The sequence below is a fragment of the Corvus kubaryi genome, unplaced genomic scaffold, assembly GCF_017639235.1.
Source record: "Corvus kubaryi isolate FWS band 111438036 unplaced genomic scaffold, C.kubaryi_AGA036_p1.0 37341, whole genome shotgun sequence".
NCBI lineage: Eukaryota > Metazoa > Chordata > Aves > Passeriformes > Corvidae > Corvus > Corvus kubaryi.
Window position 1 is genome coordinate 11,160,602 of NW_024581112.1, and position 60,948 is coordinate 11,221,549.

At 42.3% G+C, this 60,948-nt stretch overlaps 2 protein-coding genes across 9 annotated transcripts; both read left to right on the forward strand.

The window, feature by feature from the left end:
* The first annotated feature begins 31,815 nt into the window (after positions 1-31,815).
* HAO2 (hydroxyacid oxidase 2) lies at positions 31,816-44,473 on the forward strand. 4 transcript variants are annotated; one of them, XM_042031202.1, is made up of 8 exons: positions 31,816-32,057; positions 33,705-33,857; positions 34,614-34,765; positions 35,532-35,815; positions 36,175-36,390; positions 38,119-38,277; positions 39,929-39,998; positions 40,503-40,696. In XM_042031202.1, the coding sequence occupies exons 2-8, from the start codon at positions 33,727-33,729 to the stop codon at positions 40,685-40,687; spliced, it is 1,197 nt and encodes a 398-aa protein (XP_041887136.1). In that variant the 5' UTR covers positions 31,816-32,057; positions 33,705-33,726; the 3' UTR covers positions 40,688-40,696. The 4 variants fall into 4 exon arrangements, with proteins under 4 accessions (XP_041887136.1, XP_041887137.1, XP_041887139.1 ...); XM_042031203.1 differs by lacking the exon at positions 40,503-40,696 and adding an exon at positions 40,709-40,782 and having other exon boundaries at positions 31,822-32,057; XM_042031204.1 differs by lacking the exon at positions 40,503-40,696 and adding an exon at positions 41,740-44,473 and having other exon boundaries at positions 31,834-32,057.
* Positions 39,927-57,335, forward strand: LOC121666108 (3 beta-hydroxysteroid dehydrogenase/Delta 5-->4-isomerase-like). Of its 5 annotated transcripts, none has more exons than XM_042031196.1 (4): positions 39,927-39,998; positions 47,366-47,591; positions 52,365-52,529; positions 56,352-57,335. In XM_042031196.1, exons 1-4 carry the CDS (start codon positions 39,969-39,971, stop codon positions 57,164-57,166), a joined length of 1,236 nt encoding a protein of 411 aa, XP_041887130.1. In that variant the 5' UTR covers positions 39,927-39,968; the 3' UTR covers positions 57,167-57,335. The 5 variants fall into 5 exon arrangements, with proteins under 5 accessions (XP_041887130.1, XP_041887135.1, XP_041887131.1 ...); XM_042031201.1 differs by lacking the exon at positions 39,927-39,998 and adding an exon at positions 43,151-43,237; XM_042031197.1 differs by lacking the exon at positions 39,927-39,998 and adding an exon at positions 46,972-46,995.
* Positions 57,336-60,948: the final 3,613 nt, after the last annotated feature.

Genomic DNA, 60,948 nt, shown 5'->3' on the forward strand with positions numbered 1-60,948 from the left:
ATGATTCACCATAATGTTGAACTTTAAAGAATGGAAATATATATTTGAGTAACACATTTTTTTATGCAAATAGCCTTAGCATTAGCATATCAAATGCTCAGGCTGTCCATTTTCCTGCAGAGTGTAAGTTCTGTAAACCTTTATCCAGAAAGGGAATTTTTTTCACATCTTCATCTCTAAAACACAACATTTCAATATCCCTACATTATGTTTTCTTTGGGGGTTTTTAAACCATATTTCATTACTAAAATAAGTTTGTGTATTGCATTACAAGCTCTGTAGTTCAAGTTCCTGTTCTCACTTAGAGGTTGGGTTCCCTGGCTGGACAATATCTTTCCATGATGTACTCAAAATCTAGTGATTCCCAGGACAAACTTTCTCAGGAAAGGCGCAGTATGGGAGGTGAGTATGGAGGTGGGATGGATCTCACCTAATGGTTTCAGTAATGTACAAAACATAAGAAAGCAGCCATGGCTTTGTTGATGGCACAGACCTGGGGACAGTGCAGAAAAGGTCATGTTTTACACAGGAAAAAGCAAATGGCCGTAAATATTGGTGCATGGAAAGGGGATGGCAATGTTGTTTCAGAGCAAGATAAAAACTGAGGGTTTGCTCGATTGCAGGTTGGCTGTGAGCTGCCAGTGGGATATGAATGTGGAGAAAACATATGTCATCCTACAGTGTACTGAAGCACTTATACCAGATGTTGACTTTTAACATCATGATACAAGAGCTCAGTGAGAACACAGTTCATGCCTGGCAAAGCCTAAACTGGAAGTAAAATTGCAGAGGATGCCTGCTGGCATGGCTGTGAGTAGAAAGCCTGTCTTATGTGTGGAGACCAAGATAATTTGTCTTTTTTAGCTGAGCCTTCAGAAGACCAGGAAGAAGACACTAATGTTCTCTGTGCTTAATCCAAGGCTGAGCAGCCAGGGTACAGAAGAGCCATATAAGCAGAGTGACCATCCTGCCACAAGAGCAAATGGTTCTGAGCAAACGTGTGCTGTGAATTGGAAGAGTGAGGAAAAGCATCAGTAGGAATAATGGAAACTGGAAGCTGAACAAACTCTAAGATGGAGCTGGTAAATATTTTAAAAGGATTACATGATGTGATTGCCTGCTTTGGTGACTGGGGAGGTTCATTATGGTTCTGCTTTCTGCTTCCTTTCAGCCAGTGTAGCCCTTTCCTGGACACCAGCCCTTGGAAACAAAGGCCGAGAGAGAGTTCATGGGATAAGATATCTGCCCACACATGTATCACATGGGTTGTGCCAGTGGTCCCTCCGCACGTGTAAAAGGATGGAGATCATCCTGTTGTGCCTCAGTGGACTCCTTCAGGCAGTCACACAGCCTCTGGCACAGGTTTGCCAGGAGCTGGGTAGAAAACTTCCATTTCATGTTCTCCATATGGCTGCTGTCTAGCAGATGACATCACCTAAATGCCCATAGTCCTGGCTCTCCCCTCGAAAGGCAGAGTGATTAGGGAAAAAATAAACCAAACCTCCTCCCTAATCCCCCTCATCCCTAAAAAAGTGCAAAAGTCAAAAGTCTTAATGAATTGTGTCAATTGAGGAGCAGCAACCCATCCTCAGGCCTCATAATTTGTTATGGATACTTAATTGCAGGGTTGGTTTTCTGTGTTTTTGTTTAGGTGGGAAGCCTGCAATTCCTCTTAAAGCTCTGCAACTTACTTTGTCACATGTGGTAACGCTGGGGAGAATAAAGACCAGGAAACATATGTGGCTGACAGGCAGGGCCAGTCATCTTCCTCCTGCCAAAGTAGGCTGCCTTCATATGTGTTTCTGGCAGGGAGCTGCATGACACCTCTGGTTCCCTCCCTTGTCTTTCCAAGAGTAACAGAGATTTTCTTCTTTGCAAAGGAAAAATGAAATCGTGACAAAAAGTAATAAAAGCCATCGTCCCAAGGCACTCAAAGGAGTTTGAGACAAGAGTTGGTGGGTTTCTAGCACAGAAATAATTTCTTTGCAGATTATTACTGATTACTGTATTTTATCATTTTGTATTTTATTTTGAAGTGTTTCATTTCTTTAAGGTGGTGACCTTCTGCATGCTGAAAGCATAAGTGGATGATCTTACCCCGTTTTGTATAGTCCAGTCATCCTTATGCATGTTTCAAACACTATAAGCTGCTCCTAAGCTATTTTGAGACCATAGTTTACTAATTAAATATTTGATTAATTAAATGTTGACTTTACCCTTAAGCAGAGCTCTAGGGGAGCAATGGTACTTTCCCTGCAGTGCAGAAGGAGCTGGCAGCAAGGTGGGTGGTGGTGTACTGAAGCTTTCCTCTTGTACAAATCCTGGGAAGACGGGTGTCCCAAGCCCTCAAAAGTGATTAGCCCATCCACTTTTAAATATTTATGGATGTATGATTCTTGCATAAACTGTCTTTCCCTTCTCTCTGTTTTGTGATGTCTCTAGTTATTAAATACTCTCTGAGAAAATTACATTTTATTTCTTTCTCTTTCCTCGGGAGGGTATTCACCTCCCCAGCCTCACAACATCTCTTTGTTCTTCCTCTTCTGACCTTTACAGTCCCCTGTGGTCCTTAAAATCCTACTACACCACAGAGTCCCCTGAGATCCCTGTCAGCCCTTCCTTGCACACAGCATGCACACAAGTTTTTGTAACTACTTCCTCTTTATTCTCTGCGGTCTCCCCACACATCCCTATTTTCCTTACGTCTCATCCTCCTCCTACATGTTTTATGATCTCTTTGCCAGTGCAAAGTAGTCCCCAGTAACATATTTACTACTCTTTTAATAATTTCTAATGATTAAAGTGTCATGAGAGGCAGGACTTGCCTAAATAAGTGATAATTCAAAGATGAGACCCTAATTCTCTCTTTAAAAGTACAGTCCAACTTGTCTTCCTCCCCAGCTTTGCCAAAACTACAAACCAGTCTGTCTTATATTTCATATATATGATCTCATGTCAGAGCAGAAGTTTTCTGGAAAATTTGAGAGAAATTGGATGAGGCATTTTTGGACTTGTACAGAAAGTGAAGCATTCTTTTAAATGGATTTTTTTTTAAAACAAGTTTTCTGGCATGTCATGACTCAAAAGCACATGGACTGGAAAATTCCAGATCTGCCAAAATCATAGGTTTTCTCCACACAGTCTGGGTTTTCAGGTTCTTCTTGGGGCCCAGAGAGTAAAATCAATAAAAGGAACAGCCCTTTTTTGGTTGGTTGTCTTTCTCCCTTCCCTGATGGAGTTGTGGTGGGTACCAAGGGACAGTCTTCCACGTAATTACCATCAACTCTCAATTCCAGGAACAGAGGGTTAGGGAAAGACCTGGCCAAACTGAGCCAAGTCCATGCACGTTCAATGTCAGACTTTTTTATGGTTACTGAATGATGGATTTTGAATGGTTTATCAATAGGTGGTTTTTCAACTTGAATTCTGAGTCAATAGCACTGAAATAAAGATTTTTTTTCTTTTTTCCTTTTTTCTTTTTTTTTTGTCTAATACAAATTTATTTTTTTCTCCCAGGAAAATAAAACATTTTCTCAAGATGCCTTTTTTTTCTTTCAATACCAAGTCAGAGAATTCATTTAAATGTTGTGAATTGTTTTTTAGCCTTAAGAATATTACCTGTAGGCAAATTTCAAAACAAAATATTTTGTGGAAAAATCAAGATGTTTATCAAGAAAATGTCAAAATAATTTTTTTCCTGTGCCCCACCCCGGCCAAAAAAAAAAAAAAAATTCTGTAGACTTGGTAAATTCAGTGTGGATTTATGAATAGTTTTGATTAACCCCATATTATATTTTTCTGAGCAAATATGTTAATTATTTGCACCAATGTATTTTGTAGCTCCATTTTACAGTCTTTTTCTCTGATGATCTCATCATTGAGTGTTGCTTATGACTTGTTTGGTTAAGGTTTAAAGTTGAAATAAACCTATGAATCCCTTTAGGAACTTGCTTGCTGATTTTTATGAGCCTGAAGAAGCCAACCCAGCCAGCTATGACATATTTGATTTTTTTTTTTTTTTTTTTTTTTTTTTTTTTTTTGTAGCTTCCCTTTTTGGGTATAGCATATGGTGAATTCTCAGTGGATGTGGGGGAAATTACCCAAGCAGTTTTAAACACAGAGAAGGTGATTGGGAGCTGTGTATTTCCTCCATGATAGTGCCATCAATCTGAAGATTCAGAGGGCTTTGTCTGCTGTAGTTGAGGATCCCAGGTGCTCTCTCCCTGTGCAAGCAGCAAGCTATACGATCTTGCCAAGATCAGCTCCTATCAGAAGTAGAGGAAATGTTGCACAGAATGCTAAAAAATAAAACATAAAATACTATAAAATGTGCATTGTTTTATCTTGGGAGTGAGAAGAGTGGTGAGGAAACTCTGCATCTTTTTCCCCCTTTTTCCTCCTCCTGTCTTGTACAAACCCGGTGGTAACTCACAAGTGGCGTGTGTATGATCTGCGTAAGGGCCAGAGCTTTGTGAGGAGTAAAGCTGGAAGCAAGGCTTGCATGAATTTTTTATTACATACGAGTTGGCAATGATGGGCAGTGTGGTGCAGTGCTGCCAGGAGAACAGTGTGACTGTCAGGGCAGAACATGATCACAGCTGCCAACACGGATTTCATGTCCTACCCTGGTATATAAATCAGATCTTGCACTGGCCTTTTGCATAAGATTAATTTTATTCTAGAAAGGAGTGACATTTCTTCCACAGAAAAATGAGCACTCCAACAATCTAAATTAAATTAAAATTAAGAAAATACCATTCATGTCTGAAGAATGAAAAATAATGGTGAAAGACTGGAGTTTAAAGTAAGTAGGCTTAATGGAAATTCAGTGAGGTAACAAATCTAAAACCTTAGAAAGTTCAAGGTCTCAACAATCTGTAGCCTGTTTTCCTCTTGCAGTAATGAAAACAACCCACACAGATTTGCAATCCCTGTGTACATTAACAAGATGAGCCATCAATGTGCATTGTATGTGATTTAAGAACATCTTAAGCTCCCACCCAGGACATGTGGACATCTACACAACAAAAACTCTCTTCCAACTCTAGTATCTATAGCAAAACCGTGACCTTTACATCTCACAAAAGGAACAAAGATTCCCAGATTCCCATTTAAATTCCCCCTTCCATGTACTGAAAATATTAAAACAATTTAATCTCCTTACAATTCCCAATAGTGCCCTTTAAATCAGCTTTTCATTGGGAATTGAATACATTCTGTAACATAAACTGAAACTGGGAATTGTAAGCTGCCAGCAAAATATGAAGGTATGCTACATTTGCTCAGATATATAAGATATGACAAGATTTAATATGTATTAAATTTAACAGGTGCTGTGATCTCCTGCGTAGATACACAATATTCAAAGGTGTACTCCAGAGAACTCTACATTCCCTGCTGGTTCTGCATTTCTGTCCTTTCCAGCATATTTTTATCTCTAATCTTACCTCCCATTTCTTACAATCCAGATTCATTTTATTTAAGCAACATTATCCATATTTTTATCAGGTTCCTAAATTACAGGCAACATATGCAACCTTAGCTCTGGCTTCCCAGAGGTGTTAGTCGGAGTAACTGCAAACCGTGTAGCTAAGAGAAACAGAATGAAACCTGGATGTCACATTTTTCACCAGTCAGAAAAGCTGTTTCTCTCACATGCTTACTATTTGAAACTTATGTGGAGAAATTATTAGGGAAAAGATGGATGGGAAGAAAGAATATTTTTATTTTTGTGAAAGGTCCTTAGACTGTGAAGAGCCATCCATTGCTACCTTGATCAGGAATGTAAAGCATGTCAATGTGTCCACACTCATCTAAAAATTACAGGTCTTGCTGGGAAGACATGGTTCTTGATTGCCAGTTACAGCACCCACACGTTGATTTCACTGGTGCTGCAGGCTCTGTGTCCCCACCAGTGACCTTATTTTGTTTAATGTCTCACCCACTCTGGCATTAATAGAGACATCATCCCCACCCACACATACTCAATCGCGTTCCGTGATTTCTGAACATACAATACACACCCTCATTCACTCAGCACTCCCACATCCACCAGCCCTTCTGCAGCTCAAGGAAGTCACAGTGAGCTTTCTAAACTAGTTTTCAGTGGGGATCTGCCAGCTGGTGAGAGGTAGGTTCTCTGAAAGTTTGTTTTCCCTTTTCTGTCAAAGGAGGATGTTGAAACATCACTTAGTGGGAAAGCTATGTGACAGGAAAATGTCATCATCTCAGTGAGCTGAAAAGAACCATATTTTGCTCTCTGCCTGTTCAGTATTTTTAAAATGGAGCAAAATTTTCCATTGATAATGCCCTGTACACAGAAGGAAGGAGGCTGCATAAAAGAGAAACATGAGGTTAAAAGCTGAAAATCAGCCTATTAAAAACAGAAGAGGTAAAATAAAAACTAAACCCCTGTAAACTCAGGACATTGATGATGTTCCCAGAGATATTAACGCCCAGAGTAACCACCACAATATTTGGAGTGTAGGCTTTTCCATAAGATAGGCCAAGGAATTGCACTTGGTGGTTCCATCAACAGAATGGTATCATCTGCTTTATGTCTAAATTAGCTGTTAGAAATACATTCCATTTTTTATTTCGAAGTCTCAGCTGATGAAGTGTTGCTTGGGTAAGTGGCTTCAATGGCTATCTATGGACAAGAATGCAATCCAGTTTAGACTCAGAGATGATCTTCCTTCAGTTTCCAGTCACTTGATTTCCTTTTGCTTTTATCTCTCTTTCACTGGGTATCTTTTCCCCATTAACATACTTCCAAGAGTTGCATGACACTTCCACTTGTATAAATTAACCAGGAGGATGTTTTCTTGCTTCAGATGAGACTAAGTGACCAAATTTTGTATGAAATGTGATGGAAATCGTTGAGTTTCCTTTCCAAACCTAACTTCTTACAGTTCTATGGTGAACAGTACTTCAGCTGAAATCTTTCTATCAAGATGGAATCTGATTCTAAAACATTGAAGTGTCTTCATAAAAGGTAGCTTAAACACCACACAGAACTTGTTTTTAAACCTCCAAGCAAACAGGAATTAAGCACTTTTGAAACGTGTTAGATCATGCTCCATGATCAGAATGATACCTCAAAAACAGTTACTCCCATCCTAGGTAGTTGTTCAGAGGAGGACCTGGGTACAGATACCACTAGTTGCCTTGAGAGGAGAAAAATGTTGATCTGAGAATGCACATTATATGAGGAGTGTGGAGGTGTATAAATTCTGTATGTTGGATGCATAAGTTGCATCCTTTGTGTGGGAATCTGGTGCATTTGTGGATTTCATTGGTTTGTGGATAATGTGAACTGGTGAGTCCATTCACTGCTGCAACAGGCTGGTTTCAGGCCTCTGTAACCCTGATGAGAAAGATGGCAGATATCTTAGCTACCAAAAAAAAAACCAAAAACCAAAAGAAAAGAAGTTCAAGATTCCTTAACGGTGGATCCAGCCAAGAAAATTTTAGAATCAGCCACAATATTGTCAGCCATCTATGGAACAGACACAGCTCTGACATCCAGAAGTGCACTGGTCCAATCACATTCCAAATTTATGAAGCTTTCCTCTAGAAATATGAGTCTTTCATAAAATTTCTGTTAGCATTTTGTAATAAGGCATCAACCTCCCTATATACAGCAGAGGGGCTAACTCTTCCAAGGGATTAGCTTAAGAGTGGAGCCGCAGTAATGCCATTTAGATTTTAAAAATCAATAGGGTGTGTACTTTAAGGAATGTATGTTGTACGATAGTTTGCAACTCTGGCACAAGAGGCCCAATGTTTGAAAGCCAAATCTGGTCAAATTGAGATTGGATATGAAGCATGTGCTTGACTGTGGAGTCAGTTAACTACTGAAGCAACTTATTTAGGCACATGGTGGGTTTTCCAGTATTTGGAGACTTTAAATCAAGCCTTTGAGCAAGACTGAGTATCCATAGTGGTGTAGAGAGAAATGTTTTAGATAATTTGTTTTGGTTTTATATTTATATAAAAATTTATATTCCCAATCTTAATTTGACCAGATTTGGCTTTCGAACATTGGGCCTTTAAATGTTAAATGAGAGGTTTATTAATTAAGCAACTGGATCTCTCCAGAACAGGAAATGTAATGGAAACTAGTACACCACTTCTTAATTAAAAGTAAACAAACAAATACATCTACAAGAAACTCAGATGAGGAGAAAGTTTTGTGGTTGGTATTCTGTTACATCTGTCACGACCCACAGAAGGCATAGATGTAGCAAGTCACAATGTAAATCTAGAGACAAATTCCCTGTCTGAGGAGTGTGGGTATCCAGTCAAGAAACTTTACTGCATTGCCATTGGTTATGAAAGACTTGATGGCTGTTTTCTGGACTCACTTCCAACAGGGATATGCAGAAGAAATATTTGTTAATATTTTCAGTGTTCCCATTGTCTGCCTGACAACATATGTTAAAGTAGGAGTAAAAATTACAGAATCATCTTTGGTTGATCTTGAATATTACCTAGCACAGAGACTGCCAACAAGCTAAGAGGTTATTGGCAGAGTTACAAAAAACTGTAGGCCTCTACAGGATTTAAAATCAAAGTTGTAAACCTAAAGGGTTTAGATTTTTTTTCAGGGACTTTAGTGGCCTGTGGTTGAATTATAGCATATCCTTTGCAAATCTTTTCAGTTTTGATGTAAAGCATTTTTATAATGGAAAATCCCTCATGTCTCCCAGTAGGTGATTTCATTGTTTAATTAGAAACGCTGTCCAATCCAAATTCATTACTCTCATAGTCTTTTCTTGCTAAACTAAAGAGTTCTTTCTTATCAGATACCTCTTCTCCACATACGTATTTGTAGTTAAGGTTCAAATCTCTTCTCAAAACATCTGCTGGATAAGGTAGGCTTGCCTTTCTCCCTTTCTCACTATACAGCAGATATTCTTGACCTCATATTACTCATTAAATTATTTTCTGGAATTTTTTGGAATCCATTTCAATTTTGACCATTCTGTCATGGGTGTAGGCACCAGAACTTGAACCATTGTTCCAATCACAATACTTTAGCTGTTGGCATAAACTGTGCTGCTGCCCATTTCTGTGCAGAAATTAGAAAGATGAGAGACACAGAGCTGTGTGGGCAGCTCCAGGAAGCAACGCAGAAGTGCCTAAGCTCCACTCCTCCAAGGTGCCTCTGGAAAAAGCCATCCTCTCTTGTCAAAGATGCTACAGGGAGCATAGAGACACCAGCTTCCCTAAGACGAGCTTAGCCTGAGTAAGAAACCTTGGAGCTAAAAATTACTTTGCCCATATTGTCACTACATGATAATCTAGCAGTGTGCAGACAGATTTTCTCAGGCAGCTGACTCAGAGAGAACCAGATTTACTCTTTGGCCATGAACCAGGTTCCTGGTTCAAGAACTTTCCTGACAGTTTTCCGTGTGGAATGTTATTCTGATTCATGTTTGGTCTGCAGCAATAATTCAGTCCCTCCATACAGTAATTTTATGCTTTTCTAGCTTGTTTTCTTGGAAGATCTCAAAAATGCTATAAATATTCATTGATTTACATTCAGGATGATCCAAGGAAGAAAGTAAATATGACTGCCTTAATAAGATTCTTCTGAGCCTTGTTTTAACGTTACATGTGAGGTCAGTTTCCGAGAGGGAAATAGAGCCAGTTTCTCATGCAAACTACTGAGTCCATCGTATCTCTCTACTTGATATTAGAATTATTGTGCACCGCACTGAAAATTATCTCCTCCTTTGTCTGTGTAAGTAGCCAACCCTGTTGCTATAGTCCACAAATACTTAAGTGGCTATATGTGGAAAGGAACCTTCAAGTATGTGACACAGCCTGTTGGGATATACTTGAAGGCAAGGTGTTGAATGTGGCTCCTTTTTTCAACAGCTGGGTTTTTCCCTCTCAGCATTCAAAAGAAGAAGGAAATGTGGAAATAACCTCCCCGAAAGCATAATGGAATATTCCTGGTTCATACACTTCTCCTTTTGGACCATGTCCCCTTGGATTGCAGAGGAAAAACTTCAAAAGGAGAGGGCAGGGAGCTGTTTTTCAGTCTGTTTGTCTAAGCTGTGGTCCTTCGTGCTATGAGAAACCTCTCAAGCAGCTTCAGCAAGAATCTTCTTTCTGCTCCCTTCCACATCCTCCTTTATTCCTACATCCCCCTCCCCCTCCTCACTTTCTTTCATGTGGATCAAGGCCTGGAAAATGACAAGCCTCTTGATTAATAGATACAGAAAGTCTTCTTATGTAATTTATTTGCTTTCTGCACCTGACTAGAATCACTAGGTTTATCTGGAAAGGAAAATATATTGTCCTTCCTGACTCCGAGTGGCAGCAGAGAGAGCTGAGCATGTGATATCAAGCTGCGCATGGAAAGCAAACAAAACGCCATTTCTGTATTTTGTAAGCATCTCAGGTCATAAAAGTGTCAGCACACTATATTTCTTGCTGGGATCCTCTCTGTTTTATTATCTGAGCCCTTTCCATTGTGTTGAATGTGCAAGGAGAGTCTCCAAAGCAGGCAACATCTGTTTCCCTGTCATGTTTTTGATTATCAGCTCCATATTCCTTGCAAGTCTCCCGCTCACATATTCCAATCAAACTCAATGGGGGCTTCAACAGTGAGGACACTTCCTTATCTCCCTTCCCCCAGACTCTCCATCCATCACTCTCACATGCTGGCTCACTAAATGCTGATGCAAGAGGCCTGTTCTTACACTTAGGTAACACACTCATGACCTCTCCAATTTGTTTTGTTTGCTTAAGTCTGATTGCTGTAAGGATACCTGCCTCTTGGTCCTTGACAGGGGAGAGGTCAGAGGAAGGAGGCAGGTGGGACATCTGACTGATTTTTGCTTTGGTACCTGTGGAGAACACTTTTCTAACGCAGTTTTAGATGTGTTTCCCAGTTTTCTTCCCTCAAGAGGAAGTCTCTTCCCCTCTTTCTCAGTTCCCAATTGCTAAATCAATCTCTCTGTCCTTTGCCAAGAGATCTGTTTTACCATTTATGCAGGAATTTCCATCTGCAGATGGGGATTCTGCCAATAAGAATCAATTAAAACAATTGTCTTTTGCCTATGGTCTTGCACTCACAGGATATCCGGCACATTGAGATTTGGGAATGCAGAAGTGTAAGTTACATTGAACTATGAGTTGTTTCTCCAGTGATGTTTTGTATTCATTTTCACAGAATCTGTTTGTGTCCTTGTGTGGTTCAGCAAGGAACAGTTGTAGGGTGATGCAACCAGCGTTGCAGCTCAGATACAGAAGTGGCATTCTGTACAAGAGAATTGTATTTACTTATTTAAGCTGTAGATTCCTACCACCACAGGTAACTCATCCATCCATCCATCCATCCATCCATCCATCCATCCATCCATCCATCCATCCATCCAAGACAAAGCCATGTTGTGAACCCACGTGGCAAAATATCCCAAAATATCTCCTAGATCTGGGAGAGACTGGACTTCATATTTGTGTTGATTGTTGACAGTTCCTCTTGCAGCTTGATTAACAGGTGTGTGAAAGAGATTAAGGGTCCAGCAGGTCAATAACAGCACCAAACTGACTCCATGATGAAAGGCAACAAGGACTGAATAAAGAAGAAAAACAAAAGAAAGTGGCTCCTTGCAGAGTACCTGTCACTAAAGATGACTTCAGGAAACAAAAGATAAGAGTGACAAAAAGTGGGAAGAAGAGATGGATGGACATAGCTCAGGTAGAAGCCAGAGATGGAAGACCACAGTCTTTGCTGGTGGGCCCACAGAGCAAACTGTGAGTGCAACAGGCAGACGGATGCGAGAGATTGCAGTGCTCAGGCAGCTGCAAAGCAGGAGTGTTCTAGAGGGAGTAGAAATTCCTGAGGAAATACAAGGTGGGGGAGAAGAAAAGGAGCTGTAATGAGGTGGGTTACTGGGAGAGTCAGAAGGTGCAGGGTATGAATAGCCTGAATGGGAACCGTGGGCTGGGACAGAGAAATAAGGACAGGTGATCAGGAAGAGAAGGAGGCAATAGAAAATTGTGGTGGAGGAGATTCACAGAGTGCTGTGTAGGAAAAGGAGATAGAACAGGTGAGGAAAGAAGATAAGGAGTGTGAGTGAACATGGGGGTGCCCATAAAATGCAGAAGAGGAGGGGGAGCAGAGATCACACACAGCAGAAACTTCCTGTCAGGGAGCCAGGAACAGAACACACAATACCACAGCTGAAGTTACTCATCCACAGCCTTTTGCTTATGTTTCATATACTCTTTATTTATTAGACTGTTTCTTCTCTTTTTTTTGTTTTTAATATGAATGCTACCTTCCCTACCTTCATGGTCAGAAATGTATTTACATAATATACTATTTCCTGTTTTTCTAAACACCATATAGAATTTTTTTTTGGTGTTTAGTATTTACTGCATATTTATGTGATTGGAACTAGCTAAAATTATTTCCTAAGCTGGCTTTTTAATTCCAATTCCACTACATAAAAGTGTGAATGGCCCCATAAGTTTTATTGGTATAATTTGCCATAATGTTTTTAATTAGCTCATTGGAAAACTTCTAGTATTAGACTGTTCTATTTAATACAGTATTTTTAAAAAGGCATAATAATTAGCTTTACCCTGTCATAAAATACACAGCAGCAAGTTTACATTAATGAAATGAAGTATTTCAGCTTGAAAGTAAATCATCACCTAGAGAATTTGCTTTGAGAAAGCATTTCAGTTATCTTCAACTAAAATTTGAGGGGGAGGTTCCTGTCCTGTTCCTTTAAAACCACAGGATAGGAAAAACAGCATGAAAAACCTTGGCTTGGATATCTGGGCACCAAAAAGCCTTTGGGAAGACACTGCACTTCTGACATGGGAGATGGGAGAGAAGGTGATACTTTCAAAAGGCTGTTCAGTTGAACATTCAAAAAGAGGCTCTTGAGCATGAATTAGTTAAATTTACGAAGGCATTCACTCTGATTGTAGAAGAAACCACCTATCTAGACAGTACCAGGAACTGAATGAGATTATAGGGAAATGTGGATCCTGTTACTGTGAATTAGTGACTTCAGTTTTCATTTGTGGGTATTTCAGATGTGCTCGCCAGGAAACACAATCCAATAAAAGGTAATGTACTATGCAGTGGTACAAGGAGAGTTGATTGCAAGACAGATTGACTCAGGGCTTAGCTCTGCAAAGCAAGAGCCAAGGAACATTGAAATTCCAAGTGCAGTTTGGCCTCAACTTGCTATGTGGTCCCTTACACAATATAAAGGTGCCACAAGGTTTTGCGCTGTCTTGATCTCACGTGCTTGACCTTCTCAGTTTTCTCCCCCACACTTTGACAACTCTTCTGCCCTTTCTGCTGCATCTGGGAGCCTCTGACTTGCCTCTGCCTTCCACACAGCTCCCTTGCAGTGCTTCTCCCCACCCAGGAACTTTGCAACCTTCCTGTACACTGTATTATCCCTTCATCTTTTCTTCCTTTTTGTGTTTCTACACCAAGTTTGCACCAAGGGTCAGTTGCAGGGCTTTAACTGGGAGATGTCAGAGCACCAATTCTACTGTCTGGACCTGGCTGTTGATTAATATTCAGGGTAGATGCAGGCTATGATTTTTTTGCAGGCAAGTTCCCATTCCATTTGCAAATGCAGCTTTTACGCAGTACGCATGATTGTTAACAATAGAAACAAATCTGGAAAACCTGACAAAAGCAATCATGTTATTAAAAACAAAGGAAGTGTTCTTTGTGTCTAATTTCTATTCTGTTTAAAAATATTTGCTCATAAGTCCTGTGTGCTAGTCATTTGTGGTGCAGCATCACAACATCTGCAATTTTATAGTCCAGACACACTAATTCAGACTGGGACAAAAGCTCTGGCCATGTTTTGCAGTTGGGAGTGTGCCACACCTTATGACTTGGGCCACTTTATGAAGGGCTCCTGACAAACTTTCTGTGCTTCTGATCTTGCCTTCTGCTGCAGCTGCTTCCCTGCAATCCTACAGTGTATACCTCATTTGACTGCCTAAATCCAGTGCTGTCTTTGAGCCTTGATGCCGTGCATCTGATCTCACCTGTCAAAGGATAAGCAGCGAGATCTACAGTATGGAAGCATGAAGAGAAAGTAGACTTTGTCAGACAGAAGCTTTTAAAATAGATTCCAGTAGTGTGTGAGATGAATGGGAAGAGAGAGAGCAGTAGGTGGAGCAAATCCGACATGAGAACTTTAACATGGAGCCAGCTTCAAACATGCCTTACATGGCCCTCTGAGTAACCCCTGTTCCTGTCCTGCACTGCAGGAGGCCAGTCACACTGCCTCCTATTTTATCCCCTCTCCAGGTCACCAATGCAAGCATGTCACCTTCACATTCTTCCTGTCCTCACCTCGTCTGGCTTCCACCTGCCTGAGGTCACTGAGACAAATCAGAGCAGCCTTCAAGCAGTTTTAGCTTTCAGGAGGTACTTGCCTGGCAGCCAGACTGGGAAGTGCTAAGAGTGCTTTGCTGCTAAGGTTCCACAGTGCTAAGCTGCTTTGTCCTGTCTTTTTTTTTAGGGTTGTGTCAATCATGTTGTAGCTCTCGGGCCTTTGGTTTTAGTAGCACAATTTAAAATGCTTTGTCAATAATAGGCAACCTGAAAACTGCCTGAAAACTGGCTTACGAGCTATAGCTCTCCAGAAGTTTGCAGAACACATTGCACACTGAACAATAATGTTGATATTTTCTAGATCTTTTGGGCAGGAGGGTGAGCCTCAACTTTCTCATGTCTGCAGGCATGAGGGTACTGCCTCAGGGTGACTGGAATAGAGAAAAGCCCAATAATCAGAGAGTAGGTCACTGGGTGACAAAATGAAATCCTACTCGGGAAAAAAAATAAACCAGCACATAGGGGAAAATTATCTAAAACACATTATTCACCAAGGGAGCCATGGAAATAGGTAGGTTAAGAAAGAGAGCTAAGTTTCAGAGCAGTCTGTAAATTAGACATGAATTTGCAACGTGTCAGCAACACAGTTTGGGATGCATACACAAAGGCACCACATCAGAGAGCATGATAGTAAACCCCCTCTCTACATGCCTGGTGTGACCACACCTGAAAGTTTCAGGGGCTTTGAAGTCAGTGGAGCTGTGCCAATGAACACCAGCTGAGCATCTGCCTGTTGGATTAGGTTATAGCAGCATCATTAGCGATAGTTATTGGGTGAAGCCAATGAAAAGGAACAAAAGTTATGACTCAGATGGCAAGGCCCACACCTGTAAGTGTATATATATATATATATGTGTATGTATGTATGTATAAATGATCAAGTAAGCTCTGTATGATAAATGTTCAAATGCTGGGGAAGTTTCATTTATACAAATTCCAAACAGCTGGCTGGTTTGGCTGCAGCTGTGATGCACTTTAGGATACAGTCCCTAAGGTCCTTTGTAGAATGGTTGGTCTTTGCATAGATTTGCACGAGAACAAAGATCTGTTTGTGAACAAACATGGGTATGGGAGCAATGTTGGGGCAGTGCCATGCTCCCCCTTGGCATGCCTTTTGTCGTTGCAGTGTCCCTGGAACCCTTGTATTTTTGGTTTTTTTCGAGCCTAACCCTAAGCAAAACCCTAACCCTAAGCAAAACCCTAACCCTAAGTGGAGCACTAAAATCAGCCTTTTGGTGAGGCTGGTGCCAAGCAGAAAATTCATTTTTAACTACAGAGTCTCTTCCTGGATGCAGCCCTTGGAGTAATCTTTTTTTAGGCGCCTCAGCAAGAGACAAATTTTTTAGACCTGATAATCATCCACAGTTGTCATGGACTTCAATGTCAAGGCTAAGGGCTATAAGTTTGTTCTCTCTGCATAGCTGGTCTTAGTTATACAGAAGTTAAGTTTAGATGTGTACATTTCAGTATAGGTGTCTAGATTTTAGTTGCTTAGTGTATGACAGCTGAAGTTGCCATGAAGATCCAAACATTTTCCATTTCATTATCTAAAGATACACTGACCTTGACAGCTAGTCAAGGCCATTTAATGCAGTGTCCCTTGAAAGGAATTCCTGAAGATGAAAGTTCCCTGTCATTCTGTATAAGACTATCCAGGACCTGATTCAGAGCTCTGGAAGTCAGCGAAAATCTTTCCATTGACTTCAAAGTGTTTTGAATCATTCCTACATAATAGCACAAATTTCACTTCATTCTTTCTTTCCAATTGGGTTGTCTGAAACTGCACAATGTAAGATTGAATCCCTATGTCCCTTGCATACCTTGCATGCCAGCTTCCTTTAACACCTTCTGTGAAGCTCGTGATGTTAAATGACACACTCAGTTGCTGTAGGCATCCTCTTTCCAATCTGGACCCCAGCTGCTTGAGGTCTAACAGATTGTTCTCAAAGGACAATGTGAAAGCAACATTTGATGTATCTACTCAGTTTACCTAAACACCTCTAAACAGACAACTATCAAAGTTGGAGAGTTAATCTAGTTTTAGGCACAGAAGCCTCAGCAGCAGACAAGTGATTACAAACTTACCTATTCATTAAGCTTGATAAAGGTAGATATTTTTCATGTTTCTAGTGATTATAATACAGAAGAGTCATAACTCTGAAGTACCTGCAGAGAATCTAACCACTTAACCATCAGAGACCCAGATGCAGAGAATCTAACCACTTAACCATCAGAGACCCAGATGACCCACATCACAAACACAGATGAATGTGAATACATGACCTGTTGCGGTGAACCACGGCCAAAGCCAGGTTCAGCCGGATCAAGTGAACCCAAAGGTCCATTGGTTTGATGCTGCCACAGCCCAAAAGCCTTGAGCATTCAAAAGGCTGTGAAAAATACATAAATCCATGCCTTACCATTGGCCACAGCCCTCGCCTCCCCTTATTTCTCATATTTGGTTGTATTTCCAGAGAGTTCTACGTTCTTCGGTTGTTAATTGGTCCTTGTTATTCCTCCCCTTCTCCCATTTGCTGTAATTCCTTCTCCCCGCCTCGGTAACACCCCCTGGCTGATGTTCCATTGGTTACTGTGTGTTTTCCACGCCCAGACCGTGGAAGTACAAGACTCCCTGCAAGCCACGCGGCTTCAGCTTCTCTCAGGGGATTTTTCCCTGCAATGAGCTTCTTCCTCGACGAAGGAGTCCCTCTGCCTTTTTCCTACCTCCTTGTGTGCCTTCGACACCGGTGGCCAAGGCGAACCCAAGCAGGTGCTTCGCCGGCCCTCCTGCACCACGGTCGGTCTCCATCCATCCTCGCTTGAGGCAGGCAGAAGATTGCTCGGTGCCCGGGACATCGTGCTAGCTGGCATGGGACTGTAGCAATGACCAATTCTGCAGGGAGGCTTTTACTCACAGAAAATGACAGAACTTAAAAAGTCTGCTCTCAAAAGCCCCGTGCTAAAGACAGATAAGCTTTATACAGTGAAAACTCTTTGAGTTTCTGTCATGTTTTGTTGCCACCAGATGATGACAAAAGTCAATATAGGGTTATTCATCTTTGTATGTGAGATGGGAAATAAAAATCCTGGAGATACCTGTCTGCTGTGCCTGAAGTTGTGCTGTCTCTCCACCACCCCACTGATGCCAACAATCCTCCAGATAGTATTTAGCTACTATTTAGATCCTATTATTTCTGGAAACACAAAGTCTGCTAGTTTCATTAACGTTTGGTATCCTTAAACAAAAACTTGAAGGAATTGGAATTATCGATCACAAATTAATTATGTGAGTGTTTTTCAGGGGAGTCAGTCCCGTCCTTAAAGCTGATCTAACCTGTGGATAGTTCTCCTAAATTCACGGACACTTTTCTCTCTAACAGTGTACAATTCACCTGTGCTGTCAACCTCCTCACTTGGACATTTCCCTTGCATATGACAGTGCAAAGAGATATCACCAACTAATACTGATGTCTAATGAATGCAAAGAGCTGAAGTGGAAAAAGTACATAGAAGAGGAGGCAAGACTATTTGTACTTGTCATTCCAGCTGACTGGGGAGTGGAAAAAGAACAAAGTTGAGCAAGGCAGAGGAGAGGTCAGCGTATTCCCCATCATAGGGGCAAAATAGCAGCATGCCTTACTAATAAAACCTGCAAAGAAACAAATAAGAAAGCCCTCATATGTAGAAACACACTCCAAATACCACAAGCACTGATGGAGAGGAAATGAGATGATGGGTGAGTGGAATGGGGGAGAGCACATCTGGCGAATCAAACAGTACTCACCCGGACACAGATTTCAGACTCCAGCCTGCAGTTTGGAGGCTCTCAGAAGCTTCTCTGACCATGTCAGACAGGCCTGCTTTTGTGCTTCTGTATCAGTCCCAGACACGTGTAGGCAGGTGGAGTATTTACTCTGTCACAGCTTCACACTATCTTTCTTGAATTAATCCATATCTCCTAGAGAAGTGCTTGATCCCTGCTCTGTCATAATTTTCACTGTCTTTGTGAAACTGAGTGCTCAGTCTTCTAATGTGAAATCCTCTCTCAAAGGTAATAGGAATTATGAAATAATTATGGATGTGACCTGTGGTGAGCCAGGAATACCTTGCATGACTGAGGGCTTGGAGGTGGACATCAGACAAAATCATGTATAATCTTTTGCAGACCAGAGCAGAGGAGAAGAGAACAGACAGCAGTGGAATGCACTTAAGAGAAATAGATACACACATGAAAGAAAAAGGCCTTGATATTTAAAATATTTATGGTCTTAAAAGGCATGAAAACTGATACTAGCCATTAACTAATAGACTTTCTGCCTTTGTGATGCAGCTTACATCCCTAACTAAAACCACATCTCTGTGCTGACTTTGTCTGAAGCCAGGTGCACAGATGATTAAATTTTGGTCCAGCTATAAGGAGAGTGTCTCCATCCTGTCCTCTCCTCTAAGCACACACCATCTGTATGATACTTATTCATCTCCTTTTGCTGGGCTGACATACTGAGCCCATATTCTTCCAGCATCAGTTGTCCTCGTACTGTCAAGCTGTGCAAATGGAAGGGATCTATGCCTAAGGGAGTAACAGGCTCTGGGAGTAGGCTTGTGCTGTATTAAAGCACTATTAACTGCTCTACTTTGACCTTGATGTTGTTCATATGTGTTTTCACAAAAGAGATTTGGGGCTCTCACTATCCACATTTGCCAGCATGACTTATACATCTGTATTCACTATATTTAAATGCTGTGTTGCTGGGAATGTCCTCTGTGTGAATCAGAAAAGGGAAGAGGTTGGCTTTGTATCTCCAAGCATATGGATTCCTTGTAATGAGCAGAGGGTAAATTGCTTAAAGCATTTTTATTTTATTTTCCAAACATAATTTTTGAGCCCCTGTTCCTGTGTCATAGGCCTGCTTGTAGCAGGAAATGATAAACCCAGACCCTGCCTCTTTGAGGAAAGGATAGGTGGAGAAAAGGACTTCAAATACATGTATGTTTTTCATAAAAAGATAAGACAGCTACTTTAAGTGTGCTGAACATACCAGAGAATAGAAACAGACTCCATTTTAATATTTTTTTACTTTGTTTGGTTCTTCCTCTGGTCTAAGCCAAGGAGCCTAACCAGATCAAATATATGCAATATGTTTGACCCACATGCAAATGTTATTCAGACCTGGATCTAATTCTGTCACTCAGGTTTTCCACTCTAGCAGATGTTGAGCCACACAAGATGCATTCAAACTTCCATTTCAATAAGTTCCTCCAAAGCAGGTCACTACTGACTGACCTTACCCTTTATTCTTTCTTAATTTCCTCTAAAATGCAAAAAGGCATGTTCTCCCTTGTGTTTCACAAGGTTTCAGGATCTGTCTTCTGTAGAGGATGGTGCCTTCTTGATGTATCTCTGCCCTGTACTTCCCAGGATTATTTCAGGATGATGGACTTGGGCTACAGAGGGCACAGCCATAAGGACCGAGGCCTCAAATGTGTAAACTTTGAGAAGAGCAGAGAAAACACCTGATGGATTCCACAGATAAAGAGGCTGATGGTAGAGATTCAACACTGCTTGTTGAATGTATCTTGTCAGGAAACAATCTCATCCTTTACCCCATATCACCGACAGCTGGTGTCTCGCCAAGATATCAGGACAATGCTAAAGAACCCAGAAGGACAAGGATAAACCTGTGCTCTCTCTGCTTTACCAGTAGATCACCCACCAGTACTTTATCCATTTCCATCTGATAGTCTGATTAGAATTTAGGGTGTAATAGGCCTACGCCAGGCCAGACAGATATGCCAAAATTTCTAGAGATAGGGAGGAAAAACTTAAAGTGTTGACAAGAAGGTGACTACTTGCCAATAGCATTCTGTCAAGTGTCCTACACCATTATTTGGATACCATAAATTGCATATTCTGCAGGACATTGTCCCTCAGTAAGCACAGAAGTCCCAAGTGAAGGAACATCCAGAGAAGTGAATTGCTAAAGGTGAGATGGAGTATGGAAATTACAAACTATGCTTTGCAGCCACTTCCTAGCCACAAAGTCCTTGCTTTCCTCAGCAAGGAAAGCTTGCAAGGAAGAACTGTAGTTCAAACAGAACTGCAAACATATATAAAATGTAATAAATAAATAAATAAATGCTTATGGAGGAGTTCATTTGATTAGTGGGTTAGCAGGCAGATATAGGTGTAAAGGAAAAGTAGAACAGCAGATCATAGAAAGGCTTCTTCCAGAAGCATCAAGTTCCATATCAAGATAGTTTTTAGTGAACTCATATAGTAAATAGGGCAAGAAATTTTTTGCATAATGAACAATTCACACTTAAATGTAACAAACATATTCAGTTGGGTTTCTTTGTTTTGTTTTGTTCAGTAGTGGTCAATAAGTTATTAAACTTGGTATAAGCTTGTTAATTGCTCACTCTGTCACATGTAAAACACAGCCCAAACATGGGAGATTAGGAAAACAAAGGATCTTTGTTTTATCTAGAATTTACCTTAGGATCGTTCTTAGGGCCCATCCTTAATTCTGCTCTGAGAAAGGCTGTATATCCTCTTTTCTCCCACATGGAGCTGGGTGAAAAATGTGGAACCACTGCAAATTAATTAAGAATAATGAGATATAATAACTTTAAGATGACATTATTAGTGAGATGATTTACTGTACTTGAGATTATAATGCTTTCACAGGGGAAAGAATTGGCATTGCTGGAGAAAAAGTAAGCAGGAGAGCAAAGCAGTAGCCAGCAAGTAAGCAACATTTCCCACCAACATCCAAACTAACAGGGCAACGGCCAAACTTCAGGCTTCAAACACAACACAGCTGGAAAATCCATTGAACATTTATAAAGCCCTCGGGACAGAGGAAGGGAGAGAAGATGAATGTACAGGACTGTCAGTGGGTTCTCTTTGCAAGCAGATATGTTGTTCTGCTAGGTTGGAATCTGTTTACTCTGCAAGTTCTTTTACTTTCAAGAAACAAACCTTTTTATCAGGGCAGATGCTTGGTTGGAGGATAGTGCTGGCCTTGCTTGTGGAAGGAGCAGAGCAGGAAGTGCTGCAGGGAATCAAGGCACTGTGAAGTTCTGGTGTCCTTCAGGCCAGCCTGAGGAACCTTTTCACAGGCACTGACACCTGCCCCTCACACAAACCTTGCCAAGGCTCTGGACCTCCATGAAAATGCATTGAGAGGGGCTGTTTTTAAAGCTTCTGCCATAGACCATTCTGGCTAATAGGAGCCAGCAGAAATGACATGCATGAAATCTGTGTAAATGGAGAAAGAATGCTACATTTGAAAAATAATGATTCCAACATCGTTGAAAGTATTGCTGTCTAAAGGAGAATTATTTTTTTCAATAGGCTGAGAAGACTGATAAGAAATTGATTCCTAGAGCAACTACATATATTATTTTCTGCATTTACTTCTCTTTGTTACAGAAATTCAATACCAGAAAAAGCAGGAAGCTTATTCCCTCCACTATATCTCAGTTAGCATAGTACTGCATCTTCCCCTGCTGCAGTAAAATAAAAGATAAGACCAGCACTAAAGAGCTGGAAAAAGAGCTGGAAATTTAATTCGCAGACAAATTATTTACATTGCATTTAATATTCCCAGTGAGGAAATGAAGAGAAATTTATTCTGTTCCTGCTCTCCTCAAATTCACCAGAGGGAATGATAACCCTTAATTAAAGAAGACTGATTGCTTATTTTTTTTTCACAAGCTTTCGTTTGCCCTAAAATAAAATGATGAGAAATAAATGGTGCATATAAAAAAATAAAAACTGCACTGTAAATGCTGCAGTCATTCAAATTTCTCATTGTAGGAGATACTACATTCTAAAGAGCTCTTTAATAATCTGGTAGGAGAGGAGGCCAAATTGAACAAATTCGTGCCTGGTTTCAGCGGAGCCAATCCATTCAAGAAAACAAACAAAACCCAAGGAATTCTTTCTGTTCTTTCAGGGCTCATAATTTTGGATAGTTTGAAAGTATACAGCCATTTTTTTTCCATAAACACTATGCATAAATATGAAGAAAACAGGAAGACCTGGATGAAAAGGGAGATGGATGGTAAAGGATAAAGGAGCCTAGGACTAGAACTGTATTGATGACACCTTGGCATAGTAAGATGAAATTGAACAAGAAATTCAGACTGAACAGCAGAACTGATCCTAATGCAAGCGTAACAAAGAAGTGTGGTTGTGCCTAGAGAGCTGTAAACCATTAAAATATTTGTCAATATTTAAGGAATGAGATGTGAACGAGTACCTTTATTTGCAGCTCGTGTTTATAAGGAATGTTCGTCTTTCCATTTCTTTAAAAACGCAAAACAGAGGAATTGGGAAGTCTAGTTACAGAGAAGACAGCTCAGTACCTTCTTCTCAGACTTAGACTAAGAAGGAACTCTGAAGAGTCTGAAGGCAAGGGGGCCTGTGATAATGGGTACATACAGTAGAGGGTGATTCTTGCATGGCTTGTTTCTCCTGGCCTGAGTGTAGCTATGGTGCTACCTTAGACTGGTCACTCAAAGGGCTAATGACACCATATGGACAGTCCTTGACACATTTCCCACAGGATTCTACTGGAGGAACTGTTACAGGTCTTTTCCAACCCAAACGGTTCTAGGATTCTATGTAGGAAAGAGGTATATGAAAACTCTTCTCCTGTTTTGATCAAGGATACTTGTAGCTCCAGCACAGATCCTTGTGCAGCTCCTCTGGAGACATCTGCTCTGAAGAATATTTATCACTACTCTCTATTTCCTTCATTTCAATTATTTTTTTCATTAATTTCCTTCTTATACATTGGCTATTTCGTGTACTTAGCAGGCTTTGGTGAGGGACAGATCATGCCAGATTCTGCCTACAGGGCTGTCTTCGACAATCTGCTGATGATCCTTTCAGAGATATCCAAGGAAGGCTCTGAGAAAAGACTTCTCTTTACACAAAGATTTTGACTCACTTGAATTATATTCTATTTCTTCACATATGAAAAATGAATTCTCTGCTGAATGCTAATGATTTGTCAACAGAAGAATTTGCCCTCTGATGCAAGCACACCCTGGTCTTCTGGAGCTGTGCTGTTCACATTTCTACATTTAAAAAGTATTATGAAGCATAAGAACTGTGTTTGCCTGTGTGTCCCCCAGGATGTGTTTTAAAGATAGGCTTTGTATGTGTCACCTTTCAGTCTCCAGGACCTCAGGAGGTTCCAAGTGGAAGGTTGCACGTGTGATTAGTAATTCAGGGTTTCCATCCTTGATTTCTGCTAGGTATCATCTGACTCCAGCAAAATCTCACTTTGTGTATGTGAAACAAAATCTCATCCACAATTACTTTGACTTCAGACATACCTTTTGCATTTCCCCCCATGTGAAAACTTTTTCCCTGTTCTTCCCAGTGAAAAGCCCTGCAGAATGGTTTAATTGTCTCTGGTTTTTGCCTAATCAGTAGCTGGCCATGCAGAGCCCCTAGCAAGATTTTTCTCCAGACATTTTTGATGAAGTACTAGTTTTGATTTCTTTAGCTAGTTCTCCTCAAACTCTTTTAGGATTTTTGCTTTTAATCTGCCTGACAACACTATTCTTTTCATTTTATTGGTTTGGATACAATAGACATCTTTTTGGAAATTGCCTTTTTACTGCTAATAAACTTGCTTACTTGGATGTTTATATGTGCTGGCCTCCTTTAATCCATTCTCCAGCCTTTCTCAATAGGTCATACGCAGCGGTGTTATGCTTCCAGTCTGGTGTTCTTCAGAAGTTTCCATGCTGTTTGCTAGGATTTCTCTTTGCTGACCTTTCTAGATTCTTTTTAACAAGCTCCCTCATTCCTGCATGGCTTTTCTTGAAGTGGAGGACAATGGCAGTGGCGTGTTTGGCCTTCAGTGCTCCTCTAGAGCTGGTGAAGCTGAGCTCTCTGTGGTCACTGTCACAGAGTGGAGCTTCCATTGGAAGGGCTAGAGCCACAAATCTGAGGACTGCCTTTGCTCCTGTGGGCTCTGACCAGATGCTCCATGGAATAGTTGCTGACAGAGCCCAAAAATGTCATCTCTGTTTCATCTGCTGGTATGACATTTGTCAATCTACAGGAGGGCAGTTGATGTCTCGCATTGCTACTGTTTTTCCTGCCTCTCTGATTTCTTCCAGTGTATTAAATTCAAGGCATTTTGCTGTCCTGGGTCAGTAACATTATCTGTCATAACAATAATCTTCCTATTTAGGCCTGGAATTTCAACCAGTACAGACTTCCTGTTACTTGAGATGGTGAACTTGTAGACTTGATTTGATTATGTGCCTTCAATGAGGCAAAGCAATGCTCTTCCTCCTGCACAGTGTATCTCTGTATTTTATAGCCTGTGTTTAGTGTCCCTTTGATGGTCTTCTTTACTCCAGGTTTCCAATATGTATGGTAAATCAGTGTCTGAATTTTGGATCAAACATTCTTCTTCTCTGTCTCCTTTTTTAGATTTCAAAGGTTGTGTAGAAGTGAGTGTACCACTACATTGGTTCTTTTTTTGGCACCTTGTATAAAATTCATTATGTTTGTTTTCCTTTCCCTGCTGGATTACTTGCATCTCTTGAATTCTGATTTCCTCGAGGATTCAGAACTTTCCCATTTTTTTATCTCCTAAGGGTGCTCATGTTGGGCCTGGCCTTTTCCACCCTGTCAGCTTGCCCCAGCTACCTGGGTTTTCCAGCCTGTTGGGGAATATTTTAATTTCAAAATTACTGTCTAGGGCCTTCATTTTGCTAAGAATGTCTGAGGATGTTTTCAATTTGCCACAAGACCAAGCAATATCATGAAAGAGACTTAGATATGCTGGATATTTTCAAATCAGCTGGACTTGATGAAATTCCTGCTAGGATGCTGGGAGGGTTGTCTGAAGCAATGCCAGCACTATTAGTTGCTATCTTTGAGGAACTGTGAGGTACAGAGATGAATGTGTTGCCTCTTACATTTTTTTTTCAATAGTGAGGGGGCAGGGGAAGCTATAGTTGAGCTTCCAGAAGTCAACTACAAGGTGAGTGGCAAACAGAGTGGATTTATTAAGAAAAGTCATACCAAACCAATCTAATATGTTCCTGTGATGGGACTTGTGTCTAGGGAAGAACAGCAGCAGAAACATTATTTTAACTTTAGTGAGGCTTTGAACATTGTCTCATATGAGCTTCTAAGATGCAAGATAAGGAAATATCTGTGTACAATTTTCAACAGTTGAGAGCAATACTGACCTAACAATATATTCAGAGAGTAGTCCTTGATAGTCAGACTTAACTTGGTGATTGAGATCTCTATTGCTATCTTTTTAACTAATCAAATGGATTACCTAACACAGAATATATTTGAAGGATTTGAAATTACTTTAAATGATCTTAACAACCTGGAGAAATAATCTGTAAAAGCTAGGATGTAGTTTTGTGAGGAAAACTCTGCCTTTAGCTTTTAATCACCTGCTGTTCATGAGCTGGAGAGCATCATTGCATTGAGGAATCTGGAGGCTGCAGTGTGTACCAAGCTGAAAGCTTCATGCAGAGCTGCTGCAAAAAGAGAAACCCCTCAGTGGAAAGTTGCCACAGATCAGTGGGCAAACAGGGTCACGCTGCCTCAACTCAGCCAGAAGAATGCCTCTGTAGTGGGGCAGCCATGGGCTGGTGGGGATTGGGGCAGCCTCTGATCCCATACTGTGGCCTCTTGAGAGCAAATTCTCTGCTTTCAAGAGAGAACTGAAGCTCTACTGGGAGTCTAGACATTAGCAATAGTAGACAAGCCAACTTCCAATGCACCAGGAGAGGTTTGCTTTCCTGAAGGCATCAATTCTGGTATTCCAGAGCCCTAGGCTCAGCTTAAGCACTAATTCAGTCTCAAGGGTAAAAGCAGCTTCTCATTTGTACTTTTGAGTCCACAGTCTCATTAACACTGAGATTCATGAAAATCTCCTTTATTTTCTGCACTTCCACCACCACGAAATCTCAAGGCTGAGGTGGATCTTTCACAATAGAAATTGTTCTTGACACTGTCACTCAAAGGCTTCCTTTATACCATACAATTTTCTCTGTCTCTGTTTCTCTGAGGTGACTTCCTGGATATATTATGGTGTCTCTGCCATGTATGTAGGGTGGAGTCTTTTTATGTCATCTGACACCTCTCAGCATTTTTAGCAAAAAATGAGAGTTCTTTGCTAGGTGGTGGATCTCTGAGATTTGAGACATCTATTACCCCTAGTCTGACTCTTATTTCAGTTGAAGAAGAGATGAGACTACTTCTTTGTTTGGAAGAGATGAACAAAAGTGTCTGTCTCCTTTCTTATCTCAGGATGGAATGGCACATCTGAAGAAATAAGTAAGGAACATACTGCTGAGTAATGAACACAAAAATAATGTCTATCATCACAGCTGAATAAACAGGAGTATTGGCATAATCTGTCTCCTTTGTTCCATATGAAGGCCAGGAGAGGACTCAGCTGGAAGATCATGGCCAGTTCCTGGTGCTTTAATTAAGGAAGGATGTTGAACAGCTGGAGAGTCAGAGGACAGAACTTGGGATGACCAGAAGTCTAGAAAACATGGCTCTTGATGAAAAGCCAAAGGAATTTGCATAAGTTGATTTAGAAAAGAGACAATAGAGGGGGTGGCCCGTCAGTGAACTTTAAATATTTTTTAGATAGATATAAAGAGAAAGGGAATGAATCTTTTTTGTGCCCATTATGGATGGAAAAAACTGAAATTACAGGAAGGGAGATCCAGATGAAACAGCTGTAAATTTTCCTTGTATAGTAAATCAATGAAACTGGTTTTCTTTGGAAGAAGTGGCATGCCCGTGGAGTGGAGTGGAGTGGAGTGGAGTGGAGTGGAGTGGAGTGGAGGCAGGCATGGGTGTAGCTAATTCTGAATTCAGGAACAGGAGTGGACTAGATGGCTTCTCCTCTCCACCCTACTTTTCTATTCTTCTGTGAATGTTATCCAGTGGCTGACAAAAACTTAGACCTCAGTGGTTCCCAAATGGTGCTGCTGATAGCAGGATCACTCTCACTGCAAGTAGAAGCTACCAGGACGTTTTCCAGCTGATAAAATGGGACACCAAGCGCAGAGTGCTCTTTGACTCAGATCAGGGCAGGTCCCAGGTACCTCTTGTTTCTGGTTTTAGTGTCCTCTGAGTATTTGAGTGAGCTACTTCCTTCACTGCCAGCACCACAGTACTTTAGAAACAAAGCCAAGAAGGAAGGCCACACAGCTACACAAACCTAGCTGGCCCAGCAGGCCAGGTAAGGCTAGGGACAAAACAACCCATAACTAAACCTACATAAGGGTGTATCATGATTAATGTCATATCCAGCTGCCTCTGACTCCCTGGCTTTAAGAGGGACAGCTGTCCATGGGAATCAAGGGAAAAACTGCAACCTGAGTCGTGTCTGGACTCCTCTGCTGCTCCACCCTGTGCGAGCTCAGTGCCTTTGGAGACAGCATTGGCAGCAGCTGGTGAGAACCAAACAGCTTTTGTGGACCTTCCTCCCAACTCTGTTCTTGCTCACCTCACACTTTACCCATATTTTTCATAAATACTGTAAGTTGTACTTATTTGTAGAGTTCTTTGCCTGACAGTAGTCTTAGATATGTACCTGAGGGGTGCTGTATGTTTTCATACTGGGAATATACAGTCATTGTCCTCCCTTCTTCGGCATTTCCCAGCAGTAGTTCAGTGACTCTGCATCTGCTCTCTGAAGTCCATTTTTTAATATTTTGTTATGGTCTGCTCAGCCCATGACCCCGCTTGCACACACCCTCCCTGCTACCTGCAGGTCATCACTCCTCACATGACCTAACTGGGTGTCCTACACCAAACACTGATGTGATCTTTCCTCCCAGCCTATCAGACTTATTCAAGCATTGCTGGTGTCAGAGTTTACAGCTCCAGGCTTTTTATGAAGAGGGGTAACCGGGGAAAAAGACTGCATTATCTCTCTTCAGTGCCACAAAGCACTCCAGATCTTCCTCAGCTGAAGAGATAAAATGGAACAGACTTCCAGTAGGACACAGAAGAATGATCCTGAATTCTTCTGGGTTTTTCTGGGGGGAGGGAAAGGAGAAATGAAAAAAAAAAAATTGTAAGGATGAGATGAAAGAAGGGATATCACAAAAAATTCAGATGAATGCTGAGCATAAATCAAGTTCTCTTCTGGGTTTTGGAGGCAGAGGTGGTTGCAGAAAGAATGGCTAGATGCTTGGTAGTCTCCTAAAACACTAGAACAGTGTGTCATAGGTTGTTCCCTTCTGCCTCTTTCCCAAATTTATCCCTGTCTCTTGATCCTTCTATCCTCCTGAAACCCTGCCATCCCAGGATATCCCTGCCCTTTTGGCTCCCACCTGCTCTGTCTCTGACCTTGTTTCCTCTGCACTGTCCCTGGTTGCTGTCCTGCAGATCCTCTTTTGAGCCATTATTTTTCTTTTCCTTCTCCACTTCAGTGCTGTTTTAGGCTGCATCCAACTCTGGGTGGTACGGAGTGAGGGAGAGTAGGGCACAGCCAACTGTCTGCCCTTGGCTCGTATTTGGGGCTGAGATCCTATGGCAGAGGCATGCTCTGCACTGGGCAAGTCTTCAGCAAAGATAACATCTGGATTTCAGACAAGCTCTGCAGACCATGTGCAGGTGGAAAGCAATGATTTACAGCTAGGTCAGATCTGACAGGATTTTCATATGGCCACCAAGTACAGGCTGATGTCTCCAGGGATCAACCCCTGCTAATTTCAAGCCCCTGCATGAAGCACTGAACTGCAGTGAAACCACGGTAAGACATTTTCAGCATGGGCCAACCATATTTTTCACTAACCTCATTTTTGGAAGTTGCTGACCAACTTTCAGTGAAATGTTCCCAAAATAAAATTCATCCGTACACAGAGAACAAGGATGGAAAAATTCAGCCTAGAATGACTAAAATATGAAAAAATTAAAAGCAACTGAACAACAGATCTTGTAATCAAAACTGTTAGGCAACGTTAAATAAAAGATTTGTTGCCATCTCCACCTGTAACAGAGGGATGGCTATGTAAGTATTAAATTTGGGAAAAACTTTCTTGCATGACTGACACGCAAGGAGAAAGCATTTTCCTTCCGAACAGGAGGCATATGCCCAAGCAAGACATCTGATAAGGAGAAACAGTGGTGACTGTATGCAAACTGTTATGTGATCTGAATTATTTACATTGCTTGGAGTTCACCAGATTCTTCACCAAAGTGTTTTAGAGTCCCAGACTGAGCTGAGCAGTAGTGGATGCATCAGGGAGAGAGATGTCAGCTTGACCCACGGTGATTTGCCATCTGTGAAAAGCAAACAAATACAACCAACTGGAGGAAGGAGCATTGTGACTGTAATAGGGACTGGAGCACAGATTTACAGAGGATCTTTGTATTTGGACTCACGAGCCTTTGACTATGTTAGTATTGAAAAGTAAGCAGCTGCAAAAGCCCGGCTACACAGATCTGTCCAAAAATCAAGCTTTGGCTGTTGACTGCTTGACACTGTATCTGCAAGGCTGGACCAGATGTGTAATTATTTCCTATGTTATTTTCTTCAGTTTTCAAAAGAAGACAGCTAGGTGTCCAGCAAAGTTTTTAGAGAGTCTTTTTAAGGTTTTTACTGTACTCCAATAAAAAGGCTCCAGGATTTTAAACTTGTCCACTTTTTTCAAGTATATCCAGGGGTTGTAATAAAGGATATTATCTCTGTGGCAAATTTTGATTTCCTCAGATTACAACTTCACAGCTAAATCAGAAGTATTACTGGTATCAGAGATTACTTTTGGGACCAGAAGTCACTGCTATTTTGAATTGAGTCCATTGCTGAAAGAAGAAAATATATCTAGATGCAAAGTACAGCCTCTTAAAAGCCACAGCATAAACACATAGATTTTCCCCCTCTCCTGATCCAAAATACAGTAGTCACAGACTATTTTTAATTCACGTAAAATTATGATAATCATGAAAGCATAAACTTTATGGTTTGCTGAATTGGCTGCAATGTGCATCCCTAAAAAGCTCTGTTCCCTAAAGTAGGGAAGTACTGAGATCAGCATAATGAGAAATATGACAGAGGACCCTGCAGACAACTTGTAGGCTGAAACAAAGATCAGGCCAGATGTAGCTACATTTATTGCTGTGCTGCGCTCCAGAAAATGCTAAAAATAAGGCACAGGGAGTGAAGGTTTCCAAACATATTAGCAGCACTCTTGTGGTGTGATCGTAGCGATTTTTTAAGGCCATGGTGCCTTGAAGGCCGGCAAGTAGTGGGTTCTTTTTGTTGCTTTTACCAACGTAGATTGATATATATGACCCAAACCTGACATCTAGTGGAGGAAGAATGAGGGCAGGATTTTTCATGCCTTCCCAGGGATGCACTGGGCTGTGTGCACACTGAGAGAGCAGTTTGCTCTTCTCTTCAGAAGTGACCTGAAGGCTTATCTGCTGGGTGGGGAAGCAAACCAAGGAGCTCGTGGTCACTCCAGCTAAGTGTGCACACCTTGTCTAGTTCATGTCACCTGTATCCACAGCTATGCATGCCAGAAGCCAGTTCGACAGTGCTGTCAGCAGATAATGAGCTCTGAAGGCTGAATTTTAAAAAGTTTCAAAAGACAGTAGCAGACATGAGCATGTCTGGTTGAATTTGGGCAGGGTCTTGTGTAACAGAAGGAATAGGTGTTCACTATAGCTGCACAGATGGCATCAGTGAGCTATAATTTCTGCTGTCAGATATGTCAGGTCTGCACTCTTGGGCCAGACCAGCCAGTTCAACACTAGGTCTTGAGGCTGCAGCTCTGTTTAGCTTCCAGCTTTTTCCCAGTGCTGTAGATCCCTCACTGCCCTGTCTGGGCTGCTTGAGCTGGGAGGCCAACAATACTTCAGGAATGTTTTAACAACTTTCTGCCTCGTCCTCTGCACCTGCTATTGTAATATCTCAATTCTCAGTTAGCAAAAATTAAAGCTTCAGGCTCTCATACTTGCATGGAAATGTTGAAAGCATGAACCCTAAAGGCTAAAAGAAGCCAAAAGCCAAATAAAACTGTCCAGTGTTTGTTTTTCATATCTTGTAAATTTAAATCAGTATCATAAAACTGTTGGTACCTCAGTCCTGACAAGAGCACTTATAGGCCATTAAAAATGGCAGAAGACAAAGGGTATTTTAGTTGTTTATGTACTGTAGGAAGCAAAAAACATCTCCCATGTGCTAGTAAAGAGTCCAGGCTTTGTAGCTGGGAGTTGTAACAGCTCATACTGTCTGTGAATCATCATTTTTGTAGGATGGAGCAACAAGTTACCAACAGTTCGGAGATTCATTAAAACCCCCAAATTGCTTGCCTAAATGAATGCACAGCTATCAGCCACTGACAAAGAGCTCAGCTACAGGCTCTGTCCCAAGCAATCACAATCCTGACAAGGTGATGCATGTTTTTAGAAGGGATTTTTAATCTCCTGATAGCAAAACAAAGTTAGTGTTATACAAACAGTACGAAGTTTACCACAGGATTGAGCTTTAATCTCTGGTGGTTGCTTATTGACTGCAGAAGAAACAGAAGCTACTCAGTGAAAAGACCTCCTCGACATCCTGTTTGCGGGAAAACTTGAAGAAGAGGCTCTCACCCCCTGCAGCTTTCCCTGAAACCCACAGTAAGTCTGAACTGAGGTCTGAATTGGAAGACAGGACTGGGCCTGGGTTGTTTAAGATTCATGTTTATTCTGCCATGAGAGGACTTGGTTTACCTTAATGGGTTAATGATGGTTCTGACCTTTCTAAAAGTCAGAAGAGAAGAAGTTGTGACAGATGTTTTAAAGAACGTCACAATCTATATATGAAGACTTGCACTATCAGCAATGTTTGATGTCTTGAAGTCAGAGAGAGCAGGCTTGGAATACTTACACCCCCTGCTACCTAATGCCTGTCAGAGGAGACAGAAAAATACTGAAGAAATCAGTTGCATTTCTTCTTCCTCTTCCAACGAGTTCCTCATCTTGGGCTCTTTACTAGCAGAGAACTGTGAGTCCTAATTTTCAGATGCAGACACGGGTACTTCAGTCAGTGAGACACAGGGTACCTGCAGTTTGACAGGTTGTTTCTGTGTACATAACCTGTGTGCTTATCTGTGCCAGAAGTGTACAGCATGGGACACACGGGACTGATTTTGGTGAAGCTTGCAACCCTGGCTAATCTGCAGTGGGAGGTTAATCCTGAAAACTAGGATACTTACTTCTTCCTGTACATTTTTTAGAAAAGTCAGACTGAGCCACAGCTGTTTTAAAACTTCATGTTTCCACATACCTTGCTAAATTCCTATTTTAATCAGTGCCATGGAAGTAATTGCAACAAACAATTTAGAAAATTGACTTTGTCTGTGTTTTGTACATATTTCTGCACATACGGGGTTGGTTTGCTAAAACATTAATTTGCATAGCTTTTATTTCTTGCTACTTCAAAAGTATGTAAGTGCAGGCACTTTCTGGGCAGCATTTATGTTGGTTTGATTAGACATCTGGGTCACACAACTTCACTTCCATTCCCTGAAAAGCTGAGGGTAGTTCTCAGAAACATGTTTCATGTTGTGGAATTTGTTTTTTGCCAGTGTTTTCTCATGGTTTGTCCAAATTCTGTATGTTCCTTTTATAGTATATATCAATGCTCCAGCATGTAATGCAAATGCCCCGAAGATATTTGTTAGAGAAGAGAAAGGAAGATCTGTAGAAAATGCTTTGTTTTTTCCACAGCACTGGCCTTGACAGTGATTGGCACTCAAAGTCTGGACATAGTTTTACAGTGTGTTCATGCTGGAGCAGGTTAGATGTAGACTCTGTTTCCAGATTTCATGATCTTGAATTCCATCACTGTGCTCCGTAACTAATTGTTCAGTCATGGAGCTGTCCTCAGGGGTAATTTAACAAATGATGTTCTGGGACAACCTTTGAGCAGAATTAGTGGAACAAATAATGCAGCTTGTTTTAAGATGGAACTTATGGCAGAATTACACAACTGAAATAGCAGAGGACCTAAAATGTCCTCTTCAGGCTGCTGTTTAGAACAGAATGAAGAGAGGCACAGCGATGCAAGCTTCTTCCTGCCTCTCATGGCTGCATCTGCAAGTTTTCTTTGTAGTAGGGTAGAGGATTCATAGACTGATGTGCAAGATAGACCGAGATAACCTCTCAGCAGCTCTTCTAAGACAGATGGCTCTAGGTTTTGTATTCAGTGACATAAGAGCCCCTGAAAGAGGGAATGACAGTTTAGGGATCTAATTTCTGCTCCATGTTATTCTTTTCTTCAAGGTCCCCTGCACCTCTCTCGGCAATGGCTATGGTGTGTCTTTCAGACTTCGAAGCTTATGCTAAGAAGTATTTACCCAAGATTGCTTGGGATTATTTTGCAGCTGGAGCAGACGACTGTACCACACGAGATGAAAACATCCTGGCATATAAAAGGTAATGCGAGGAGGAAATGAAGGGGGTTGTACGGGGACCTTTTAAACTGTTTTTGTGCAAGTGTTTGGACTTCACAAGCAAAGACACCTAACACCTTGTCCTTTCCAGGTGGGTCCTTTCCAGGGGGTCCCCAAGCTAAATGCAAAACCTGAGTGACATATATTGTACGTTCTGATGCCAGACTGAGTATGACACGGGTTGTATGAGGCTTTAGGGATGCTGAGGGTACAGGCAAGTGCTAGGGTAGGGTAGGGTACAGTGTGCTATGGTATGTGTGGCGTGACAGGAAGGGGCACGAGTAGCTATAATAGAATAAAACACAACACTGAGCTCCTTGTGAACAGCAGGAAGCCTATGCGCAAGTAGGGTGGGATTTGGGGAACATGCTGCAGAGCCGGAGGGCAGACACACTGTACAGTGAGGCCTGGTGAAGTGGAAGGCTCAGCCCAGCTGCAAGTAGAAGGAACCTGGGGATGGACAGTGGGAGAACAAGACACAGTGAGCCGAGGCAGGAGATGCAGAAATTAAGTACTGTGGCCAGTAAAGCAGGATTAATGAAAAGTAGAAGTGACTGAACTGCTGGCTGAATTGACCTCTAAAAGCAAACAGAAAGGACAAAGAGTCTTTGTTGTGTGCTGTTCTCTTCATTGGCTCACATACCTGCTTTGCAATTGGTGAATGAAGACCTGCCTTCCATGAAACTTCAGAAAACTCACTGAACATCTACTATCCTGAAGGGGTTTTTTTGCCTTACAGGATTCGTTTCCGGCCACGTATGCTGCGGGACGTATCCGTGACGGACATTAGGACTAAAATCCTGGGAACAGAAATCAGCTTTCCTGTAGGAATCGCCCCTACAGGCTTCCACCAGCTAGCATGGCCTGATGGAGAGAAAAGCACAGCCAGAGGTACTCTTCTGCTCTGGTGCCATGTAGCAAAAAGGGAGTTGCAGAAAAGCCTCAAGAAGCTGTTAGGATGACTTGAAGTGTGACTGAGAAAAATTTTCAGGCTTGAAGGGGCAAACTCTGTTCCCACTTTCTGACACCCTGCATGGGAAGCAGTATAGATGTGCTTCTTCTCCAGCTACCACCATACAAATTCAGCCCCATGGAGTCTGCTGCAAACTTAAAACAAGGGCAGTGGACACATTTTTGGCTCACACCAAAAACCACATAAGGTTTTCAGTCCTGGGGGCTCTATATGTGTTGTGAAAGTGGTAAATGGGACTCAGACTGTTAATTCCTTGTTAATGGTTAAGAAATGTCTCCCTTGGAGAAAAAGATACCCCTTTTCACAAATTCTGTGATGGGTTTGGGGAGCTGACCCCTAGAAATATTTTTTCATCTGTGTACACTGAGTAGATTTAGCAGTGCATTCCTGTGAGGACTCAGTCATAAAGATAAAATTCATGCTTTTTAAAAAAATGTAGTTGCAAAATGAAAGCACAGCTTGGTTAATTACCTCTCCCTTTTCTGCTTTCTTAACCATGGACCAAAAAGGGTGCATGGTAAACACAGTCTGTTAATTCCGGGGGCACAGCTGTCCTGTGCTTTGTAGGATCACATGAAACAGGAGTTCGGGTGGTCTCTGCAAACAGTGCATGGTTTTGTACCTGATGTCTGGCAAGAATGTTCAAATCCCTTTGTTTCTGATTCCTTCCCAACGCCTCCCAAGCGGCCAGAGCAATGAACACCTGCTACATTGCCAGCACCTACTCCACCTGCACGCTGGAGGAGATCTCCGCAGCCGCGCCCGGTGGCCTCCGCTGGTTCCAGCTCTACATCCACCGCAACAGGGCAGCGTCCCAGCAGCTGGTCCAGCGGGCGGAGGCCTCGGGCTTCCAGGGCCTCGTCCTCACCGCGGATCTGCCCTACACAGGCAAGAGACGCGACGATGTCCGCAATGGTTTCTGTCTTCCTCCCCACATGAAAGTGAAGAACTTGGAACGAGCCTTTGAGGTTTGTAAAATGAGCCTGTCCTTTCATTCACTGCGCTGGCACGTACCACATGAGACAAAAACCACTGGGTAACTGCTGCCTTGGCATTTGCTGTACCGGGGCGTATCTTCTCCCCTGCTGGTTCTGCAGCATCCTGGCTTGACCTCCTGCCAGACTGGATTCTGTCTTCAAAATCCCCATCCAGCTGCCTTAGAGACACTGATCTCCACCCCCATTGTAATTATTCTCCTCCAGAGACGTGACATTTCTGGAGCTGATGAACATGTCTGTTGGCAAGTTTGATTAGTCTGTTCTAGGGCAAGGAAGGACACCAAGGGACCTGTGTATTGTTTCAGCCTGTTGTTTCCTTTTGGGTGTAGGGAGATGACTGGTCTGAGTATGGACTGCCACCCAACAGCTTGGACCCTTCGGTCACCTGGAATGATATCTACTGGCTGCGGAGCCTGACCCGCCTGCCCATCATCATCAAAGGCATCTTGACAAGAGAAGATGCAGAGCTGGCAGTGAGACATGGAGTTCAGGGAATTATTGTGTCCAATCATGGAGGAAGGCAACTGGATGAAGGACCTGCCACTGTAAGTGAGAGAGCACATGTCCCACCTTTTCCCTGTTTACGGTCTGCACGTTTGCATTAACCTGGGTATCTCTGTGCCCGGGTTTGTGTGTACACTTCTGGTGGACTTGAGTTTGTCCAGTGGCCATGGATGTGTGCAGATGTACTTTAGCTTTAAACTGGTGAGGTCCATGCCCTGACAAGGACTACCTATTGAAGTATTTCCTCAGCTTCTTGGGAGGGTTCTGTAAGTATCACAGGACCCATGTAAGTGCAGATAAACTACTGGCCTAAGTCAGGAAGAGTTTCTGCCTGTGTCTCCATTAGCTGGTGCAGTGCACACAAACTCCTTGCGCACTGCAGCAAAAAGAAAACAAAGCTCTGGAACCAAAAATGTACAAATGAGAGCATAATGTATTCTCATTGTTCACATCTGTCAAAACATGCAAAACAATGCAGCTAGACTTAGTGAGAGGTCTGCTTGCGTATTTACAGGCTCAAGTCTAAGTGGAAATTTATTGACTTGCATGAGCCAGAAAAAGGATAACTTATCTGGAGAAAAATTCCCCTGCTTTTTAATTTGTACAAAGAAATCATGCATTGTTTGGACGTGTGTGTATTTCACTGGCGTAATTTGGCTTCTGACAGTTTTTCCAATTGCTCTTATTTTACAGTTCTGCATTGCACGGTATCTTATGAACTTTCTTTTCTCGGTTTTCTTTTGTAAAATAAAAATAGGTACCAGGGAATTCTCTTCTATTCTACGTCTAGGCTGACAATAATGAATAAAAAAAATTAATAAAACAAATGCTAAAGGCATAATAACAGAAATGGCATCCACATTTAGCTGCTCTTCTACCTTAAAAGTCGCTTTACATACACAGACAAGGAATAGATACCTAGTTGGGCTCTGCTATTCTTCTGGTGCCAAGCCTGGCTCTTGCTGAGCTAGTCCTAGAAAATTTCAGCCTGAAGGTTTTCAGCTTGACATTCAGAAAAAAAAAAAAAGAAGATTAAAAGAAGGCAAAAGGGTATAAAACACTGCAGAAAAGAGCCTTTTGGCTTTGCTCTGAAGGAGAGTTAAATATGTTTAGTGCAATGTCCTGCCCCTGGTTGTACTGCCTTTGGGGTCAGCATCTCTGTGTGGTGCTGCCCTGCAATAACATCCTAGGCTCTAATTCATGCTGGACTCTACAGAAAAGACCTTGGGGAATCAGGAGACCTAACCTGGAAGAAATGATTGACTGTACTACACAGCAAATGAAACTCTTCACAGATGCTTTATGGGGAGGCACTCAACAAGTGGTCACCAGGATTAAGTTGAAATGTAAGGTTAGGTAGTTTGAGCAGTAGAAGTTTGACATCAGTCTTTTTTGCAAACAGCTGTATCATTCATCATTGTCTCAAATGAAAGTAAAATATTGATTACAGTTATCCCATTGAAATTTATGTTCTAAATCTTTCATAAATCTAGTGAAAAAGTTACTTTTTCACTTATCAAAAGTGATAGCAAAAAATATCAGCATAAGCAGAGCACTGGAAAATGGCATTAAGTATCTGGGAAACAGAACAGCAAGCTGCACATTGTTCTGCAGCTCCTGGTGCTCACTATTTGTGATGCATCATCACGTTTCATTTGGAGACGGTATCCTACTAAAGCATTGCATCCCTGCCTGTCTCTTTGGAATATATCCTCCTTCTCTTGGAATCAAAAGCTGCCCTCAAGGTGAGACTGGCTGCTTCTTTGCAGATTGATGCTCTGGTTGAGGTTGTGGAGGCAGTACGAGGCAGAGTCGAAGTTTATGTGGATGGTGGAATACGAAAAGGAAGCGACGTATTAAAAGCACTGGCACTGGGAGCAAAATGTGTCTTTATTGGAAGACCAGCTTTATGGGGCCTGGCTTACAAGGTGAGTAAGGAGCTCTGAGTTCATATGCCTGCTTCTCACACTCTCCAGCACTCCTGCAACTGAAGTCACAGGGTTTTCACCAGTGCAGAATATATTTTTTAATTTTGTTTTGCTGAGTTTTAAGTGGAATCATCCCAAATTGAATGAAACCCTGACATTTCCTGTGATTTAAAAATATCACTGAATTTCACAATTTCCTGGGGTTTTGAACAAGGAGATTTTGAAGGTGATAACATTGTTTTGTGGACCTGATTTCTTGGTGTTGCAGTTTGGCACTAAAATACTGTAGGACTCAGAAAATTGGAGCTGGGCTTATTTGCCAGAAAGATGAGTCTGACAATTTTATTTGCTTTCAGCAAATACTTGGGAACAGTACATGGTTTTGATACACCAGTTTCATAGCAGTGCTATGAATTCTTCAGAAATACACATAGAACTCCATCCCACTGATGGCTGAAATATTTTGGACGAGGCTGAGCAAAACTTTGTCCTGGAGATGCCTGAGTTTTCCACTGCTATTTCAGTTCCAGCTTTGCTGCTTAGCTCCTGGCATATTTCTATGATCCAGAGTCATGAATTAGGTGTCTTATCCAGAAGGTAAACACAATATAATTAAAATTAAAATATTATTGTACTGGTTGGGTTTTTTGCTATTTTTTTTTTCTTTTTACACTCTGGATGGAACGTTTCAGAATTTTCTCTAAAAGAAAAGATACTTATTTTTATGGTCTAGAAACATTTTCTTTCTTTTAAATGGCACTCTTGTCCAGTGGTGTGATTGCTGTGGATTCCAGTAGCTAGGCTTTGTGGAAGGAATTGCCTGTATCTTCTGAAAAAACCTGTAAGAGTTGGCAGTACTGTTTGTTTTGCCAGTAAACATCAAAAAAGGGCCTAAGATGAAAAAGATGTTCCTGTGAGTTGCCTGCACTTTTTCCACAATGCAAACAGAAAGGAGATGCGATTTGGGGGGTTCAGTTGTGCTTTGGTATTGTATTCCATGGAATCTTCCTAAAGATGTATCTCAGTGGCATTACCATAGCATACAACAGAGGAAGGGCACAAACACGTGCTAACATTGTCTGCACCCAAAGCATTCATTATTGCAAGACATAAAAAGAAAATTTAAGAGAAAAAACATTTTTAATTCCTCCAATATTTTATAGGGAGATCAAAGTCTTATATACATTTTGTTGGCTTTTGAGCTTCTTGGTGTCATACAGAGAAAAACATATAGTCTATTGTTTTTAAAGATTCAGTCCAGTATTTGAATAAACTACAGTTTCTGAAGTATATAAAACTCTCATTACTTCATAAAAAACTGTCAGCATTGTAAGGCTTGACATTTTAAATAGCAAGCCCACTGGTGGGGGAAAACAGAAAGCTTAAAAAAAGAGCCAGCTACAAAATGTCAGAAGTGAAAAACAGCTTTGTTTTCTTTCCCTGTTCAGATGTATCCCAAAAGGAAAAGCATCTAAATTTATCTGTGATGAACTGAGCACATCCATCATATCATTTTAATCATTCATCTGCATGAGAGACTGGAATTGGCATGGACTTAAGGGACTATCCCAGCTCTCAGGGTGCAGGCATCCTGCAGCACTGCTCCGTGCCAGTGCTCCTTTTACCCTGACTGCTTTCTCTGTTGGGGCAGGGTGAAGAAGGTCTTCAAGATGTCTTGAGAATTCTGCAGGATGAGTTTCGCTTGTCTATGGCCTTGGCTGGTAAGTATTTTTTTGTAATGGGTGTTACAGAGGTTTCTGCATGCAAGCCCTATAAAATCAGGAGTGCGATGGATGGATCACAAAAAGGGAATCTGCAGGAGCTGTGCGGGTTCTTGTTGCTATACTTGAGGAGATTCTCTGCTTCCTGTGAAACCACTTGGCATTCCAGGTGCCACAGCCATCAAGTTTGCATGGAGGGAGTGGGTTAGAGCAGCTTTGTGACCCAAGTAAAGAGATGCAAAACTCCTAAGTATAGCCAAGCAAAACTTGGAATTTCTGTTCTCCTGGGAATGGCAGCATATGTTTTTCAGGACTTACTTAGTGTTTATCAAGGTAAAATGCAACTGATTTTTTTTCTGCATGAAAAAGTCATTAAAAATGGATGCAGAGTTTTTCTCTGTGTGTTGGAGAATACAGTCTGTTGGTAATTACACATGCTCTGAAAGCCTTTGAGTCTCCTCCAAGCTTTTACTCTCACTCTGCATTTCTCACTCCTGCTCCCAGCTGTACCTGCCCTGTTTGACCCCTCACCAAACAGCAAATTTGCAGAGCCCGGTGCAAACTCCAGTTTTACTCATGAACAAGTGGGTGGTGGGCACTGGAACAGGCTCGCCAGGGAAGTGGTCACAGCACCAAGCCTGGCATGGTTCAAGAAGCATTTGGACAAGGCTCTCAGGCACACGGTGTGACTCTTGGTGTGTCCTGTGCAGGACCAGGAATTGGACTTGATGATCCTTGTGGGTTCCTTCTAATGCAGGATATTCTGTGACAGTAAGTATAACATGCAGATCCAGTGTAGAAGTATTCAGACATCAGCATGCTCTAGCAGCCATGAACTCAAGTGGATAGCAATGTTGACTGGGAGATTGGAGCCGAAATCCGAAATCTGGTTTTATGGGCTACTTTTTCAAGCAGTAAAGATTCCTGGTTTTTTCTCCAGCAGACTTTTACAGTTCTTTACATGCAAAGGGGCACAGGATTCAGCAAGAGTAGCAGGTTGAGATCCTTTTGCTGGAGCTATGAAATTCATTGAATCATTTAATCTTTTGGGTTGGAAAAGACCTTTAAGATCATCAAGTCCAACTGTTAACCCAGCACTGCCAATTCCACCATGAAACCATGTCCCTAAGTGCCACATCTGCCTGCCTTTTAAATGCATCCAGACCTGGTGACTCCACCACTTCACTGGCAGCCTAGTCCAGTGCTTGATAACAATTTCCAATCTAAACCTCTCCTGAACACAGGATTTGAGGTGCAGCCTCACCAGGGCCCAGCACAGGGGGCCCAGCCCAGGTCCTGCTGGCCACACCATTGCTGATAGAGGCCAGGATGCCTGTATCACACCTGGGCACACGGCTGGCTCATGTTCAGCCAGCTGTCAACAGCACCCCTATCCCACCCCTATTTGACCAAATGAAATGGGAATGCCTATCTCCACCTCTGGCCACTTGGCACACAGCAAACCCTGTATCTTTCCTGTCTACATTTTTCTGCTGACTTGACTGGACCAGATTTCACCCTGCTCAGTTTATTATAAAAATAATTTTTTTCGTGATTCTAACTCTTCTTGTGGGGGGAGTCCAGTGCCAAACCTCAAGGCTGAAGATGCCATTGAGGAGTAGAGATATCAAAGTACCAACCTATTCCAACCTGGCTCATACCAGACTGTGATTCAGAGCAGGGCGGCTTCCGAGCTTCATCCATACACCTTTCTCTCTCACCAATGTTTCATTTATTGCAGGCTGTGCCAGTGTCTCAGAGATTGGCCAACACCTGGTTCAGTTCTCAAAGCTGTGATCAGCCTCCTGCCGTGCCCACCAAATAGAGGCAGCTCAAGCTGAGGCCCCAGCCAGACTGAAGATGAAAAAGGAGGTGCAATAAGTACCTTATAAGGCCTTCCAGAAGCTTCTGAAGAGATTAGGAAAGGCTCTGTGTTCGCACAGGCTGCACTCTGCCTTTATTGAGACCAATGAATTCCTTAAGAGTTTGGGTAATTATTACTTGCTTAAATACATTACCTATGTTGGGTCTTCCTCCAAAGTTCTGCTACACTGGACAGCCAGACATGGAAAACTACATGCCCTGCTTTTTCCACTTGTCATGGCAACGCTCACTGTAACTCAATCCACACACCTCTCCTGCTCTGGGACAGTAAATGTTCAGGCTGCTATCTTTATGGAAAGACCATAGTTTGGTGTTTCCTGGATCTATTCATAACAGATACAGAAACAAGATGCATAAGCTACCAGGGACCCCAGCTACCCTTTGAAGGTGGGGACAGTTCTTGCCCACTGCTTCTAAATGCAGAGCAATGAAAGAGTGGAGCAGAGTACAACTTCTGGGGCAAAGAGCCAGCTCTCAGTGTGCAGAGACCCTGCCTCACCCTGCTTTGGAGCTGGAAGATACCCTGGTACCCATTTCCCTGGAATGTGCCGGGGGACCCATGCTACCAAAAAGTGACCTTTTGCATAAACCCTACTTCAAATTGGCCCAAAGGAGGCAGAAGGAAGAAGCTAACCCTGTTAGCTCATTCTGTTTAGACTTTAATTTCTCTCAGAGATAACAGTGTCTGCAGTGATCTTCCAGAGGCCTTCACACAGAGGCCTTCCTCTCTGTTCCAGTAACAATAAACCTTGTCAGCAGACTGACAGCCTGGCAGATAAGACTTGGGAATTACAGCACATCACACACGTTGATGGATTCCAAGGATGTACAAGAAGAGAATGAGACAACTGGGAGTGCTCAGTCCCGAGAAGGCTAAAGGCAGGGGGAGGGGGGATCACATCGCTGTCTTTTACCACTCATTTGGATCCAGATCAGCTTCTTGGATGTGTACAGTAAAAGGGTGAAAGGCAATGGGGACAAGATGCAATGAGGAAAATTCCAAGTAGAAATCAGTGGGGGGAAAAAATCACCATGAGGGCAGTCAGATAACTGCAACATAGGGTTTGTGAAACTTCCATCATAAGTGATATTCAGAGCTTGACTGGTCAAGGTCCAGAGCAACCTCTCTGACACTGCTGTGAGAAGAGGTTGGCACAGAGATCTCCAGAGGCTCCCTTTAATCTGAATTGTTGGGGGATATCACAGAATCATAAAATAAGAGCTGCATATGAGATGTGTACTCTGCCATACCACTGTGCTGCCATGATCAACTACATGGAGCTGCAGAGGCAGCACATGTATCTCTGTGAAAGGCTGCAAGAAAGCATTTTCTGAGAGAAAAGCAAAGATATTTGGTGAGTGAACTTAAACTAAGACATTACAGGGTTCAATCAGGCTGAGTCTATTTAACAAGCCCAGTTTTTCCAAGACATTGAGAGTTTTCTATGGTCTGTATTAGGCCTGTGCCAAAGCTTACCAAAGTTTTATGCCCCCTTGTCTGCACCCTGTTCTGCTTTTTGTACTTGACTGTTGTGAATACCTCTGATACACATTCAAGCAAGGTTAAACCTTACAAAAAACTGTCCCTGAAGATTGTTAACATGTGGGTTAAGGAGCAATCAAACTCTGCTGCTTCCTTGCATCCCTGGAGGACGGGACAGAGAATCAGTCTACTTACAAGGGTAGTTTATCTACAAAATGGATCCAAATATAAACATTTTTCTTTGGCATATGATGCAAATTTCTCCAGCCTTTAAATATATGATTCACCCATCAAGTTCAGCTGAGGAAATAGTAAAGGGAAAAGGAGATAAAGTTTTGTTTCTACTTAATTGCCCAACTTATGTGCTCTCTAATATAGCAAAGACTACTACCAGAAGGTTTTTTTGATCTTGGAGATAATGTCTGAAATGTTTACAATCACCTTTCTACTGGAATAATTTTGGTAGTACTGAAATAGGAGATATTTTCTTTGTCAGATTTGAAGACACAGAAACACTGAAGCCCCTTAAGGTGGTTTTCTTCATACCTTGATTAAAGTGTCTTACAACTGTTCCCCACTATAAGAAGTTCAGAGTCTGGTGCAGGACAGTCGTCCAAAGGTTAATTATTTAAATCTTGTTCCCTCTTGTCAATGTATAATTAGAAGAGAGGAAAATGTTTCCAGGAGGGAACAGTGCCCCCCACCCTGAAGGGCAGAAGTTCTCCTTGAGTAAATCTACAGCTTAAAATACAGCCTCTCTCCCAGAGCTGCCACCATGTAGGCATTTTGAGCTTACAGGCATACAGTGGTAAGAAACACATTAATTTTCCACATCAGAAGAAACATGAATTTTTTTTTTGTGTGTGTGTGTCTTTTTGGTCACAATTACTCTATATTTTGAAATCAAAAGGTCCAGTTAAGTAATGAGCATGCTTTTGCTTTTCCCTGCTTCAGTTCTCATCACTCTGGGCAACAGGGCAGACTTTAGAAACCCCTTTCCTGAATTAAAATTCTTTCTGGACAAAAAGATGTCTTCTCCCATTCTCAATCCTGGATAGCCTGATTGATTGCAAAATTGTTTTACCTGATTCCATAATAAACAGCATTGATAACATTGCAAAAGTACATGTTATCCTATCTAAAACTTCCATTCCTTGCAATGTTATTGCATATAATCATTCCAGTACCATGATACAGTTTTTTCCTGATGCTGCTGGGAATTTTCCCTTCACTGTTTCTCTTTCTGTTTTCTCCACTACACTCCCTCCCAGTCCCTTTTTCTCCTTGTGACAAGGCTAAGAAAACACATTCTCTAACACCTGCCAGTCATTGCCCCAAAGTTTCTGTCACAGTAAGCAGCAGTAAAGTCAGAGGAGCAACACTGTTCCTGGGCCAGCAAATCAGGGACACAGCTGGGATGGGACATGGCATTGCACATACACTAAGCTATCCACTTAATCCATGTATAGCATTTCTCCAACACACCCCAAAATGTACAAGCTCTGATTTTCTAAAATTATGCTCTTAGTCATGCAGTCCATTCTACAGCAAAATATCAGATTGTGGCAGCTTTGTTTTATAATGAAGTCAAAGAGAAGGAAGACAAGACCATAGTTAAAAAATGTCTATGCCTCAACACCGAATGCAGCGTTGGTAAACTTTTTAGATACTGCTCAGTTATATTTTAGTCTGCAAGTCCCCTGCCTGTGCAATAACTCTGAAGTTCATCAAGTTGTTCCTGGTGGTCTGGGGTCTGGTGGACTTTGGCCTTGTTGCTCACTGGCACCAGTCTGGGGTGTACAGCCCATTCCAGCATCTGCCTCCATGTCCTTTGGGGAGCACCAGAGCCAGTCTTGTCTGCACAGGAGGAGCTGTCATGCCACCCAGCAATCCCACCAGCAATGTCAACAAGAAACAAGGGGTGAAAATGTTGTCTGTAGGTGAGACTGCAGGAAGCACCAGTAGGTCTGAGCTGGAATTGAGCAAATTGCTGCTGTCTGACCACTGACATTCACAAACAGCAGTTCAGATGAAGGCTGCTATGTAGTGATGTATCAAATTCCCTCAAACTAAACCAAGCATTTGTCCGAGTAGTACCTAAGAGGACAAAAGAACAGCAGCAGTAAATCTCCCTACAGTCCCCTAAGCAGCACTCATATTCTCATAGAAGCACTACCCCTGCTAAACTTGGTTATTCTAACAGGCAAGCTTGGTGTAAGAGAGCATTTTCTATCCTAAGAGGCTGTGTGGTGTTGTCTGGTTTTATAATGCCTCTTTAAAGCATTTTATTTCCTTTCTAAAAGCAAAAGGAAGCCCTGTTTCAGAGAATGCTGCTTGCAGCATCAGGCTTTAGCCAGTTATTTTTCCTTTGAAAGTGCACAAAATTAATTTGCAGCAGCTTCTGATAAGAGCATACAATGTCAAGGTCTTGACTGTGAAAAGCCAAGGAAAGAAGCACTGATAACAATTTTTTTAAAGCTTTGTTGGGGTAAGGAACAGATTTTCAAGGATGCTGAGACTGAAACAGTTGCCAAAACTTCATCATCTGTGTCAGCTAGAAACCTTTCTCCCCCAAAAGAAATGGTTTTGCTTTCTTCCTGTCACATGCAAGCCCAGTTTTGCCTAAAAAAGTGTGGCATGCTTCTTCTACAGCTTTTCTCCAGGGCTGTCTTTAATGAGTGAACAAAACCCATGATAGAATAAAAAAAGGAGCTTAGCAGTTAGTGGCACGAATGGAAACAAAGCATTTTTAGAGATCCATTCCAGCTATGCCCCAAATCAGGGATCCCTTTTCCAGTGATTTCAGCCTAGTTAATGGTGTTGCTAGATTTCTTCTTTGCAACTCAAGGCCTTTTCACTTAAGGCAGCTCCCTATTTATCTTCCTTCTTCAGCAGGGATGTCAGCCTATCCCTGTGTGTGAGAGAAAGAAAATACAGCTGCAGTCAGCGTGTGCTGACAGACCCAGGAAGGCAGAGCTGGCACTAGGAGCTTCAGGCTAATGCCTAAGCCCTGCTCTGGTCTCACACTAGAAAACAGTTTTGAAATGGAGTGAAATGCCAGGGAGAAACACCTGGGTATTTTCCCTGCAGAGACACAAACAGCCTGACTTTTACTAGGTACTCTTGCACAAGACATTTCCAGAGGTGAACTTTTCCCTCCTGCAGCTTGAATTTAACTCTGATGGTACATTAAACAATTTCATCACTTCAAATGCCTCTAGTATACTGAACAAATACAAAATCCTGGGGCTTAGGTTTTGATCTCACACAGAGAGAGTGAGAAACCCATGTTGTAATGGGGAAGCCCAGTACACCCAGTATGGAAGCCCAGAAAATATACAGCACTAGAGTCTACTCCTCAAACCACTCTAAATAGCTTGTCCTGCTATTTGTATTTAATTTTAATGCTCCCTACCTTCAATATTGGCACAATTTTGCACAAGGAAATGCAGCTAGAGAGAATTATCAAGATGAGGGTTTATTCTCTGAGGATTTAGGGATGCAGGACCACATCTAGGCTCAGACCTCACTGCATCCAGAGCCTTCCACTTCGGTGGGAGTGGTGTGGAAGCATCACATTCTTTTGCAGCAAAGGAGCCATTCAAGAGGGAGGGGAGCAAAATGACTGAGGTGGTGCTCTGCAGTATATAAATACAGGCAAATCTCCCGCACAGTCTTCTGAGTGCTAGAGAGGTGGAACTGAGACTCAAGGCAGACTTTTGTGGGAAACCTTTGTGGGGTTTGTTTGGCATTGAAGTTGTTTTTGAGCATTTTCAGATTTGTTAATTTAATTGGTTTGTAATGATTTGTAAAAATTTTTTCTTTGCATGGGAAAAAATATAGACTACTTCTGAATAGGAATAACTAGCAAAAGTAAAATATGCTTAAAAAATTGTTTGATATAGGGGTTAAAGTTTGATTTTCAGTATTGTCTCCTTCTGGTAACACCCTTTGATTTGTAAAGTCTCCAGAAGTTGATGTCATATGTTCATTCTCTCAGGCAGGAGGAGAGCCAGCAGGAGAACCAAGCTCAAGACACAGTGAGTTCACCACCGAGGAGCAACCCAGAGCAATGTCCCTGGCTGGGGTAAGCTGCCTGGTGACAGGAGCAGGAGGATTTCTTGGCCAGAGGATTGTGTGCTTGCTGCTGGAAGAAAAGGAGGCGCTGACTGAGATCCGACTGCTGGACAAAGCCTTCAGCGATGAGGCACTCGGCAGATTCGACAGTAAGTGCCATTCCATGAGGACTGTGTGTGCAGCTATGTGTGTTGCTGTCCCACGTGGGGAGCCTGGAAGCCTTTACCTCTCATCCAAACCAGCTTTGCAGATAGAGGTTTTATCTCAAGGAAGCCTTGCTTTATCCCTCTCTCTCCCCCCAGCACAAAAATAGGGTGCAAAATACGAAAACAAGAGTGTTCTTGTCAGGCCCTGAGGCTTCTTTATGCTGTTCATGCAGTAAACAGGCTGTCTTAAACCTGACTTATATTACAACAAAACCCACAGAGCAAAATTAGTGCAAAAATCTCACACTTCTTCTTGGAGGAAAGGGAAATGCAAGCATTGCTATACTGTGCTGGGCTCTGGTATGCCAGACTAAAAGGCAGTGACAAAGTTGTGCGTACAAATTCTAATGGTTTTCTTCAACCTGTGATTAATTAGATTAATAATGATCTTCTGGCTGAGAGCTGTGGTGAGGTATTTTTAAAACTGCTTTTGTTGGTAACATTATTGCAGTTTCCTGTTTAAGCAAATGCTAAACACAGAAGAGACAGGACCCATTTGCAAAGTGCACGGCAGGACTCTGCCTTCTTGAATGGACTGGAGACAGCACAAGTGAGTGATGTGCCCAGTGTCAGAGACAGTCTGTGGCAGGGAAAGCATCTCAGAGTGTTTAATTTTAAATGTCCTGTTTATTGAGATACTGAGCACATCTATAAAAAGGCACATAGGAGGGCTAAATTCAGTCAGGTTCATAAGTCCTTACATTATATTTACTTGACAATAACTTCCTCCATCATATCTTCGCTGCAAGGCTTCTTCTCTACAGGCAACTATATGGGAACCCTTGAGGAATATCTCTGTATGATTTGCTAAAGTGCCTTGATCACTCTATAGAGCATTTAAGTGTCATCAAGGAATAGCAACAGTGCTCCAGAAACGTGGTACAAATTGCACAAGCCTTTATCATGGTTTTTTACAACTCAAACTTCTTCCTCATTAAATCTGACTCAGCATTTCACTGAGGATTTCTAGATGCCCTTGAGCCTTGCAGCAGCCCTTCCTGCTCTGGGTTCCAGAGAGTTTCCACAGAAACAAACCCAAAACCTGCAGCTACAGTAGAGGCTGAAGCAGCAGGACTGTGTGTGTGGTTTAGCACTGATGCAGCAGTGCAGAGGCATCTACACTGTTCTAAACCAGATGAGTTTTTTGGGGATAATGGAGCATCCTGGGGAGTGAAAACAATTGCTTGTGTGGGCACAAACTTGGCTGAACTGCAGCAAAGGTTTTGATGGTTTTGGGGTTTTTGTTAATAGGCAAGTTCTATGCCCTTTTTCCTTATCCTCCCTTCTTCCTCCACTGAGCACTGCCCACACACCCCCTCTCCTATTCTTTTAACATTCCTTCTGCCTATCTGAGGAGTGCAGGAGGTAGGGAAAAATCAGTTACCAAAGCCTTTTTTACCCTATTTACCCAAACAGGTAGTAGGGACCATAGATTGACATTCCAGATGTGTTTAAACAGATTTGAACTCCTGCACTTTGACTGGCAGCTCCTCTGTCTGTATCAGCCCTTGTGGTTACATCTCTTCTAGTGTCCTGCCAGTCCCTGTGCTCGGGACTACCTGGAATGTTTCCCTACCATTCCCTTTCAAGCCCTTCTCTATCACAGTGACTCCTATTCCAGGTGCGGGGCTGCCACAAAACCTGTTGGTGGGGCTGGAGTCTTCTGACCTGCATTATTTTTACTACAGGGACTTTTACTGGCTAGCAGACGTTGTCTGGATTTCTGGAATAGCCAGGAGCAGAGCTGAGTGGGTTTTTTCCTCACTAATCTCTTCAGCACCTTGCACTTGCAATATCTGCTCAGAGTCAGGGCTGTGGGTAGTATGACAGAAAAGTATGTGCAAGTCACAGGTCTTCATGCCAGAAGGTGCTCAGGGGCACTCCTCTATTGTCCAAAGAACTTTCCTGCTGAGAGCCTGACCATCACACTCAGTCTGAGTAGGAGAGTGGCAATTGTGGTCTCCCACAGCCCCAGGGAGTCGGGGATGATCCAGTCCATGTCGAGTGCTGTGAGTTGGAGCTTATCCAGTCACACTGTGTGGTTGAGAACGAACGTCACATTGAACATGGTATTTGGTGCCTTGGGTTTCTTACCTCCCATCTCCACTTCTGATTTATCTTCCTGCCTTTCCTGTGCTTCCACTTAAATGATTCTTTTTTGTGTTGTTTACTGTTGCATTGGCACTTCTGGAGAAATCAAAATTCCTATGTTCTTAAGTTCAGGGCAAATGTTCTGACTGTATTGCTGAGTCAAAAACTGCTCACAACAGGACATTGAATTTCATTGAGAAACTATTGCATTTTCAAGCAAAAACTACCCCATAGCAAGCAGGGAATTTACTTACCACACAGAGGACACAGAAACCACTGGTGAAGAAGAACAAGCTTTCCCAGTGAGTAGGTACTTTGTCATAATCACTTTATGCAAAAATGGAGAGCTGACTTGAATTTATTCTGTTCCTCCCCCTCTGACCTACCCACACGTGTTCTTTTGATGCTTGGGCAATGGTTTGTGTAGACAGAAATCAAGTTTCTCTCTGCTGTCCACCTCACACTGAAACCACTCTCTGTGAGTCGCTGCTTCTTTCCTCTCTTTGCTTCCAAGCTCACCTGTAGTTTTCTCTTCACCCAGAGCAAAACAAGATCAATCTGCTGATTCCTGGCATGCAGCTGATGCTGCTCAAGTCAGCAAGGCCCATATTGTACTTACCATGTAACTTCTGCTGGCTAAAATGGAAGAGAGGAGCAGATATCCTGATTCATATCACACACACAGAAAGCAAGCCCAAACAAGGCACAAAGCACCTAGACAGCAGATTTCTTGTGATCAGCTTTAAAAGGGACAGGCTTCTTCTGAACGTTTCCCAAAAGCTTTGATATATATGTGGAAAAACTTCCATTTTCCTAACTCCTGCTTGGGCACTGTGATCACTTTGAAGGGGTCACATGTCAGAATTTATGTTGTGAAAACTTTTTCTGTCTGTTCTTGGCATTATTGCAATCCCACAAAGCCTTATTCATGGAGAACATCAACTTAAGGGCAGTAAAAAGACTAATATTTATTAGAGCAAATCTGACTACCAGGTGCTTAATAAAAAGCCCAGCCCTAGTCTGACACTTTTGCATCCATGCAAGTAGAGGTCAGTGTGAACCTTCTGGAGATGGAGTCCTAGGAAATGAATGCAGTCTGTAAAATAAAGGAGCAGAAGAGAGCATGTGGCAATGACTGTGCTGGGGAGGGCAGGAACTCTAGATTTAGTAACAGTTTTGCAAATGTTTCACAAATCTTAAATCTCAGACCAACTGTGTGGTGCGAAAAAAAAAAAAGCCTCTTAAGCCTGTTGCATCAGAATAATTGTTAAATTGATACAGGGTTACATTCTAGCATGCTACAGAGAAAATGAGATAAAACCATTCTAAAAGATATTCCCACTCAGTTCCAGATCCCAACAGCTGTCTCTCTCAGTGTTTCCTATTAAGGACATGGGATGAAATACTGCCTGCTTTGGAGCTGGTGACAAAGCACTTGGGTACATTTCAGTCATGGCTGAAGCTAAAGCTGTACAAATTAATCAGGTTTTTCTCTAATCTAAAAGGGGCATTTGATTGTGCTGGAAGAAGGACAGAGGCTCTGCCTGTGGTGCAGAGTCCCTGCCCAGTAGCTGTGCCTGGGGAGCCACCTAGTGCAGCCACAGCAGAGGCTCTCAGAGGACTTGCTGCAATGACACCACCTCCTTACAAGCCGTGGGTCATGCTGAGATAGTCCTCTCCTCTCCCATGGTATGGCTGCAGCCAGGCCAGATGACTGAGCAATGCAGAGCAGCATTGCCTTGGACTGTAAATTCTTCCAAGTGATCATCTGGTGCTGGCTCATGTTTGTGTAGCTCTGGGCTGCAAAAACAATGCTTCTGCCCAGCACAGCTTAGGGAAGGATGGCTCTGAGACCTAGAGCTCCACTGGCATCACACACAGCAGCTGCTGTGGAGGGAGAGGGCTTAAAAAGCAGGATTTAATCAAGCCAGGGCTGAGGTAGCTCAGGAGAACAGACTTGAGAGTTCAAATATGAACCAGAAAGATGTGCAGGCTAAAAATGACCCCACAGCACAGACACTGAAATGGAGCTGGAGCTGGAGTTGGAAGAGGCACTGTAAGTCCTGGCCAAGGTACAAGAAAAAGATGTGTAAGAGCTGTATGTAATTTCTTAGAAGAGCTGCAATACAGGCAAGGTAAAGGGGCAGAAAGTAGGTATGAACACATCCCTGTGCTCACATGCTCTGGGTGGAGAGAGATCATTCATCACCTTGAAGACAGGAACATGCAGTGCCTGTTCAGTACACTTGGGTTAGCACATCTATAGCCAGCCAGTCGCCAGAACATGCACAGCTAAAACTACTCCTCTGTGAACTTTAAAACAGTCACACCTAAAGGAAGCTTGATAGCAGCAGAAAAGATTTCTCCTTAAAAAAATAAAACAGAAAGGAACATGTTGCTCCAGACCTATGGTAGGCAATGCAAAATAAATTTCTATTTAGCCCTGTAAGTAGCATTTGACAACAGAGTAATTGGGAAATGCCTTCTGTTTCACAGCCTTAAAATATCCCTGCTGTTCCTGGACAGTCAGCACCTGCCAGGCAAGGTCAGCCCTTCACCACTCCTTCCAATGCTCTTCTTAGGATGCCTGTAAGGTCTTGTGCTCTGTTTTCTGCTGCCCTGCAGAGTTCAAGGGTAAGACTGAGGTGAAAATCCTGGAAGGGGACATCCGAGATGTGACATTCCTGCACCGTGCCTGCCAGGGGGTGTCCCTCGTCATCCACACGGCTTCCCTCATTGACACCCTGGGCCTCATCGAGAAGAAGCTGCTCTGGGAAGTCAATGTAACAGGTGAGCAGGTGAAGCACCTCTCTCAAACCCACGTCTATGTCCTGATCACCATCTGCTCAGGAAAGGGAGCACCTGTCCTGTGTTCGTTATGAGCCAGGTTAAGGGGGTTGTTCTGCATCTCGTGCAGAGATACCTAAGGGTGCAAAGCCTGTGTCTGTGCCGCCCCAAGCAGTTCTGGGCCTCTCCACACCCAGCCTTCCACTCCAAGGCAATGCAGGACCATTCACTCTTGTCAACACTTACATACGCCCATCCTGAGATCTGCACAGGCTCTGCCTTCAGTAGTGACAGTCATAAACCCACACTCAGTGGAACTTTCTGAAAGGAATTCACATTTCAAATCCCAATGCCCACCTCAGAAATTGGTTCTTGTTCTCCCTCCCCACATAGCATCCCTGCCTGTGTACATTTTTCAATTTTTACAAATACTGCAGACTCTGTCTGCAATTACAAAAACGTTGCACTGATCCACAGCTTGTGGTTCTCTCCTTGCTATTCCTTTTCTTCTTCCTCTTCTCCTTTTCCTCCCATTTGCCAGAAGGCAGTTGATAGGAACAAGAGCTCTCCCACCCTGAGCTTATAATTTGAAATTCCCCAACAGACTCAAAGCTATGGGAGGGAGGGGTTTCAGTGACTCAATGATGGGATGTTCCCTTCTACTAAGGAACCCCCATTCTTCATGAAAGATCAGATGAAGGGAGAAGGTTTAGACTTAGGAATGGCCTGCGTAGCATCACAGTTGCCAGGAAATTTAAATGTATTTCCTTAAAGAACGACTTTACCCCCCCATCTGTGATGCCAAAACCCTCAGTGCCATTCAGAGAACTGGTACAACCTAACCTGCATGCACACTGACCTCCCTGGCTGTGTTGCTTCAACAGCTTGGGGGAGATTTGGGGAAGATGTTCTTATTTACATGAACGGCTTTCCCAGTTCTTTGTTCCTCTCTGCCACAGACACGGGGCTTCCTCACAGGAAAATAAGGAGCATACCTGTAGAGGCATCACTTTCACAAATACTGGCTGCTCACCAGTGTTCAGAGGAACAGAGAATTCTTGGTAGTTGAGTTGTTTCTTACATGTACCTTAAAAACAGTGGGATCGCATTTTAGCTGTTTTAGCATGGCTCACTGCCTGTACCACTAGCTCCCAGACCCTTTCATTTCTGCTCAATCAAAGCCACAAATTGTCAGTGATCAAAAAATAGAGCCCAGTGGGCAGCCTCTTAGGCCCCTGTCAGGAGGGAGGAGCAGAAAGGCAAGTTCCTGGAAACCCGTGCATTGGGTAATACGAAAATATACATGGTTGGTAGCTCAGAAAGAGGATTTGTAAAGCTCTGTCTTTGACGATACTCCTGCTACAATCTGGTTTTTCACAGCAGAATGTGTTGCCTAAACACATTTTTCCATGGGGAAAAATAATTTAAAAAACAATTACAGAAAAAAGAAAAATCAAACAAATATTAAAATGTCCCAGACCCAGAAAGCTCTTTAGCTCTGACTCCCCACTACTCACTCCCCTGCCAACAGTGGTCTGCCTATGGGTGAAGAAAGCCCACTGGGCCAGTGAGGGTTAGCTGATAACATTTGCTAGAATTAAATACCATCCACAGTCGTGCTGCCAGAGCCAACTGACCACAAGGTCAGTCAGTGGATACTGCTGCCCTCTCTTCCCTGTTTCCTCCCATTTCCATTCTGATGCTCTTCTGGCTTTCTGACCAGCCAGGGCACTGCTATGTACTTCACAGTCTTGCAGGATGAAAGCTTTGTTTCTCCTAGGAAACAGAACTTGTACAATATAAATGTTTGAAGAATCAGAAGTGGATGTTCACAAACCACAAAGGACAGAAGAGAACAAGTTAAACATGCCCTGATGCAGGGCTTTCCTCCACTGCCACACAATATCTCAGAGCAAAAATATCTCTTTAGGAAGGAAGGGAAGCAAATTTTGAAAAGGGAGGGAATTGAGAAAATAATTTATTATAATCTGAACAAAATACCTTCTGTGAACCAGATCCTCAGCCAGAAGGGCAAGCAAACCACGGAGACCCGCTCACTGAATAAAGCATGTAATAAAGTAATAATTTACTTTATTACATGCTGTTTGGAAGACACTCAGATTCCTATTACTCTAGGAATCTTTAAAGTTTTTACATACAACTCTGATTTGCAAATAAACCACATTTTATTTGGGTGAAATTCATCTTGAACAGATACCAACTGTCAAGATAACTTTATGTTTGCTTTTTTTAAAACTTGCTATCTCATTTGATTTTATCAAGCCCTTCTGCACTTTATTACTTTCCCTCATTTTCTAAACAGTATTGACAGCAGGAATTAAGCTATTATTTTTAAAATAATATAAAAAAATTATTTTTTCCAGATTACCCTGGCTTGTATGTCATCTAAACATAGTGACTTGCATGAACTCATTTTTCACATTCATTTATTCCTGTCTGTGTAACTTTTTTTCAGTGCACTTCCTTAATGTTTTTGAAAGGCTTATCTAGATTTGTTTTCCATTTGTTTCAATTTCTTTCTTTTTCTTGTTCAAGCTTAGAAAGAGGAATTTTGGTGCCCTAACAATATTCAGTTTAATAATGCTTCCTATTTTTCACTCATTCACGAGTCCATGTTCTTGGCTGTTCTGAACCTCTTTAATTCATTATATTCGTTTCAGTCACACTAGTCTGATCTGCATTGTGCTGCCTTCACTTGTTGCTGTGACAGACTGAGCAGAATTGGAAGATAATTTATGTGCCTCATTGCTGGTGTTTGAATTCATCCCCTAGATTTTAGGCTACACTCTTCTGATACTATATCAGTCATTTTAGTTTAATGTTCCTTTGCCAAAGATGTTTCCAAATGTCTTTGAGCTGTGTCTTCTCTTCCAAAGTCCACTGGCCTTTTTACACTCAATTTCTCCCATTACACCATGCACAGCAAATAAGGCAATTTCTGCCTCAAAGCTGGGTGGAAAAAGAAGACTCTAAATGCAACACATTAAAGTATTTATTTCCCCCTTCAGTGTGCTTTCCTTGTTTAACCTTCTTGACTATTTGAAAGACTTTGAACAGTTGACCTCTGCTGCCCCCAGTGAAAGCATTATGATAGGATTTTAAAAGTAAGAAATCCTGTACTACTGCAAAGAAAAGACAGAAGATGCCAGAAAAGGAGGCATACACACATAAACATCACTTTTCTCACTGCACTTTATGATCTTTGACTTCATGTTATTGTGCCTTGCTTTACCATGTTTCTCTTCAAGCCCTTCTCTTAAGTCAATTGAATATTGGATAGATTTGCACTGGCTGTGATGGATTTTGGGGCAAACCTTCAGGTCTTGTATTAATTCTGTCCCTTCTTAGCAAACAACCCAAGAGCATCCTCATGCCTGAAAAACACAGGCTTCAGCATAGAGCATGGATGATGCCTAAGGAGAGGGGCAGCTTCTGAAGGTCCTCTGCCTTAAGCCAAGTCAATCCAACCAAGAGGCACGAGTTCCTGAATCTGTGGTCAGTACCCATGCTAAGTTAAGGAAGGGCAAAAATTTTATTCTTGGCATAAAAAAACCCCACAGCATGCAATTAGGACCAAATGTTCACCCTTGTTTAGCTCTGGAAGGTGCACTGATGCTACTTAAATACAGATTCAGAGCAGGTTCAGTGTCATTGAATATACTGTCCAGTTCAGGACAGGATTCTTCCAGCTGCAGGGAGGGGAGATCTGGCCAAGCTCAGGCCAGAGGTGCTGTTTCTGACTTGAAAAGCCCACTTCTTCCTGGCTGGGGAGCTCTAGACTGCCTTGCATGTTTCTTTTTGAAGGTACTCAGCTGCTGCTGGAGGCATGTGTCCGCTGTAACGTCCAGCACTTCATATACACCAGCACCATAGAAGTGACAGGTCCAAACTGCAAAGGTGACCCCATTTTCAATGGGGACGAAGATACACCTTATGAGAGCACATCAAAATTTCCTTATGCCCAAAGCAAAAGACTGGCAGAGGATTCTGTGCTGAAAGCAGATGGCCAGGTGCTGAAGGATGGTGGCACGCTGATGACTTGTGCCCTAAGATCCATGTACATTTTTGGGGAAGGGTGCCCATTTCTCCAGGGCCATCTGGATAAGTGCCTGTTGAACAAGAACGTCTACCTGCGCTTCTCCAGGAAGGAGGCTCTGGTGAACCCTGTGTACGTGGGGAACATCGCCTGGGCACATGTGCAGGCAGCCAAAGCCCTGCGAGCCCCGCAGAAAGCCAAGCACATCAGGGGCAAGTTTTACTACATCTCAGATGACACTCCTCACATGAGCTACGCTGATCTGAACTACGAGCTGACCAAGGACCTGGGGTTTGGCATTGAGCCCCAGCTGCCCATGCCTCTGACAGTGCTCTACTACTTCTCGCTGCTGCTGGAGATCGTGAGCTTCTTGCTGCGGCCCTTCGTCCGCTACATCCCCTCCACCAACCGCCACCTGGTCACGCTGCTGAACACCCCGTTCACCTTTTCTTACAGAAAAGCACAGCAGGATTTTGGCTACGTGCCCCGCTACACGTGGGAGGAGGCCAAGCAGGGCACTGGTGAGTGGATCGCCTCTGTCATCCCCCAGAGAAGGCTGTACTTGCAAAGCAGCACTGCCTAAGCCTGAAGAGAAGCTGAAACCCAGCTAAGCAAGTAGGGCCTTGAGCCAGGGGCGAGCTCGGTGAGCAGCAGCAGCAGATCTCTACAAAGCATTTAAATGAATACTTTGTGTAAGAGCCCACTGACACCCCCTGCCCCCAACCTCGGAATAAATAAAAGTGAAATGTTCATTTGTTTGTTGAGTACAGGCTGATGAGGGTAACTGTACTGCATAGTCCACACCCACTTCTACATCTTTGTAGCACAAAGACTTATTTTAGTAAGACTCCACAAAGTCTGTGGTGTGAACACTTCAGCTCTTCTTTCACTCCACACCACCTCTAAGGCTCTTGTAAAACACAACTCCTCCTAGAAGTATGATTGCACTTTACAAATGTGCACCACTCAGCTACACCCTATTCACTCAGTGCTTGCCAGCCTCACTGGACAGGCAGCAGGCAGAAGCCACCTGATTGGAAAAGCCGTAACAAATCTTGCTCACTTTTTCAAGGGTGTTGTGCATTTCATGTGCTGTTCACCCAACAGTCAAACTTTGAGCACTGTAAGCAAAGAGAGATCAAAAGTACAATATAAGTGCAATACAGTTTTAGTTAGGACAGTGTGTGCAGGGAGAGAAGGGACAGATTTGGCCAGGTGAATACTTCTTTATACTGATTTTGAGATAATTTTTGCAATAAATCTGGTGGGTGCCCAGCAGAACATCTTCAAGAAAATGAAAGGGAGAAAAATATTGCAGGACAGCCTTGGTCACGGAGGGGTTCCCACTGCAGAGTCAACGTATTTGTGAACACTGAGGAAAAATAAACAGTGCTGAAAAAAATCATGCTCTTACCACATTTCAGCTGGGAACAAAGGCTAACTTTAGCTGATAGGTACACATGTGCTGCCCCTGTGCTTCTCTGATGGCCACAGGAGCTTCTGCAGAATGTGTAATTTGACTTTTGGGCAAAAACGCAGACCTTGTCTGAACAAACAGATGGTTGTTTCTTAAACATACATCTCACTTGCTGGAAACAACTCTAAAAGATGGGAATTTCTCTGTTCTGTTTTGGACAGTGTGAACAGAAACATTTTACCTGACTCAGTACTAATGTAAATAAATCACATTTCCAGGGATGCTGACAGCTCGAAGTCTGTGCTGAGTTTAATTATTCAGTGCCCTAGACATTTGATAGTCCCAATGCAAATATTACTGTGTGCTTTAGTAATCTTTGGTTAACTATGTAAGATCTGAAGTGGTAGAATACCAGACTCCCGAACTTCCAGTCAAATTCTGGGGACACAGACCCTCCACAAGGGTATGGGCTTTGGTTTCCATCTGCTTGTGAGGAGATTACTTAATCCCCCCTCCCTTCAGACGTGTGATGATTCACCTTTTCTGCCATGGTGACATTGCCAAACATCCTGAAGGAACACAGGGTGACTTCCCACAGAGGTTTGAGGAGAGAAGGAAGGGGCACAACCACTTTGGGTGCTGCTGCTTTAGGCCCTACCGGAGCATCAGCTGGTCCTGTCAGGCCTCACCTCGCCCTGCAGCTGTGACACTGCACTGAAATCTCTGTGATTTCTTCCTCTCCATTCCCTTCCATGGACACTGCTCCTCTTCTCTCCCCTGCACGCACACTCTTATTTTATTTATTCTGCTCTCCGCACAACCCTAGAACAGCAAAAATGTCTTTCACACAGTAACATCCACAGTTTTTCTAGGCTAATGATATTTCATCCTAATGCTCAGTGAGTACCAAGCAATGGGTGCAGCCATGGCTGCTCTGTCACTGAAGTAGGAGTAGGAAGGGCAATCCGGGCACAGGGAAATAGAGCAGGAAAAGAAGAGGGAGAACAACAGTAGCAAAGCTGCTATTTAATAGGGGGAGACACTTAACACATCAGAGGGCTGGGATATTAAAACACATACCAAAAAACTGGGACATCTTTCCCCAGGTTTAACTGAGGTCCTAAAATATCCACAGATGCTGCCAGGGAGAATAAAGGACAATTTTTCTTCCACAGTTCAGTGACTTCTCAAGTGCAAGCTCCCATTGCTGGAGATTTCTTTGCAATTTTTGCCTTCTCAGGAAGAGAGTGGGATCTTTTCATCTCTCCAAGAGCATTGCTCCCAACAACCAGATTTCTAAGTGCCAAATTCCTCCTTTGTTGAACTTCCTCCCTGTGTCTTGCTACCACGTCCCTTCCTTCAATCCCATGACAAGCCATCCCTGCTGACAGGAAGCTTATTGCCCATTTCTGCCCCTCCCTGAGCCCCCTTGGGTTGGCATCTGTGCTGTCTTTTGCTTCAGGTGGCTGCCCAAAACAGTGGAGTGCCTGCAATAAAACATCCTGGAAGCCCAAGGGAGTAGATACCTGCACACATTTATCCTGCTGCTCAGCAGGCACCAGCGCTGTGTGTGCTGTTACTCAGTAACAAACACAAGCCAATAAAGATATTCCAAGGATACCAAGAGGGAGAACAGGAAGACTTACTGCAGAGGGTTGATTTGCTGCAAGTTCTACTTTGCAGTAGCTTGTTTCTACACCCTTACTCTTAGCAGGTTACCAAAATGGCTACCAAATGTACTTGATCAGGACAAGCCTTATTGTTTTTATATCAGGACCATTCTTCTGATCTAATTAGTTTGTCTGGCAATCGGTAAAGCAAACTATTGGTTATCAATGAAGCTCCACCATCAACAGGACAACAGTCAGTAAGAAGAACTTTACTTCTGTATGAACAATGGAAAAGAAAAAATCCCAAAGCATTAAGGCTGCTTTGCCTTAAGGGAAGGTGTTTATTTACCCTTCAGGCATGCAAAAAAGGAAGAAATAGCAAATATGTATCAGTGATACTTACATGCTACAGGTAAATTAACGACTTCTGGTTCCAGCAGGTACAAAAACCTACGTTTATAGAGATGACCATATGCTGTTAAATATTTTGTCACTGAAGAAGAGCAGACTTTTGCTTGCTAAAATGGACCAGGAACTATAAGAATGCACATTTTGAATAGATACAGGAATAATGAAGAAGCTCCAGAGGAACAGAAGCAAAAGTGGCTATCATGTCAGTACCAGAAATCCATGTCTGAAATTGGTTCCATTACCATAGGATACAGTCAGTGGGAGACAGTTGGGTAGTTAACGCCAATGAGCATGTTTTTGTGCAAAACCCATTTTATCATTTTATCAGACAAATATGACACTGGTATTCTGAGTAGATTGCAGACTTCAAATAACAATAAAGTTTTTTTACGTTATGAAGTGAATTAGTACAGACTAAATTATAAGAATAATAAAATTAATGTTAACTTTCTCAATTATGATGTTTAAATTTTTTTTTAAAAAAAAGCTTTGGCTCAATTAATAGGCATTTTAAAAAAAGCTTTGGCTCAATGGGAAATGTTATGTACAGCCCCTGTTACATTGGAAACCAAAAGTAACAATTGTTTCTTGACCTGAAAAACCTGCCACTTATACATGTAGATATAATAGATTTTAGTGGCTGTAAAGCTAATTTAGGAAGTGGGAGTACAGTCAGGTACGTTCCCAAAGACCAGTTTCACCACTCCTTGTTGTGACCCCTGCAGTCCCATGTAATACTCTTCTCCCTCCTGAAAACTCTCCATCTGCATCTCCATCTCAGTTCAAAAACCACTGGATAACTGGAATTCATGTATGGCTGTGCAATGGATTTCTTACTCAGACCAATGCTTGCTATTTCTAGACATTCCTCATTCACATAACTAAACTTGTCACATTTCTTAAATAAGATGTGTCTCTCCAGTGCCG

Excerpts from the sequence above, each read along its gene's own strand:
- HAO2 (XM_042031202.1), top strand. The coding sequence starts at position 33,727 with ATGGCTATGGTGTGTCTTTCAGACTTCGAAGCTTATGCTAAGAAGTAT. Across the intron at positions 36,391-38,118 it reads TGGATGAAGGACCTGCCACT|ATTGATGCTCTGGTTGAGGT; the intron begins GTAAGTGAGAGA and ends GCTTCTTTGCAG. Across the intron at positions 38,278-39,928 it reads TATGGGGCCTGGCTTACAAG|GGTGAAGAAGGTCTTCAAGA; the intron begins GTGAGTAAGGAG and ends CTGTTGGGGCAG.
- LOC121666108 (XM_042031196.1), top strand. The coding sequence starts at position 39,969 with ATGAGTTTCGCTTGTCTATGGCCTTGGCTG. Across the intron at positions 39,999-47,365 it reads CTTGTCTATGGCCTTGGCTG|GCAGGAGGAGAGCCAGCAGG; the intron begins GTAAGTATTTTT and ends TCATTCTCTCAG. Across the intron at positions 52,530-56,351 it reads CTGGGAAGTCAATGTAACAG|GTACTCAGCTGCTGCTGGAG; the intron begins GTGAGCAGGTGA and ends TTCTTTTTGAAG.